The sequence below is a fragment of the Aquarana catesbeiana genome, linkage group LG06 (genome assembly GCF_042186555.1).
Source record: "Aquarana catesbeiana isolate 2022-GZ linkage group LG06, ASM4218655v1, whole genome shotgun sequence".
Classification (NCBI taxonomy): domain Eukaryota; kingdom Metazoa; phylum Chordata; class Amphibia; order Anura; family Ranidae; genus Aquarana; species Aquarana catesbeiana.
Genome location: NC_133329.1, coordinates 355,720,067 through 355,792,155, shown reverse-complemented (window position 1 = coordinate 355,792,155; position 72,089 = coordinate 355,720,067).

Genomic DNA, 72,089 nt, shown 5'->3' with positions numbered 1-72,089 from the left:
CGTTCCTGCTATTTACATTTAGTGCAGTGCGTCCTGCTCACAGTGTTCAGCTAGATCCGTTCCTGCTATTTACATTTAGTGCAGTGCGTCCTGCTCACAGTGTTCAGCTAGATCCGTTCCTGCTATTTACATTTAGTGCAGTGCGTCCTGCTCACAGTGTTCAGCTAGATCCGTTCCTGTTATCTTCCTACTGACAGGCAGGCTTGTCTGGTTACAGTATATAAAGCTACCTGAAGAAAATTACAGGTGTTCTATTTGATCCTATTAGTACCACGGTCAGGCAGCTAGACTATTTACATTTAGTACAGTGCGTCCTGCTCACAGTGTTCAGCTAGATCCGTTCCTGTTATCTTCCTACTGACAGGCAGGCTTGTCTGGTTACAGTATATAAAGCTACCTGAAGAAAATTACAGGTGTTCTATTTGATCCTATTAGTACCACGGTCAGGCAGCTAGACTATTTACATTTAGTACAGTGCGTCCTGCTCACAGTGTACAGCTAGATCCGTTCCTGTTATCTTCCTACTGACAGGCAGGCTTGTCTGGTTACAGTATATAAAGCTACCTGAAGAAAATTACAGGTGTTCTATTTGATCCTATTAGTACCACGGTCAGGCAGCTAGACTATTTACATTTAGTACAGTGCGTCCTGCTCACAGTGTTCAGCTAGATCCGTTCCTGTTATCTTCCTACTGACAGGCAGGCTTGTCTGGTTACAGTATATAAAGCTACTTGAAGAAAATTACAGGTGTTCTATCCCAGCTTAGTGCAGCTACAGGCCATTAGTATGTCTGGAAGGCCAAGAAGGAGAGGCAGACAGTCACAAGCCAATAAGAGAGGGCAAGCAGGCTCTGTGTCTAGTGCTGGTCGTGGAGACGGTGCATCCTCATCAGCACGTGGCCATGGGACACGCTTGGCCTTTTTTTCGGCAGCTGGCCGTGTTGAGCCGCAACATGCGGAAGACTTGGTCGAGTGGATGACCAAGCCGTCCTCATCCTCCTCATCCTCTCTCACCCATGCCCAGGGTGCTTTGTCTGGCAAAGCAGCGGCCTCTTCCCTCAGCTCAATGTCATCAGTGACTCCTTCCCTAGCTCCACCATGTCCTCATGAGGATTCCCTCGAACTGTTTGACCACAGTGTTGGGTACATGCTCCAGGAGGATGCCCAGCGTTTGGAAGGCTCTGATGACGATACTGAGCTCGATGAAGGCAGTAACATGAGCACGGACAGAGGGGGTGCCCAAGAAGGACAGCAATCTGGCAGTCATGCTCCCCCTGCTGCAGCATACTGCCAGGTTTGCTCCAGTGATGAGGAGGGAGGGGATGATGAGGTCACTGACTCAACGTGGGTGCCTGATAGGAGAGAGGAGGAGGAGGAGGAGGAGGAGGAGGCGGCGGCACATCACCAACGAGGCAGGATGCCCTCCAGGGGCCAGCCTAAGGGCAGCACATTGACTGCATCACACCCCAAAGCTCCACATGTGCAGGGCGCTGCAGTCTCTGCGCGTTATTCAAAAAGTTCTTTGGTGTGGGCCTTTTTTGAGACGAGTGCATCAGATCGCACCGCTGCTATTTGCAACATATGTCTCAAGCGTATCTCGCGTGGCCAAAACATCTCCCGCTTGGGTACCACATGCTTGACCAGACATATGTTGACCTGCCATGCAGTTCGTTGGCAAGCGTATCTAAAAGACCCACACCAAAGAACAAAGAGGATCTCTCCTTGCTCCTCATCAGCTGAGATTTCCAACCCCACTAGACCTTCAGTCCTCTCTGAGACCTGCAGTGAGAGGAATGAAGGTGTAGAATTAGGTGTGTCACAGCCAAGTACTTGTGGGCAATCTGCTTTTGGTACACCGACGTCAGATTGTACCAGGCAAATTTCCCTGCCCCAGCTGCTGCACCGCCGAAAGAAGTTTGCTCCCAGCCATCCACATGCCCAGCGGTTGAATGCTAGCTTGGCAAAATTGCTAGCACTTCAACTGCTGCCTTTTCAGTTGGTAGACTCTGCCCCCTTCCGTGAGTTTGTGGAATGTGCGGTTCCTCAGTGGCAGGTACCCAAACGCCACTTTTTCTCACGGAAGGCGATTCCGGCTCTCTACCGGCATGTGGAAGGCAATGTCCATGCCTCGCTGGACAGGGCGGTCAGCGGTAAGGTGCATATTACCGCTGACTCATGGTCCAGCAGGCATGGACAGGGACGTTACCTAAGTTTCACGGCGCATTGGGTGACTCTGCTGGCAGCTGGGAAGGATGCAGGACAAGGTGCAGTAGTGTTGGAGGTTGTTCCGCCACCACGCCTCCAAAATGCTGATTGTGACACACCTCTCTCCTCCACCCCCTCCTCTTCTTCTTCCTCTATGGCCTCTTCCTCGGAACCAGCGGTGCTCCGTAGGCGTTCAAGGGGCTACGCAAGTACGCAGGCCAAAAGATGCCATGCGGTGCTTGAGCTGGTGTGCTTGGGGGACAGGAGCCACACTGGGGCAGAGGTTTTGTCAGCTCTGCAGGGGCAGGTTCAGAGGTGGTTGACGCCACGCCAACTTAAGGCAGGAATGGTGGTTTGCGACAATGGCACCAACCTCCTCTCTGCCCTCCGACAGGGACAAATGACCCATGTGCCCTGTTTGGCTCACGTCCTTAACTTGGTGGTGCAGCGGTTCTTGGGCAGGTACCCGGGCTTACAGGATGTCCTGAGGCAGGCCAGGAAAGTCTGTGTGCATTTCCGCCGGTCATATAATGCCAGTGCTCGGCTGACGGACCTCCAAAAGGAGTTTAACCTGCCCAAGAACCGCCTAATCTGTGACATGCCCACCAGGTGGAACTCAACGTTGGCCATGCTGCAGCGGCTGCACACGCAGCAGAGGGCCATCAATGAGTACCTGTGCGACTATGGCACCAGGACAGGGTCAGGGGAGCTTGGTTTTTTTTCCCCACGCCAGTGGGCCATGATCAGGGATGCATGCACTGTCCTGTCACCATTCGAGGAGGCCACGAGGATGGTGAGCAGTGACAGTGCATGCATCAGTGACACTGTCCCCCTTGTCCACCTGTTGGAGCACACGCTGCGTGGAATAATGGACAGGGCACTTGAGGCAGAACAGAGGCAGGAAGAGGAGGACTTCCTTAGCTCTCAAGGCCCCCTTTATCCAGACAGTGTTCCTGCGTGCCCGCCGATCACACAGGAAGAGGACGAGGAGGAAGAGGAGGAGGAGGAAGATTGTGTCAGTATGGAGGTGGAGCCTGGCACTCAGCATCAGCAGCAGTCTTTAAGGGATCAGTCCCAAGAAACACATGGACTTGTACGTGGCTGGGAGGAGGTGGCTGCGGACCATGTCGTTCTTAGTGACCCAGAGGACTCCGGACCGAATGCCTCAGCAAACCTACGCTGCATGGCCTCCCTGATCCTGCAAAGCCTGCGTAAGGATCCTCGTATTCGTGGTATCAAGGAGAAGGACCAATACTGGCTGGCAACCCTCCTTGATCCACGTTACAAGGGTAAGGTTGCGGACCTTATCTTGCCATCGCAGAGGGAGCAGAGGATGAAACATCTTCGGGAGGCCTTGCAGAAAGGTCTGTGCAACGCGTTCCCAGAGACTGGGAGGTTACAAACTCCTGTTTCTGGACAACGTGTTGCTGAGGCTTCGGTCAGTCAAAGAAGGAGCGGTGGAGAAGGTGGCCGTCTGACCGATGCGTTCAGACAATTTTTTGGTCCGCAGCCCCAAGGTATGATCGGTTCCAGCAACCATCGCCAGCGTCTGTTTTATATGGTGCAGGAATACCTAGGGGCAAGATCAGACTTGGACACCTTTCCCACCGAAAATCCTCTGGGTTACTGGGTCTTGAGGATGGATCACTGGCCAGAGCTTGCACAGTATGCAATTGAGCTACTGGCCTGTCCTGCATCCAGCGTTCTTTCGGAACGCACATTCAGTGCTGCTGGAGGCGTGGTAACCGATCACAGGGTGCGTCTGTCCACCGACTCGGTCGATCGGCTGACCTTCATAAAAATGAATGAGTCTTGGATCACCACCAGCTACCAAGCACCTGATGCTGATGTAACCGAATAATTTTTTTTGAAATCTCAGATCCCTTCAAAGACTGCCTATGCTGATGCTGAGTGACTATCCCTGAGTAATTATCCTCTTCCTCCTCAATCATCACGCTGATAGCTTGTAAGAACATTTTTGGTTCTGGGCGCCACCACCAGTGCCTAAGGCACAATTTTTCAGCCCCTGTTTAACAGGGGCGTGTAATTACAATTTTTGATGTAATACTTTGCAGCAGGGCTCGTTCCTGCATTCCAACTAGAGTGTCTGTGAGGGGTTGCAGTGTTGTGGCACCAGCACCAGTGCCTAAGGCCCAATTTTTCTGCCCCTGTCTAACAGGGGCGTGTAATTACAATTTTTGATGCAATACTTTGCAGCAGGGCTCGTTCCTGCGTTCCAACTAGAGTGTCTGTGAGGGGTTGCAGTGTTGTGGCACCAGCACCAGTGCCTAAGGCCCAATTTTTCTGCCCCTGTCTAACAGGGGCGTGTAATTACAATTTTTGAAGCAATACTTTGCAGCAGGGCTCGTTCCTGCGTTCCAACTAGAGTGTCTGTGAGGGGTTGCAGTGTTGTGGCACCAGCACCAGTGCCTAAGGCCCAATTTTTCTGCCCCTGTCTAACAGGGGCGTGTAATTACAATTTTTGAAGCAATACTTTGCAGCAGGGCTCATTCCTGCGTTCCAACTAGAGTGTCTGTGAGGGGTTGCAGTGTTGTGGCACCAGCACCAGTGCCTAAGGCCTAATTTTTCAGCTCCTGTTCAACAGGGGCATGTAATTACAATTCTTGATCTAATATTTCACAGCAGGGCCCTGTGAGGGCTTACAGTGTTGTGGCCACAGCAATACCTAAGGCCCAAATTTCTGCTGAGTATATAGGGCAGGACCCTACTTTCAAACATCTAACTTACAAATGACTCCTACTTGCAAACGGAAGGAGACAACAGGAAGTGAGATGAAATCTACCCCTAGGAAGGGAAATTCTCTCCTGTAAGAGTTAATATGGGAAAACAATTTCTCCTTTCCACTGATGCTTTCCAATCCTTGTTCCACAAAAAAACCCAAATTTTCAAAAAACATTTTTCATTGGGACAAAAAAGTGAGGTGAAATCTTCTGAAGAGGAGGAAAGACAGCAAAACAAATGTCACAGGGGTGATAACCCTTCCCTATGTTTTCCAAAAAGCTTAGAAAAGATTTTTTGGCTGGAGCTAAACACGTTAAAAATGTTCAAAATTACAAACAGATTCTACTTAACAACAAACCTACAGTCCCTGTCTTGTTTGCACTGCTGTTCAGAGTATATAGGGCCTGGTGGCCCCACACCTTTCCTTATTTTAATTTGGGTGCGGGGTTCCCCTTAATATCCATACAAGACCCAAAGGGCCTGGTAATGGACTGGGGGGTACCCATGCCGTTTGTCTCACTGATTTTCATCCATATTGCCATGACCCGACATGACATTAAACCCGCAAGCAGTTTTAAATGAGATTTTTTCCTTTAAAAATGACATTTGGTGCAGGGACTGTTCTAAACATGGGAAACACGCGTCACTTTACAGGCATACTATAGACACCCCCCAGGTACGATATTTAAAGGAATATTTCACTTTTTTTTTTTACTTTAAGCATCATTAAAATCACTGCTCCCGAAAAAACGGCCGTTTTTAAAAGTTTTTTTTGCATTGATACATGTCCCCTGGGGTAGGACCCGGGTCCCCAAACCCTTTTTAGGACAATACCATGCAAATTAGCCTTTAAAATGAGCACTTTTGATTTCGAACGTTCGAGTCCCATAGACGTCAATGGGGTTCTAACGTTCGTGCGAACTTTCGGTCCGTTCGCGGGTTCTGGTGCGAACCGAACCGGGGGGTGTTCGGCTCATCCCTATTCTTGACTAGTATAACAAGAAAAAAGCGGAGGCTTCAATTGGGCTTAAGAAATGTAATAATGTAGCTTTTATTTAAAAGTGAGGCTAAACAATATCTTTATTCTCCAAAAAATAATGCCTTACACGTTCACTACTTAATGGCCGTGTAATCTATTTTTCATGAAATTGTTTCTTACCATGTTTTCTTTTGTTTGCCTCCTTGCAACGTCGTACATGAGATTCCAAACCTCTTCTGCTTGTTTAGAACGAGCAGTGCATGTTAGTTGCATACACGTGCACTGCTTTATGCACACTACAAACCCATAGTTCATAGTCCATTTTAGGAGCAAGGAAGAGATGGTGGCTACGTTCATACATACAGTGGGACCATGGAGAATGAATGTAGCCACCCTCTAACAGGAAGTCAGATCATAGCAGGAAATGTAAAGTGTTACTAAACCCAGTAATATGAAAATAGTTCATCTGCCCCCCACAGTGCCCACAGCTTACACATTTTCTGTTTACATTAAAATATTGCCACTATATACCTTTTTTGGCTGATCTGTATACCACAGTCAGTGATAAACTGCAGAGTTTCTCCAGTGCTGAGAGTTCAGGTAGGAGGAGATTTCCGCTGCAGCTTGTATACACGCCCACCTGTGTGATGTCAATATCATGTGACCTGGCTAGTTCAGCTCAACAAGGAAATATTCCCTACAGCATAAAAGACACAACTGAGCATGTGCAGGTCGGCTACCCTGCCTGTGTTAGCTGGCCTTCCCCAGATAGACAGTGCAGGAGGAGAGGATCTGTGCATACAGTATAAAACAGCCTTTTTATACAATGCAGAGGATTAACCCCTTTAAGTTCCACAGCGAGTATAACAAGCACGCTGTGCTGCATGTACAGACTGATTTTAATGTTGTGGGCTTAGTAACACTTTAAGGCTGGGTTCACACTATTGTAAAATGGATGTGGGTTTCTCTGCATCCAATTCGCATGACAAGAGACTGTGACCGGCTCTCTATAGAGCCAGTTCACACAGCTCCGGGACAGCTGCAGAGCGAATTGCACAGGAGTCCTGTACGTCTTCTGGTCTGTTTCAGGTCTGAATTCTGCCAAAAATTCAGACCGAAATCGGACCTGAAACTGAACAGGGACACACCAGACCCCTGCTGTGTGCCGCTCCGCACAACAGTGTGACCCCAGCTTAAAGGTGTCTGAGAGCAAAAGAAAGGACTTTTTTTTCAATTAAGAGTACTTACTTGAATAGAACTTCTTTTTAAACCAGAGATTCACTTAAAAAAATTTTCACCTAAGCAGCACTTTGTTGAAAATTTTTTCCAAAGGGGAATCTTTCTTAAGCTCTGAATAAATTGATGGCGCTCTATAAGTACCTGTAATACAGTAAATAAATAAAATATATATACAGTGGGGACGGAAAGTATTCAGACCCCCTTAAATTTTTCACTCTTTGTTATATTGCAGCCATTTGCTAAAATCATTTAAGTTCATTTTTTTTCCTCATTAATGTACACACAGCACCCCATATTGACAGAAAAACACAGAATTGTTGACATTTTTGCAAATTTATTAAAAAAGAAAAACTGAAATATCACATGGTCCTAAGTATTCAGACCCTTTGCTCAGTATTTAGTAGAAGCACCCTTTTGATCTAATACAGCCATGAGTCTTTTTGGGAAAGATGCAACAAGTTTTTCACACTTGGATTTGGGGATCCTCTGCCATTCCTCCTTGCAGATCCTCTCCAGTTCTGTCAGGTTGGATGGTAAACGTTGGTGGACAGCCATTTTTAGGTCTCTCCAGAGATGCTCAATTGGGTTTAAGTCAGGGCTCTGGCTGGGCCATTCAAGAACAGTCACGGAGTTGTTGTGAAGCCACTCCTTCATTATTTTAGCTGTGTGCTTAGGGTCATTGTCTTGTTGGAAGGTAAACCTTTGGCCCAGTCTGAGGTCCTGAGTACTCTGGAGAAGGTTTTCATCCAGGATATCCCTGTACTTGGCCGCATTCAACTTTCCCTTGATTGCAACCAGTTGTCCTGTCCCTGCAGCTGAAAAACACCCCCACAGCATGATGCTGCCACCACCATGCTTCACTGTTGGGACTGTATTGGAGAGGTGAGCAGTGCCTGGTTTTCTCCACACATACCACTTAGAATTAAGGCCAAAAAGGTCTATCTTGGTCTCATCAGACCAAACAATCTTATTTCTCACCATCTTGGAGTCCTTCAGGTGTTTTTTAGCAAACTCCTTGCGGGCTTTCATGTGTCTTGCACTGAGGAGAGGCTTCCATTGGGCCACTCTGCCATAAAGCCCCAACTGGTGGAGGGCTGCAGTGATGGTTGACTTTCTACAACTTTCTCCCATCTCCCGGCTGCATCTCTGGAGCTCAGCCACAGTGATCTTTGGGTTCTTCTTTACCTCTCTCACCAAGGCTCTTCTCCCCTGATAGCTCAGTTTGGCTGGACGGCCAGCTCTAGGAAGGGTTTTGGTTGTCCCAAACATCTTCCATTTAAGGATTATGGAGGCCACTGTGTTCTTAGGAACCTTAAGTGCAGCAGAAATTTTTTTGTAACCTTGGCCAGATCTGTGCCTTGCCACAATTCTGTCTCTGAGCTCTTCAGGCAGTTCCTTTGACCTCATGATTCTAATTTGCTCTGACATGCACCGTGAGCTGTAAGGTCTTATATAGACAGGTGTGTGGCTTTCCTAATCAAGTCCAATCAGTATAATCAAACACAGCTGGACTCAAATGATGGTGTAGAACCATCTCAAGGATGATCAGAAGAAATGGACAGCACCTGAGTTAAATATATGAGTGTCACAGCAAAGGGTCTGAATACTTAGGACCATGTGATATTTCAGTTTTTCTTTTTTAATAAATCTGCAAAAATGTCAACAATTCTTTGTTTTTCTGTCAATATGGGGTGCTGTGTGTACATTAATGAGGAAAAAAAATAAACTAAAAACTTAAACGATTTTAGCAAATGGCAATATAACAAAGAATGGAAAATTTAAGGGGGTCTGAATACTTTCCGTCCCCACTGTATATGTATATATATATATATATATATATATATATATATATATATATTTTTTTTTTTTTTTTTTAAATCAAAATCACTCTGCTCATCCCAATTTTCATGACGTCTGATGTTACCACAATGTGCTATCATGCGATAATAAAGTTGGCTGCTTTTGGACAGCCCGTTCATTTTAAATGAGCTGGTAGCACAACTTGTGACAGTGTGTTGTGGTGCGCTATAGTGAGGTTGCATTGTCTGCTACTGTAATAGTGAATTGGGATATCATTTAAAAAAAAGCATTAGTATGAAGTAAGCCCTAATATTTGATAAGTAGAAAAGCCAGTTTGAAAATAATTTTGAATCCCCATATGTCCTTTATTCACACCTAGCAGCGTACCGACGCATACTGTCAGATAAAATCACATATTAAAATTATATATTTGGCCTGTCTTGACTTGTTTAACTATTTACTATTTTGTTCTTTTATTTCGTTTTACACACAAGTGAATTATTCTATTAAGAATTTGGCACACAGTTTTTGTTCCAGCAATACAATTGGGATAATATGTGCCTTATCCAGCTGCATATCGCTTTTAAAACATAACAGAGGAAAGTAGACAGCAGGGGAGAAACTCTAGGAATGTTTCATTTTGTTTGGCGTCCCATGAAGGTATTGTGGCTCACAAAAGGTGTCAGCAATGCTTCTTATGGATTTACCTTGAACTGCACTGCTAAGAGCCTTTTATGGGATGCCAATTACAATACAATCTGTTTACAGTCGGCTAGCCACCTTAAATGTGGGATCTAGTTTAGAATTACGACTCAAGTTGTTGCAGATTTTGTGCCTCAGCTGCTGAAGACTTCATAAAGTTGGCAAGACGTCTGCTGCAAGAAAAGATGAAAAATCTCTCAAACAAGACTTTCCTAATAAATTTGAACCCTAAGCACAATTTTTTTTTTAACCAAACTGGTAGATATCAATACTAAAACAAACATCTGTTTCTGTAAAGAAAAAAAACAGTCAACAAATGTGGAAAAAAAATATTTTAAAAAATTGGATTTTTGTGTATCCACTGTGTAGGACCTGTTAGTGGCGCCTGGAGAGGGGTGGTGGCCTGGTGGAGGCTGGTTGGCCAACCTGACGGTAGTGAGATGGGCTCCCATGTGTGACCACATGACTTGACCCCATTTGGGTCTGGGTGTTCAACACGATCCCCGATGGACCACTGGAATCTGAGAGACTCCTCATAAACAAGTGAGTTATGTTTCCTGATGGAGCCTGTAGGCCAAGGAGTGTGGTGCTTAGGTTATTCAGCTGGGGGTTCAGACCCTCTATCCCTGGAATCTAATTACAGTAGGCTCCAAATCAGGAACAGCCACTGCTAAGAGGATGTTGCAACTGTCCCTTTTAATCGAAGTGAGGACAGATACACCATGGTACCTACTAACACCGAATGGTCCTATTGCAAAACATCTGCCATGAAATGTATAGAAAGGTTTTTGCTAAGGTCAAAGATCTTTACACGAGTATTAGTGCTTTTGTAAACAAGCGTTTTCCTGCATTGGATGTGTTTTTGAAATGAAAGTCAAATGCAGGTAAGCGCAATCGCGTTTATTTCAATGGTGTAGTGTGGATGATGGTTCTGAGGCCAATTTTGACCTGCTTTGTGTTGCATTGTATTTCTCTAGACACAGCAGGTTCTATTGAGATGTGTTTCCATTGAGATGTATTTTCAGAATAAACGTAGCCTATTGCTATGACTTGCCTTTGAACAAATGCAGTGTGAGTACTGCTGTGTTGAAATGAAAATGTCAATGTTTGATAGCAACCCCCTTAAAGATGCAAAGACATTATTAAGAGGTGTGCTACATTCGAACAAGTGTTTGTTATATAAAACCTGCTATCAGAGTTGATATTACATTTTAGCATTTCAGGAAAATGTGTTGATGTCTCAAAAACTTCAATGGGTCTAAGTTGACATAGTTACATGTCAAGTGGAACACAAAATTTATTTGTATAGCTTGTCCATTTTTCAGACATTGCCACCGCCATTGTGGGCAACATTCAAAAAAAGTGCAGAGTTGGCAAAGGATGTAAACTATGTTAATGCAATCACCTGGACCTGCTTCAGCAAACTACTAAGTTACTAAAACTGGAAAGCGCAAAATCTGGGGCAGCTGTGCATCCAACCAAGCAAGCCAATCAGCTTCTAACTTCAACTTGTTCATTTAACACCTTCCAGCCCGGCCTATAGCAGAATGACGGCTGGGCAGGGGGCTTACTGTTCTGAGTGGACGTCATATGACGTCCTTAACAATGCGCCATTCATGCACACCCACAGAGGGTTCGCAGCACAGCGAACGGTGGTGCGCTTTGTCCCCCAAAAACAGTGCATCACCAATCGGGGTAAAGAGCCGATGATGTAGGCTCTTTACCATGTGATCAGCTGATCACATGTAAACAAATGCCGGTTATCTGCATTTCCTTTCCTCAGCGCTGTCAGTGTCTGAGGAAAGGAAAGCCGATAACTGGCTTTCTAGTTACAGAGGACATTTACACTGATAATCAGAGCACTGGTCATCAGTGCCCTGATTATCAGTGCAGCCCTATCAGTGCAGCATATCAGTGTCCATCAGTGCAGCACATCAGTGTATATCAGTGCAGCACATCAGTGTATATCAGTGCAGCATATCAGTGCCCATTAGTGCAGCAGATCAGTGCTGCCTATCAGTGCCCATCAGTGCCGCCTTATCAGTGCAGCCTCATCAGTGCCCATCATTGCAGCTTATCATTGCCCATCAGTGCCGCCTCATCAGTGCCCATCAGTGCAGCCTTATCAGTGCTAATCGGAGCCCATCAATGCAGCCTCATCAGTGCCCATCAATGCAGCCAATCAGTGCCCATCAGTGAAGCCTATCAGTGCCCTTCAGTGCAGCGTCATCAGTGCATATCAGTGAAGAAGAAAAATTACTTATTTGCAAAATTGTATGACAGAAACAAAGAAAACATTTTTTTGTTTTCACAATTTCCTGTCTTTTTTCATTTGTTTAGCAAAAAAATAAAAAACCCAGTGGTGATTAAATACCACCAATAGAAAGCTGTCTCAAAAAAATTATAAACATTTCATATGGCTTATGTATACTAATTGTTAAAATTCAATAAACAAATTTGACAAGTACATAAATATGTGCACAATTACAGAAAAAAAAAATTCGTATGGGTTGCATGACCACACAATCATCATTTAACCCCCCTGGCAGTATTCCCGAGTCTGGCTTGGGGTGAGATCGCATCGCAGGATCCAGGAAGAGCTTTCTTACCTTGTCCCCTGGATCCTGCAATGTCTCCCTGCAGTGATCTGCGAGCCGCCGTGTCTCATGTCTCCCTTGATTCACAGTGGCAAGCTCCGTCCCCTGCGAGCGTTGCAACGTACGGGGCCGGTGTTCGGCGCCAAATTCAAAAAGTAAAAAACACAGTATAGATACAGTATACTGTAATCTTACAGATTACAGTACTGTATCAAATAATTACACATCCCCTTTGTCCCTAGTGGTTTCTCCAGTGCCCTGCATGCAGTTTTATATTATAAACATTGTTTTTTCTGCCAGGAAACTGGAGATTGTCCATAGCAACCAATAAATATCCGTTTACGTCAAAAGTGCTTTTAGACCAGCTAGAAAACAGCGATAAAAAATTAGAATCACTTGCAGAATTGAGTGATAGCGATTTGTGGGGAAATTTCTCATCAAACACTCAAAGTAATGACAGCGACAATTCTTGCAACTGAGCCAAATTTTAGTGTTTTTGATTTGATTACATTATTGAATAAGTTTTATTATTATTATATTATTATTTCTTATAAATATTTATAGTTATTTATTATATTATAATTTAAGATTTCGCTTTTCAAACTTTATCATACCCGGGATGTCTACTAGACTCTTGTTTGGACAGATTTAAGTGAGTTATTCCTAAGAATTACAGGCCTACAATATAAAACGCCAAATTTCCATGCAAAATAATGGTACCGGTTTCAGCACCTAAAATCTGAAATAATCATACCGCCAGGGAGGTTAAAGTGCGAAAGCGCTGAGAATTGTCCTGGGCAGGAAGGGGGTGAAAGTGTCCAGTATTGAAGTGGTTAAACTTTGACAAAAAACCTGGAAGCTGATTGGTTTCTATGCAGAGCTGCACCAGATTTTGCACTCTCCAGTTTTAGTGAATCAACCTCTAAGTGTAGGTTACAAGATTCCATTTAAAGAAATGCCTTGTAAGCCTAACTACAGACGCTGTCTGCCACAGCAATGTCTATCCATAAACATTCAGGGTTGGTTAGGTAGTAACTATTATACTCGGTATCCATCAAGGACAAATGGAAGACATGAGAGATGTCCAGAGGATGTAAAATTGGAATAATTATTTAAAAACTGCTCCAAGATGATTTGCTGGTTTTGTACTCTACTATCATTATTTTAAAACACATCATATTTAGTACCTATATCAAACAGTGTTTACTAAAAAGCATTTTATTTAATTCTATGATAATAGTAGGGCCCTTTTCACAGGGCGCCTCCGTGAATCGGGATCCGCTTGCTCAGCGGGGGATCTCTCTGCTAATCCCCGCTGAGCAGCCGGATGACAGGTCTGTGTCTACTCCACTATGCATAGCGGACACAGACACAACCCGCTCTCGTCTATGGCCCAATCGGATGGAAACGGATCGCCTGTCCATTTCCCTTCCGATGCCATCCGGTCCGATCCTCCAGACTGATGGGGAATAGATGCCCCATTCTGTTTATTTTTGGCGGACAGGATCGGATTGGATAGCGGCATGTGTCCGCTGGTATCCGCCACTCCATGGAAGACACTGGCGGGTCTTATCAGGTCCACCTGGAAAACTTTTAGGCGGACCTGATCGAATTGCCCGTGTGAAAGGGGCCTGATGGAGTTAAAACTTGTCCTTCTACTTTGATGTTCAGATATTGAGATTGATAATGAACTTAACCACTTCCCGCCCGCCCTATAGCGGAATGACGTCCGGGAAGTGGTTCTGTTATCCTGACTGGACGTCATATGACGTCCAGCAGGATAACATGCCGCAGCGCGCCCCCGGGGGCGCGCATCGCGGCGATCGGTGGAGCGGTGTGTCAGTCTGACACACCGCTACACTGATCTTGGTAAAAAGCCTCCGGCGGAGGCTCTTTACCACGTGATCAGCCATGTCCAATCACGACTGATCACGCTGTCAATAGGAAGAGCCGTTGATCGGCTCTTCCTCACTCGCGTCTGACAGACGCGAGTGAGGGAGAGCCGATCGGCGGCTCTCCTGGCAGGGGGGGGGTCTGCGCTGATTGTTTATCAGCGCAGCCCCCCCGCAGATCACCACACTGGACCACCAGGGATCGCCACTAGGACCACCAGGGAAGGGGCAACATGTGGATGGCCAGGTATGTACCCCATGGCCATCCACATGTGCCCAGTGAGCCAAATCTGTGCCAATCAGTGCCCACAAATGGGCACTGATTGGCACCATTATGTTGCAGTGATGCCCAGCAATGCCACCCTTAGGGGCATCACTGCAAACAAGCAGTGCCAGCGTGCCACCCATCAGTGTCCATTCATGCCACCTGTCAGTGCCCATCCGTGCCCATCAGTGCCCATCTATCAGTGCCCATCCATGCCCATCTGTGCCAACTATCAGTGCCACCTATGAGTGCCCATCAATGCCACCTATGAGTGCCCATCAATGCCACCTATGAGTGCCCATCAGTGCCGCCTATAAGTGCCCATCTGTGCCACCTATGAGTGCCCATCACTGCCGCATACCAGTGCCACCTATCAGTGCCCATCAGTGCCGCCTATCAGTGCCCATCAGTGCCGCCTATCAGTGCCCATCATCAGTGCCCGTCAGTGCCACCTCATCAGTGCCACCTCATTGGTGCCACCTCATCGGTGCCCATCAGTGCCGCCGTATCAGTGCCCGTCAGTGCAGCCATATCAGTGCCCGTCATTGAAGAAGAAAACGTACTTATTTACAAAAAAGTTTTAACAGAAACAAAGAAAAACTTGTTTTTTTTTCAAAATTTTCGGTCTTTTTTTATTTGTTGCGCAAAAAATAAAAACCGCAGAGGTGATCAAATACCACCAAAAGAAAGCTCTATTTGTGGGAACAAAATGATAAAAAATTTGTTTGGGTACAGTGTAGCATGACCGCGCAATTGTCATTCAAATTGCGACAGCGCTGAAAGCTGAAAATTGGTCTGGGCGGGAAGGTGTCTAAGTGCATGGTATTGAAGTGGTTAAATGTGTGCCCCAAAGTTTTTGATAATTCAAGATTTTTTGTAAATGACATATTACATGCAGTGATTAAAAGAGTAGCACATACGTTCTCACATAAATCACAAAGCAGTTTTCTTTTGTTCTTTCTTGTTTGGTTTTAAGGGAAAATGTAGTTTTCACTTATGGAACTTTCCAAGGGATGAAAAAATGTAAGGGGTTATATTTTTCTTACCTTGTAATAACATTTATAGGGATATAAAAAGCAGATCTTTTAGAAAGGAGCAGTGTTATGTATAAAGCTTAGATAGAGTTATGATCTCAGACTTAGCACGGAAATTAAGATTTTTTCACAGTGTATCTCACTGCTGGAAGCAAATACAACGGTACAGAGTTAAAGGTAAACTCCAAGCAGATTTTATACGCACAGATATCTACAGCTCTATATTAATTACCGGTAATACATGAAATCATAAATGTATTTTTAATAGAATCAGTGTAAGTAGCTTTGACTTGTTTCAGCCTCTGGCAATCTCACATAGAGCAGGGCTCAGACTAGGAGAGGGAGAAGCAGCACACAGATCTAGTCAGTTGTGCTCATGTACTAACAGGTTATATGCTTATAGGAAGAGAGAGCAGAGTGGCAGAGTTGAGCTCATAGGTCTGCTGCCTCTCCTGTCACTATCAAGTGACAAGACTTAAAGTATAACTCAAGGCAATTTTTTTTTTGTTGGACAGAGTGGGGTTGGATTAGAACACCTGTAAGTTTTTATTGCTGCCTGTGCCCCCATTAGCCCCGGTTACAGTTAACCCTCTCGATTTCTCCTATTTACCATTATCATTGAAAGTGACAGTAAAAGAAAATCCCAAATTTTGGGTTGTCCCCAGAAAGTTAATAGAGGGGAAATCTTCCAATGGGGACACTTGTTCTGCTGACCAGGGGGTCCCCAAGAGATTCCTTTAAGTGGCAGGACTTTCCTCTCACTTCCTGTTTTGGCCATGGGACAGGAAGTTAAGGTAAATTTCCCAAATGGGACAGAGATGGCAAAACTAAACCTTACAGGAGTTATAACCTTCCCTTACTCTATCCAAAATGAAAAAAAAAAAAAGTTTTGCCTATAGTTCTACTTTACATTTAAGAAGAAAAAAAAAACACTGTCTTAAACCCTGCCAGACAGGACTATGCTGTGCTGCAGAGCTGTGGAAATTTCAGGGCTGGATGGACATAAATACAGGTCAAGTAAAACAGCACACATGTGTTTTATTAATATGTATTTAGCTGTTGGTCTTCAGATACATCTAGTAATAGATGCCATCCAATTATGACTTGTTGATACATAATAAAAATACCATCCTTCCAAATAATTTGATGGAAAACTATGTAGCAAAAATTGGGAGACCATTACAAATTAGAAATGAATACCAAAAAAGAAGCTTCTGTGGACATGATAAAATGTACTCATTTTGTAGTCCTGACATGTTCTGCCAAATTAAATAATATGTTACCCCAACACTTCATATTCCTGATATGTGTCTGTTGTACCATTTACTTGTGTTAAAACATATCCTGTTCTCTTTGTATTTCTTCCTTTGTGTAAAATATCTGGTAATCCTGCCAGTTACCCTGTTTTCCTATTTCAAACTGACCACGCTAGGCTCGGTAGCACATTCATCCCAGTCAGTTTTCTGACTGTGCTGGGAGCACAGTCCGTCTATTTTCCAATGGCCAGTCTTGTTCTGACACGCCCCCCCCCACCCCCCTGAACAGCTAATCACTGGAAAGATCAGTGTACTGATGTTTATTTGCCTCCTGCTGACATGCCCTCCCCACCCTTACCTATCCAGGCCCCTTATGCAGCTGAGAATACAGTATATATTGTATATATTCTATATAATGATGGGTATCTTCCATGAATTACGGGCCTATAAGTCTTAGTCAATGTCTGCTTCTCAATAGCGCCCATCTCTAGTCAGATATGGGTATGTAGACCGGTCTCGAACAAGGTACCTACTCAGGAGGGACTCAACACACACACAGGATCTTAGCACTGTAGTTGTTTTATAATAACAGTTCAGAATTTTAGCAAATACAATGGGAGAATGCTATGGCACACAGTATCAATACAACCCACTGTAATAACATACGGTAGTGTTACCAGAGCATGGCTTTTTCTGGAGGGGTGGGTGGCAGTATTTTATATAACTGTAGCACCCTAATGTTTAGGCAGGGTTGCTATCAAATTTAGTTGCCAAGCGATAGTTGCTTTGGTTGATTGTCGATCAATTGGTTCCTCTCTAAATCTGGACTTGTTGCACCCTTTCTCTTCTGTCACTAGGTGGTGCTATGCGGGTGACACTAGATAAGACAGGGGCTTTGCAAACTCAGACATGAATGGATGGGTGCCTCAGCCAATGGGCAGGGATTTTCTTTGGTCCCTTGGCCTGCTGGGAGTGCCTATTTATTTGGGTGGAGTCAGGTGATCCGGGTTCTGTGCCACCTGAACAGCTGTCTGGATGGACGTGTGTTAGTCTTCCCCGGTCTGCTAGGCCATAAGCCTGAGGCCTGTCCCAGGGACATCTGGCTGCTAGGCTGTCTGAGGGCCTATTCAGAAGCAGGAGAAGCAGCGTAGGGTTGGGACTGCGGGCTTGTAATCCAACCAGAAGTAGCGGTTTAGCCGGGCGGGGAACCAGCTGTGGTCGGAGGTAGAAGGGGAAGCTGTCGCCACTAATGGACCATCCACCTTGTTACGGGAGATCACTGTGAGTAAGCTGAGGATTGTACCAGAGCAGACTTCTCACCAGCCGGGGACAGTGAAGAAGTGGGAAAACGTCAGCAAGTACCAAGTCAGGGACCCAGAGGGACAGCAGAGGGGATGCTTGCAGAGCATCAGTGAGTGCCAAGCCAGGGACCTAGCGTGTCAGAGGGGGTGATGTTTGAAGAGTATCTGTGAGTGCCAAGCCAGGGACCCAGCAGGGAAGCGGGGTGGCGCTTGAGGAAGATACTGAGTGCTAGAAGTGGAAGAACTCAGGGGATCAAGTGGCTATTGTATCTGAAGTCTAGTGAAAGACTGGGAGTTCGTTGAGTGAAAGCCCACAGTGAGTGACTGTGGAACAAGCGGAGAACTGTTTAAGTTGCCAATAGTTGAATACTATTACTGTTAGAAACTACTGCAAGATTGTTGCCATAGGAGCACTCTCTTGAAGGGAGTGCTCCTAATCTCAATTTGTTACCTGTATAAAAGACACCTATCCACAGAAGCAATTAATCAATCAGATTCCAATCTCTCCACCATGGCCAAGACCAAAGAGCTGTCCAAGGATGTCAGGGACAAGATTGTTGACCTACACAAGGCTGGAATGGGCTACAAGACCATCGCCAAGCAGCTTGGTCAGAGGGTGACAACAGTTGGTGTGATTATTCGCAAATGGAAGAAACACACAATAACTGTCAATCTCCCTCGGTCTGGGCCTCCATGGTGGGTCTCACCTTGTGGAGTCTCAATGATCATGCGAAAAGTGAGGAATCAGCCCAGAACTACACAGGAGAATCTTGTCAATGATCCCAAGGCAGCTGTGACCAAAATCACCAAGAGAATAATTGGTAACACACTATGCCATGAAGGACTGAAATCCTGCAGTGCCCGCAAGGTCGCCCAAAATCCCTCCTGAGATGTGTGCAAACATGGTGGCCAACTACAAGAAATGTCTGACCTCTGTGATCGCCAACAAGGGTTTTGCCACCAATTACTAAGTCATGTTTTACGAAGCGGTCAAATATTTAAATATTCACTTATTAAAATGCAAATCAATTATAACTTTTTTGAAATGCATTTTTCTGGATTTTTTTGTGGTTATTCTGTCTCTCACTGTTAAAATAAACCCACCATTACCACTTCCGGACCGCCGCACGCCGATATACGTCGGCTGTTTGACGAGGGATGTCCTTGTTATGGCAGCAGCTAGCTGCCATAACCCCGGTATTCTCTTCTTCAGCGGGCGGTCCGGTTTCCAATAATAGTGGTCTCTGCAGCGGATTTGTCGCAAGATCACTTTCATCGGCCGCGGGAGAGGGGCCCCCCTCCCTCCGCTCTCCAGTGCCCTCCGCCGTTTACCGGAGCCATCGGTAACGGAGGCAATCGGGTCCTCTTCCAGTATGGAGACGAGTGAGGGGAAAATGGCCCCCACCCGTCTCCATACCATTGCAGGGTGGAAGTGACATCAAAACGTCACTTCCGCCCATAGCTCTTAAAGGGCCATTTTTTTATTTTAAATTACATTTTTTTATTTATTTTTTTTATTGCATGTTAGTGTAAATATGAGCTCTAAGGTCTTTTGTACCCCAGATCTAATATTTAACCAGTTGCCGACCGCCGCACGACTATATACGTCGACAGAGCGGCACGGGCAGGCAAAAGGACTTACAGGTACGTCCTTGCCTGCCCGCGGGTGGGGGGTCCGATCGGACCCCCCCCGGTGCCAGCGGCGGTCTGATCGAGGTCAGGGTCGATCAAAGGTGAGGGGGAGGCCACTCATTCGTGGCCCCCCCCTCGCGATCGCTCCTGGCCAATGACAAGCTTCCTCGGCTTCTGTGAATGTAAACAGAAGCAGAGGAAGTGATGTAATCTCTCCTCTAGTCGGTCTTTTCGTCCGGCGCCGAGGAGAGAAGACATCCAAGTAAGTGCACCAACACTACACATACAGTAGAACACGCAGGCACACTTGTCACCCCCCTGTCACCCCCCGATCACCCCCTGATCACCCCCCTGTACCCCCTGTCACTCTGACACCAATAGCAGGTTTTTTTTTTTTCTGATTTATTGCATTGGTGTCAGTTTGTGTCAGTTACAAGTGTTAGGGCAGTTAGGTTAGCCCCCTTTAGGTCTAGGGTACCCCCCTTTAGGTCCAGGGTACCCCCCTAACCCCCCTAATAAAGTTTTAACCCCGTGATCACCCCCCGTCGCCAGTGTCACTAAGCGATCGTTTTTCTGATCGCTGTATTAGTGACACAGGTGACGCTAGTTAGGGAGGTAAGTATATAGGTTCGCTGTCAGTGTTTTATAGCGACAGGGACCCCCATATACTACCTACTAAAGGTTTTAACCCCTTGATTGCCCCCTAGTTAACCCTTTCACCAGCGATCACCATATAATTGTTACAGGTGACGCTGGTTAATTGGTTTGTTTTTTGTAGTTTATTGTAGTTTATTACAGTTTTAGGGCACCCGCCGTTTATTACCCTATAAAGGTTTAACCCCCTAATTGCCCGGCGGTGATAGAAGTTAAGTTTTTAGGGTCAGATAAGGTCTGCGTCGCCCCAGGCAGCGTCAGGTTAGCGCCAGTACCGCTAAAACCCACGCACGCAGCATACACCTCCCTTAGTGCTATAGTATCTGAACGGATCGATATCTGATCCGATCAGATCTATACTCCCCAGCAGTTTAGGGTCCCCCAAAAAAACGCAGTGTTAGCGGGATCAGCCCAGATACCTGCTAGCACCTGCGTTTTGCTCCTCGGCCCAGCCCAGCCCAGCCCACCCAAGTGCAGTATCGATCGATAACTGTCACAAAACACTAAGCACACATAACTGTAGCGTTCGCAGAGTCAGGCCTGATCCCTGCGATCGCTAACAGTTTTTTGGTAGCGGTTTGAATCAGTCGCTGACAGTCAGGAGCTTTTTTGCCTGTGAGTCTCACTAGTGTACCCCTAAATTTAGAGGCCAAAATGGCAAATCGAAGGTACACTAGTGAAGAGGCCTACACGTTTCTGAGTATGACAGATAGTGAAGAGGAAGTCACTCATCTGTCAAGTTCAGGCTCAGAATACGAACCTGTAGAGGACAGCGGCTCCATGACAGATAGCTCTGACGACGGAGTTGTGGTCCCTGCTAGAGTCAGGCGTACCAGACCCCGATCTTCTTCTTCTGTCCTTGAAGTGCAAGAACCGCAGGGCTCTCGTAGGGAGCAGAGAGGTACTAGTGCCGCTACTCCTTCTGGTGAACTGGCAAGCACCAGCGGCCTAGTACACCCTGGTCGTACATCCAGCACTGCAGTATCACGTAGTGACGTGGCGAGTCCCATAAGTGCAGTTCAAGCTGGCGAGGTGGCAAGCACAACTAGTGTCCCGCTGCCACCAATAAGACAAAGACAGGCCCGTCGTGCCCATAGTGCCCTTCCTGCTGCATTCGCCAATCCGAATTGGGTACCCACCACTTCTGCAGCACCCGTACTTCCCCCTTTCACTGGCCAACCCGGAATTCAGGTGGAAACAGTTGACTTTATGCCACTGGATTTTTATTCACTGTTTTTCACCGAAGATCTCTATAGATCTATTGTGGACCAAAGCAATTTGTACGCTGGTCAACACATCGCCGCTAATCCCCAGTCCTCCCTTGCCAGAGATTGGAGACCAATTACGGTCTCCGAATTTAAGATCTTTCTGGGCCTTTCCCTCAACATGGGCATAACCAAAAAGAGTGAGTTGCGGTCATATTGGTCCACTGACCCAATTCACCATATGCCCGTGTTCTCTGCCTCCATGACCAGGGCACGATACGAGCAGATTTTGCGGTTCATGCACTTCAACGACAATGAACTCTGTCGTCCTCGTGGAGACCCTGCATACGATCGGCTCTACAAAATTTGGCCCCTCGTAAACCACTTCAACCAACGTTTTGCAGACTTGTTTACCCCCCATCAAGTTGTCTGCGTTGATGAGTCCCTGATTAAGTTTTCTGGCCGCTTGTCCTTCAAACAGTACCTTCCCAGCAAGCGTGCCAGATACGGGGTCAAGATGTATAAGCTCTGTGACAGGGCCACAGGCTATACATGTAGATTTATGGTTTACGAGGGCAAAGATAGTCACGTAGAGCCGATCAACTGCCCTGACTACATAGGAAGCGCTGGCAAGATAGTGTGGGACTTGGTGTCACCCTTATTCGGAAAGGGGTACCACTTGTACGTGGACAATTATTATACGAGCGTGCCACTTTTTAGTCACTTGTTTGATCAGCAGATTGGAGCATGTGGCACCGTGCGACCTAATCGCCGGGGCTTTCCCCAGCGGCTTGTAGAGTCCCGTCTTAGGCTGGGGGAGAGAGCCTGCTTGAAGTATAATAATTTGCTCGCTATGAAGTGGAGGGATAAGAAGAATGTTTTCGTTCTCACCTCCCTTCATGCAGACACGACGACCCAAATTACTACGGCGACTGGTGTTGTGGAGAAACCCCTCTGTGTCCACGAATACAACCTTAATATGGGAGGGGTGGACCTCAACGACCAGTTGTTGGCGCCGTACCTAATTGCCCGTAAGGCCAGACGCTGGTACAAAAAAGTGTCTGTTTATTTATTTCAATTGGCTTTGCTGAACGCTCATGTGCTATACAGAGCTTCAGGACGGACTGGATCCTTCCTTAAATTCCAGGAAGAGATCGTCAGAGCCCTTCTGTTTCCAGACGGTGCTCCACCTCACCTTCCCAATCCAAATGCAGTAGGCCGGCTGCATGAGAGGCATTTTCCTTATGTCCTCGAGAGTACCCCTACCCAACGAGCCCCCCAAAGAAAATGTCGTGTCTGCAGAAAGCGCGGATTTAGGCGTGACACCCGGTATTATTGTCCCTCCTGTCCTGGCAATCCTGGTCTTTGCATTGGTGAATGTTTTGAACGCTACCATACACTAGTTGAGTATTAGCGTAGGGTACAGCACTGCACAGACTAGGACACACTTCCACAGGGTCTCCCAAGATGCCATCGCATTTTGAGAGACCCAAACCTGGAACCGTTACAGTTTTAAAAGTTACAGTTATAAAAAAAAAAAAAAGTAAAAAAAAAAAAAAGTAAAAAAAAAAAAATACACAAAAAAAATATAAAATAAAAAAACCAAAAATAGTTGTCGTTTTATTGTTCTCTCTCTCTCTCTATTTTCTCTCTATTGTTCTGCTCTTTTTTACTGTATTCTATTCTGCATTGTTTTATTGTTATGTTTTATCATGTTTGCTTTTCAGGTATGTAATTTTTTTATACTTTGTTTTTTTTTATTGTTAACCACCTTTGTGTTTTCAGGTACGCCATTCAGCTGCAGCGCGGATTTATTTATCTTGACAGCAACAGCGTTTGCTCCCACGATACATAAAGCCGTGACTCCAGCGCTGTCGGAGGTGATTTCACCACCACAGTTACATACTTCAGCATATATGCCGAAGCGTGGGGGCAGAAGTGGGTGGAGGAGCGATTTGCTCCTGCCTTTTGCGGGAGGATGCCCCCATGCTTCGGCATATATATATTTTAGGTAGGCACAGGTTGCGTTAAATGTTTTATTTTTTACTATGGTTTTTTTTTGTATTTGCTTTGCAGGTATGGTAAGTATTACTGTTATACTGTAATGTTACTTTGTTTTTTGTTAACCATCATTTGCTTAGCAGGTACGCCATTCAGTTGCAGCGCGGATTTATTTATCTTGACAGCAACAGCGTTTGCTCCCACGATACATAAAGCCGTGACTCCAGCGCTGTCGGAGGTGATTTCACCACCACAGTTACATACTTCAGCATATATGCCGAAGCGTGGGGGCAGAAGTGGGTGGAGGAGCGATTTGCTCCTGCCTTTTGCGGGAGGATGCCCCCATGCTTCGGCATATATATATTTTAGGTAGGCACAGGTTGCGTTAAATGTTTTATTTTTTACTATGGTTTTTTTTTTGTATTTGCTTTGCAGGTATGGTAAGTATTACTGTTATACTGTAATGTTACTTTGTTTTTTGTTAACCATCATTTGCTTAGCAGGTACGCCATTCAGTTGCAGCGCGGATTTATTTATCTTGACAGCAACAGCGTTTGCTCCCACGATACATAAAGCCGTGACTCCAGCGCTGTCGGAGGTGATTTCACCACCACAGTTACATACTTCAGCATATATGCCGAAGCGTGGGGGCAGTGGGTGGAGGAGCAATTTGCTCCTGCCTTTTGCGGGAGGATGCCCCCATGCTTCGGCATATATAAATGGTGCATGTATGCCCATCATTAGAAGTGGGTGGATGAAGGGAGGTATTCTAATGGTGGGCATACCCACCGATCAATATCTTTTTTTCGTTCAGCCCACAGGCTGCATGAAAAAAAAGTTTACAATATATGCCCAACAAGGACCAGCAACGTACTGGTATGTTGCTGGACTTTGAGTGGTTATACCAGAATGATGCCTGCAGGTTTAGGTATCATCTTGGTATCATTCTTTTCAGCCAGCGGTCGGTTTTCATGTAAAAGCAATCCTAGTGGCTAATTAGCCTCTAGACTGCTTTTACAAGCAGTGGGAGGAAATGCCCCCCCCCCCCACCGTCTTCCATGTTTTTCTCTGGCTCTCCTGTCCCAACAGGGAACCTGAGAATGCAGCCAGTGATTCGGCCAGCTGACCATAGAGCTGATCAGAGACCAGAATGGCTCCAAACATCTCTATGGCCTAAGAATCCGGAAGCTACGAGCATTTCATGACTTAGATTTCGCCAGATGTAAACAGCGCCATTGGGAAATTGGGAAAGCATTTTATCACACCGATCTTGGTGTGGTCAGATGCTTTGAGGGCAGAGGAGAGATCTAGGGTCTAATAGACCCCAATTTTTTCAAAAAAGAGTACCTGTCACTACCTATTGCTATCATAGGGGATATTTACATTCCCTGAGATAACAATAAAAATGATTTAAAAAAAATAAAAATGAAAGGAACAGTTTAAAAATAAGATAAAAAATCAAAAAATTAATTAAAAAAAAAAAAAAAAAAAAAAAAAAGCACCCCTGTCCCCCCCTGCTCTCGCGCAAAGGCGAACGCAAGCGTTGGTCTGGCGTCAAATGTAAACAGCAATTGCACCATGCATGTGAGGTATCACCGCGAAGGCCAGATCGAGGGCAGTAATTTTAGCAGTAGACCTCCTCTGTAAATCTAAAGTGGTAACCTGTAAAGGCTTTTAAAGGCTTTTAAAAATGTATTTAGTTTGTCGCCACTGCACGTTTGTGCGCAATTTTAAAACATGTCATGTTTGGTATCCATGTACTCGGCCTAAGATCATCTTTTTTATTTCATCAAACATTTGGGCAATATAGTGTGTTTTAGTGCATTAAAATTTAAAAAAGTGTGTTTTTTCCCCAAAAAATGCGTTTGAAAAATCGCTGCGCAAATACTGTGTGAAAAAAAAAAATGAAACACCCACCATTTTAATCTGTAGGGCATTTGCTTTAAAAAAATATATAATGTTTGGGGGTTCAAAGTAATTTTCTTGCAAAAAAAAATAATTTTTTCATGTAAACAAAAAGTGTCAGAAAGGGCTTTGTCTTCCAGTGGTTAGAAGAGTGGGTGATGTGTGACATAAGCTTCTAAATGTTGTGCATAAAATGCCAGGACAGTTCAAACCCCCCCCAAATGACCCCATTTTGGAAAGTAGACACCCCAAGCTATTTGCTGAGAGGCATGTTGAGTCCATGGAATATTTTATATTGTGACACAAGTTGCGGGAAAAAGACAAATTATTATTATTTTTTTTTTTTTTTTGCACAAAGTTGTCACTAAATGATATATTGCTCAAACATGCCATGGGAATATGTGAAATTACACCCCAAAATACATTCTGTTGCCTCTCCTGAGTACGGGGATACCACATGTGTGAGACTTTTTGGGAGCCTAGCCGCGTACAGCACCCCGAAAACCAAGCACCGCCTTCAGGCTTTCTAAGGGCGTAAATTTTTGATTTCACTCTTCACTGCCTATCACAGTTTCGGAGGCCATGTAATGCCCAGATGGCACAAACCCCCCCAAATGACCCCATTTTGGAAAATAGACACCCAAAGCTATTTGCTGAGAGGTATAGTGAGTATTTTGCAGACCTCACTTTTTGTCACAAACTTTTGAAAATTGAAAAAAGAAAAAAAAAATACGTTTTTCTTGTCTTTCTTCATTTTCAAAAACAAATGAGAGCTGCAAAATACTCACCATGCCTCTCAGCAAATAGCTTGGGGTGTCTACTTTCCAAAATGGGGTCATTTTGGGGCGGTTTTGTGCTATCTTGGCATTTTATGGCCTTCAAAACTGTGATGGGTAGTAAGGAGTGAAATCAAAAATTAACGCTCTAATGCCGCGTACACACGAGCGGACTTTCTATCCTACTTGGTCCGGCACACTTTCCGACGGACTTTGTCCGCCAGGTGCGCCGGACTTTAAAACGGACGGACTTGCCCACACACGCCGGGACTTTCCGGCGGGCTAAGTCCGCCCGTGTTTCCGACGGACTTTCGCCGGAGTTCCGGCGGACTTTCAGAATGAACGGACTTGCCCACACACGGACAAGTCCGTTCATTTTGAACGTGACTCAGGTGCGACGGGACTAGAAAAGGATGTCAATCTTGCCGCTTTTATCGGCGAGATTGACACCTTGCTAGCCCCGTCGCGGGGCATACCAGGCCCTTAGGTCTGGTATGGATTATAAAGGGGAACCCCGCTACGCCGAAAAAACGGCGTGGGGTCCCCCTAAAATCCATACCAGACCCCGATCCGAGCACGCAGCCTGGCCGGTCAGGAAAGGGGGTGGGGACGAGCGAGCGCCCCCCCCCCTCCTGAACCGTACCAGGCCGCATGCCCTCAACATGGGGGGTGGGTGCTTTGGGGGAGGGGGGCGCCCTGCGCCCCCCCCCAAAGCACCTTGTCCCCATGTTGATGAGGACAAGGGCCTCTTCCCGACAACCCTGGCCGTTGGTTGCCGGGGTCTGCGGGCGGGGGCTTATCGGAATCTGGGAGCCCCCTTTAATAAGGGGGCCCCCAGATCCCGGCCCCCCACCCTATGTAAATGAGTATGGGGTACATGGTACCCCTACCCATTTACCTAGGAAAAAAGTGTAAGTAATAAAACACACTACACAGGTTTTTAAAATATTTTATTAAACAGCTCCGGGGGGGGGATCTTCCTCCGGCTTCGGGGGTCTTCTTCCGGCTTCGGGGGTCCCTCCGCTTCATCTTCTCCCGGCGTCCGGTTGGTTCTTCTCCGCTCTCCGGCCTCTTCTCCCGGTGTCGCAGGTCTTCGGCCGGCCCCTCCGCTCTCTTCATGTAGCTCTATTGCGAGCGGAGGTCCGGACTTCTGGGCTTCTTGGCTTCTTGGCTTCTTGGCTTCTTGGCTTCTCTTCTCTTCTCTTCCCCCAGATGTTGACACGACGCTCTCTCCGGCTGGACTGGTCTCTGAGGGCTGCGTTGTGACTTATATAGGCGGAGACCCCGCCCCCATATGATGTCACAGTCCTTGGGCATGCTGGGACTGTGACGTTTTAGGGGGCGTGGTCGACTTCTGGGCTTCTTGGCTTCTTGGCTTCTTGGCTTCTCTTCTCTTCTCTTCCCCCAGATGTTGACACGACGCTCTCTCCGGCTGGACTGGTCTCTGAGGGCTGCGTTGTGACTTATATAGGCGGAGACCCCGCCCCCATATGATGTCACAGTCCTTGGGCATGCTGGGACTGTGACGTTTTAGGGGGCGTGGTCGACCACGCCCCCTAAAACGTCACAGTCCCAGCATGCCCAGGGACTGTGACATCATATGGGGGCGGGGTCTCCGCCTATATAAGTCACAACGCAGCCCTCAGAGACCAGTCCAGCCGGAGAGAGCGTCGTGTCAACATCTGGGGGAAGAGAAGAGAAGAGAAGCCAAGAAGCCAAAAAGCCCAGAAGTCCGGACCTCCGCTCGCAATAGAGCTACATGAAGAGAGCGGAGGGGCCGGCCGAAGACCTGCGACACCGGGAGAAGAGGCCGGAGAGCGGAGAAGAACCAACCGGACGCCGGGAGAAGATGAAGCGGAGGGACCCCCGAAGCCGGAAGAAGACCCCCGAAGCCGGAGGAAGATCCCCCCCCCGGAGCTGTTTAATAAAATATTTTAAAAACCTGTGTAGTGTGTTTTATTACTTACACTTTTTTCCTAGGTAAATGGGTAGGGGTACCATGTACCCCATACTCATTTACATAGGGTGGGGGGCCGGGATCTGGGGGCCCCCTTATTAAAGGGGGCTCCCAGATTCCGATAAGCCCCCGCCCGCAGACCCCGACAACCAACGGCCAGGGTTGTCGGGAAGAGGCCCTTGTCCTCATCAACATGGGGACAAGGTGCTTTGGGGGGGGGCGCAGGGCGCCCCCCTCCCCCAAAGCACCCACCCCCCATGTTGAGGGCATGTGGCCTGGTACGGTTCAGGAGGGGGGGGGGGCGCTCGCTCGTCCCCACCCCCTTTCCTGACCGGCCAGGCTGCGTGCTCGGATCGGGGTCTGGTATGGATTTTAGGGGGGGCCCCACGCCGTTTTTTCGGCGTAGCGGGGTTCCCCTTTATAATCCATACCAGACCTAAGGGCCTGGTATGCCCCGCGCTCGCCGCAATAGGAAGATTTGTTTTTCCTATTGCAGCGAGCGCGAGATGCAATACCATCCCCTCGTGTCGTATTTGGTCTGTCGGACCAGCCTACACACGAGCGGGCTTTCCGTCGGACCAGCACACACACGAGCGGACTTTCCGCCCGAAACTGAGTCCGACGGAAAGATTTAAAACATGTTTAAAATCTAGGTCCGGCGGGCTTTTGGGAAGAAGTCCGCCGGAAAAGTCCGCCGCCGCCCACACACGGGCGGATTGTCCGGCACACTCTGGTCCGCCGGACCAAGTATGCCGGAAAGTCCGCTCGTGTGTACGCGGCATTAGAAATCCTGAAGGCGGTGATTGGATTTCGGGGCCCCGTATGAAGCTAGGCTCCCAAAAAGTGCCACTCATGTGGTATCCCCGTACTCAGGAGAAGCAGCAGAATGTATTTTGGGGTGTAATTCCACATATGCCCATGGCATGTTTGAGCAATATATCATTTAGTGACAACTTTGTGCAAAAAAAAAAAAAAAAAAATTGTCACTTTCCCGCAACTTGTGTCAAAATATAAAATATTCCATGTACTCATCATGCCTCTCAGCAAATAGCTTGGGGTGTCTTCTTTCCAAAATGGGGTCATTTGGGGGGGTTTTGTGCCATCTGGGCATTTTATGGCCTTCAAAAATGTGATAGGTAGTGATGAGTGAAATCACAACTTTACGCCCTTAGAAATCCTGAAGGCGGTGCTGGGTTTTCGGGGCCCCGTACGCGGCTAGGCTCCCAAAAAGTCCCACACATGTGGTATCCCCATACTCAGGAGAATCAGCAGAATGTATTTTGGGGTGCAATTCCACATAAGCCCATAGCCTGTGTGAGCAATATATCATTTAGTGACAACTTTGTGCAAAAAAAAAAAAAAATTGTCACTTTCCCGCAACTTGTGTCAAAAAATAAAATATTCCATGGACTCAACATGCCTCTCAGCAAATAGCTTGGGGTGTCTACTTTCCAAAATGGGGTCATTTGGGGGGGGTTTGTGCCATCTTGGCATTTTATGGCCTTCAAAACTGTGATAGGTAGTGAGGAGTAAAATCAAAAATTTATGCCCTTAGAAATCCTGAAGGCGGTGCTTGGTTTTTGGGGCCCCGTACGCGGCTAGGCTCCCAAAAAGTCCCACACATGTGGTATCCCCGTACTCAGGAGAAGCAGCAGAATGTATTTTGGGGTGTAATTCCACATATGCCCATGGCATGTTTGAGCAGTATATCATTTAGTGACAACTTTGTGCAAAAAAAAAAAAAAAAAAAAAAAAAAATTGTCACTTTCCTGCAACTTGTGTCCAAATATAAAATATTCCATGGACTCAACATGCCTCTCAGCAAATAGCTTGGGGTGTCTACTTTCCAAAATGGGGTCATTTGGGGGGGGTTTGTGCCATCTTGGCATTTTATGGCCTTCAAAACTGTGATAGGTAGTGGGGAGTAAAATCAAAAATGTATGCCCTTTGAAATCCTGAAGGCGGTGCTTGGTTTTCGGGGCCCCGTACGCGGCTAGGCTCCCAAAAAGTCCCACACATGTGGTATCCCCGTACTCAGGAGAAGCAGCAGAATGTATTTTGGGGTGTAATTCCACATATGCCCATGGCATGTTTGAGCAATATATCATTTAGTGACAACTTTGTGAAAAAAAAAAAAAAAAAAAAAAAAAATTGTCACTTTCCCGCAACTTGTGTCCAAATATAAAATATTCCATGGACTTAACATGCCTCTCAGCAAATAGCTTGGGGTGTCTACTTTCCAAAATGGGGTCATTTGGGGGGGGTTTGTGCCATTCTGGCATTTTATGGCCTTCAAAACTGTGATAGGTAGTGAGGAGTAAAATCAAAAATGTATGCCCTTTGAAATCCTGAAGGCGGTGCTTGGTTTTCGGGACCCCGTACGCGGCTGGGCTCCCAAAAAGTCCCACACATTTGGTATCCCCGTACTCAGGAGAAGCAGCTGAATGTATTTTGGGGTGCAATTCCACATATGCCCATGGCCTGTGTGAGCAATATATCATTTAGTGACAACTTTTTGGAATTTTTTTTTTTTTTTTTTTTTTTTTGTCATTATTCAATCACTTGGGACAAAAAAAAAAAATATTCAATGGGTTCAACATGCCTCTCAGCAATTTCCTTGGGGTGTCTACTTTCCAAAATGGGGTCATTTGGGGGGGTTTTGTACTGCCCTGCCATTTTAGCACCTCATGAAATGACATAGACAGTCATAAACTAAAAGCTGTGTAAATTCCAGAAAATGTACCCTAGTTTGTAGGCGCTATAACTTTTGCGCAAACCAATAAATATACGCTTATTGACATTTTTTTTACCAAAGACATGTGGCCGAATACATTTTGGCCTAAATGTATGACTAAAATTGATTTTAATGGATTTTTTTTATAACAAAAAGTAGAAAATATCATTTTTTTTCAAAATTTTCGGTCTTTTTCCGTTTATAGCGCAAAAAATAAAAGCGGCAGAGGTGATCAAATACCATCAAAATAAAGCTCTATTTGTGGGAAGAAAAGGACGCAAATTTCGTTTGGGTACAGCATTGCATGACCGCGCAATTAGCAGTTAAAGCGACGCAGTGCCAAATTGTAAAAAGTGCTCTGGTCAGGAAGGGGGTAAATCCTTCCGGGGCTGAAGTGGTTAAGAGGTCCTGTCATGCTTTTTTCTATTACAAGGGATGTTTACATTCCTTGTAATAGGAATAAAAGTGACACATTTTTTTTTTAAAAAGAACAATGTAAAAATAAAAAATAAAAGGTAAAATAAATAAGGAAAAAAACATTTTTAAACTCGCCCCGTCCCGCCGAGCTCGCGTGCAGAACGAACGCATACGTGAGTAGTGCCCGCATATGAAAACGGTGTTCAAACCACACACGTGAGGTATCACCACGACCGGTAGAGCAAGAGCAATAATTCTAGCCCTAGACCTCCTCTGTAACTCAAAACATGCAACCTGTAGAATTTTTTAATTGTCTCCTATGGAGATTTTTAAGGGTAAAAGTTTATCGCCATCCCACGAGCGGGGCGCAATTTTGAAGTGTGACATGTTGGGGATCAATTTACTCGGCGTAACATTATCTTTCACAATCTAAAAAAAATTGGGCTAACTTTACTGTTGTCTTATTTTTTAATTCAAGAAAGTGTATTTTTTCCCAAAAAAGTGCGCTTGTAAGACCGCTGCGCAAATACGGTGTGACAGAAAGTATTGCAACGACCGCCATTTTATTCTCTAGGGTGTTAGAAAAAAATGTATAATGTTTGGGGGTTCTAAGTCATTTTCTAGCGAACAAAAACAGTTTTTAACTTGTAAACAACAAATCTCAGAAAGAGGCTCGGTCCTTAAGTGGTTAAAATTATAGACTGATCATTTCTTTGTCAGTGGGCAAACGTAAATAATTAGCAGGGGATCAAATACTTTTTTCCGTCACTGTACTGTATGTATGAATGTGAGATAGGGACCTTAGATTGTAAGCTTTTTAAGGGCAGGGACTTATGTGAATGCACAATGTATAAAGTGCTGTGTAAATTATCAGCACTATATAAATACTTGTAATAAATAAAACAAATACATTTTTGTCAGCTACAAGAACTGTTCTAGTCACTTTTAGAAAGATGTACACTCTGATTGGGGGCTATGGGTGATAGAATTTTCACCATCAAGACCCAATAGGAGAATTGGGAACACAAGGTAAAGCCGGAGGCTCCTGGCTTGGATGGCAGCACAAGGTGACTGGTGAGCTGTGTTTACACAGTAAGTATACCTTGTTATGAGCTTCCTGTCTGCCTCTTTCCTATCATTGACAGCTCATTGATTTACCGTTGTCTCATTGCTTTGGGGAAGGCAATCGAAGAGGCATGGTGAGGTAGCACAATCCATCTCTAGCTTCAGCATTTAAGACAAGATATTTTTTTACACCAATTTGTGTTTCCCACAGGGGCTGGCTGGCAGAGTGGGAGATAAATGAATTAGAGGATCCTATACGCTCGCTTTCTGTGCAGCTTTTTTTTTCTTTTTGCTACAGCATATATACTGTCCACAATACTTGTAACAATAACCGCAATACCTTTTTTTGATGCATTTTTATCTCTGCTATATGGGCAATTCCGTTTTGGCTCCTAATTTAGTTTGTTTCTTTATATAGCATCAACATCTTCTAATGTGCATTTTGCTCAGAAAATTGAGCCATACAAATCAATTCTTATTAGGTACGAGCAGCGTGATTGCAGCCTAAATAGTCTCTCCAAAACGACTGAAATTTTACCGAAGCAGAATCCCACTCACTTGCATCACTTGAATGCTTGGACAAATTTTGCATGAAAAAAAGATCTCCTTTTTTCCCTTTATTTAGCATTTCTTTTCTTTTTTCTTTTTTTTTATAAATGTAATTACATCTCTTTAAAAAAAAAAAAAATCATATGTGAAGATTGGGTTGCACAGTGGCTGACACCTTATAATGGCCACTAGATGGCGCCGATGATCATAGGAAATACTTATTTACTATGATCATCAACTCCATCTAGTGGTCATAATGTTGTGTTTTCCTTATGAATCAAAAAGCATCTGCCATGGAAAGAAAATAGCCTAATGACAGTTGATTTTGACAGCATTTGCACAAAATGAACATACATTGCATGCAGTTTTGCAGAATGAATATCTGCAAAATTTTTATAAATACACCACACAGGGGTCTGTTTTATATAACATTCATTGAATAAATGTCAGAAACATTTGTTCAAGATACGGTTACACCGATATCAATGACGGTATCGGTACCTATACTGAGTATTTGTTCTTGTATTCATGCAAATGCTCTGATATCCAAACCGATACCTTCGCAGTGCGAATTGAGCCCATACAAAATGAATGGGTTCAAATGGCACTGCAAAGAATCGCATGTGATTTAAACAGGAATGCGGTGCGACTCCTGTCTGAATCACATGCGGTTTCCCGCACCGCAACTGTGTGAACCCAGGCTTGTCATAGTGACATCAGCCTGGGTTTGCACAGGAGCGATGCAGGAAACCGCACGTGATTTAGACAGGAATCACATCGCATTTCTGTTCAAATCACATGTGATTCTTTGCAGTGCGATTCAAGCACATTCATTTTGAAGGGCAACGCAAAGGTATCGGTACCTGGTATTGGCGAGTACTTGACCGAAAGTATTGGTACTCGTACTCACCGGTAAAAAAACAGTATCGGTGCAACCCTAGTTCAAGCTGAACTGAATTTCAATGTATGCTATCAAATAGATTAACTCCTGTATCACCAGCTCCATCCTGTAACCAAAATGTAGTAGTATAAGTTTTCTGCAATCTCTCAGTGAGAAATTATACTGCATTATGGACCCTAGTTGGAGGTGATGTTTCAGGAGTTAATCTATTTGGAAACATTAGGTGAAATTTTGTTCAGTTTGCACAAGTTTCTGACATTCATGCAACAAATGCTTTAAAAATAGACCTCTTTGTGTTTTTTGTAATTGTGGTTTTTTTTTTTTGGTTTTTTTTGTGTGTACTTGATCATCATCATTTTCTGTGAAAAAAAGGAAAATAATGAAGCAAATGATAGGCCATATTTTAGCGCGAAAAAAGTCCAGGATAGTTGAAAGTAGCTTCCATAACCCTTATGAACCGTTTAAAGAGATACTGTCTCTATACTATTAATATCAACACTTATTTTTCCATAAGTATGTATATATCTGTTCAGTCGCTTGAGAGACTTTCTTTATAGAATTTTCTTGGCATATATTTTTACAAGGTAGGTCACCAGGTCTTTCTTCATACTTCTTCTTCTTCTTGGAACTGCTATACAGAATTTGAGAACACATGTGCAAAGCCAATTTGTACACACATATTAGGTCCAATAAACCTACTGGAAGTTCAACATGGCACCTCTTGGCAAAGAATTCTTGGAGGATCTGAAAAAAATAATTGTTGCTCTACATAAAGATGGCCTAGGCTATGAGAAGATTGCCAAGACCATGAAACTGAGCTGCAGCACAGTGGCCAAGACCATACAGCGGTTTAACAGGACAGGTAGAGGACTCCAGTGGCAACCTATGAAGCTCTGGGGAACTCCATGCCCAAGAGGGTTAAGGCAGTGCTGGAAAATAATGGTGGGCACACAAAATATTGACACTTTGGGCCCAATTTGGACATTTTCACTTAGGGGTGTACTCACTTTTGTTGCCAGCGGTTTAGACATTAATGGCTGTGTGTTGAGTTATTTTCAGGGGACAGCTAATTTACACTGTTATACAAGCTGTGGCTCAATACAGAAAAGGAAGAGATAACTAGTGTATTTTACATTGCAAGGATTGATGGCGGTTTTCTCAGACAGTGTGCTCTGGAAAAGGGAAATAGCTGGGAATCTTTGTATTAATTATTTAACAATCAGGATTCCGATACTGCTTGCTGTTGATACAGATGGGCCAATAATGGTGCGTCTTTATGCCTCCCTCTCTGATTTCACCAATTGTCCATATCTATCTACCCCTGTGGTTCTGGAGCCAAACACTTATTGGAATTTATAATATTCATCAACATTCTGTGATCATATATGCAGTTCCTGATAAAAAAAAGGAAGCCATCATTTGGCGAAATATTGTAGAGAATAGATTCTGCTGCATTTGTTCCATGTATCCTATGGTTATATATGATGACAATATGTTGATTTTTTGATTATTCTAAATAAAATTTTGATATATTTTATACATTTTTGCTGTTGCATTTTGGCACCTTAAAAATCCCATACTTTTCCTTTTTGCTGCTCTACAGTGTCCTTTCTTCAGTGTTGTCACATGAAAAGATATAATAAAATATTTACAAAAATGTGAGGGGTGTACTCACTTTTGTGAGATACTGTAAGTGCTAACTAGTGTAGGCAGGCATAGGTTTTTCCTCTGTCCAGTAGGTGGCACTGTGCCATTATACAGGTTGAGTGGAGTCTGTGAGGGGAACTGTCCCCTCATGGACTTCATCAGTGTCTCAGAGGAACCAGATGTCTGACTGAATGCTGCAACCTCTGGTGGCCTTCGATGGCCATCTTGGTGTAGGGCCTTATAAAATAGGGTACCTGCATCATTTTTGGGGGGGCGAGCGGTAGGTCAGGGATAAAGACTCCACTTGTTAGGGAAAGTGTATGGTGCGGGAAAGGTTGACGGCGAGTACAGCCAGAACAGGTACAGCACATGCCTATAGAAAACTATCCGATATTCAGATCAGGAATGCAGGGCTTATCCTAGCAGCAGTATTAAAGTGTTGTGTGGACACACTGCCAACCGCCACCCCTCCAGCGGAAGTAGTCCTCTGGTAATACAGTCACGAGTTAACGCTGTGTATTCATCCATTGCTCTATTACCTTATACCGGTGCCTGCAATTACTGTTATTACACATGACTAATATCCTTTATACAATATACAAGACAACTATACCATCAAGAACTGTGTGTGTGTGTGGTCCTCCCCTGTTCGGGTAACCCAGCCCAGTTCCAGCCAACAGCTTTTCTACCCAATCTTTCCATTCCAAGTTTGCTATCAAGTAGCTGTGCAGGCTCCTGCCTGCAAAGGCAGGAATTGACCCTTCCAGGAAGTGGTCAGATTCATACTAAATCTTATCGGGTCACAACATGGGGAATTAGATCACCTTGGAGGTGTCTACTTCTGAAAAAGGGATCCATTTAGGGGAAAGGCAGTAGGGCACTGAGCAGGCCAGCACATCAGCATGGCTCTCCCCCTCTAGCCTGCCACAGTGCTACTTGATGGTGCCACCCTTCTGGCGGGTGTAACCCCCGCACCCCGATAGTGGTGCAACTGCCTCCTTTGTCAGGTAGACATTTACATAATGGACTCTCCAGACTGGGTCCTAGGTGAAATCCCCTTATTTCTAACTTCCAAGATTTTCAGTAGATAGGCACCCAGCTACAGCTTAGCTGGGACCTCATTGAGCTTCTTGGCAAGTGTCAGCTAGGCTGCCTGGGAGGGCAGCAGCCCTCCAGGCTGGGAACCTCTCCTCCTGGACAAGAGACTTGACAGCTGCAGCCCCAGACTATTTATGTGATCTGCAACCGCCTACTGGGCACACCTCCACAGGGATTGAATGCTCATTGACCTGCTCCACTCATACTGTTTGTTCTGGAGCTTTCCAGAAGGCAGGGAGCAGCAATCAAGCTTGCAGTCTGTGGAACCCCTGACCAGTCCCAAGCAATCAGATGCTGCTCCACTAATTACAGAAGAGCTCAGAAATAACTAAATTTACCTGATAGCCTAGCACCTAACTAGGATGGTGCTACATCAGTATAATAATAAAATAAATAAAAAAACAATGGCTTTTAAGTACCACAAAAAGAAAGCTGTATCTGTTTTTTTTTATAAAACCATATAAAATTAATTTGGAGCATAATGTTGTGTGACCAAGGGGTATTACAGGCTAGTACTCAAGTGATTAAAAGTCACGGCGGTTGTATTATCCACTTACATCCTATAAATCACGAGATTGTGAGAATTTGTATGCTAGCAACTGGAGGAATCTGATTGCCATGGTTGTTTTCCTTGCGGATATTTTTTTTTGTGGTGCAAATAATGTATTGCTACCATTGGCTTTACAACCGAAATCTACAGCAGGAATGACGCAAGTTATAAGATTTTGTGGCTGCTGTTTATCCAAACTTGTGATGACTGACAACAGTACTTTAAGCTCAGCTGGCCCAGGCAAACCTCATATTCCTGAAAGGCGGATCACTGAATGGTTTCACAAATGACTGAATTGAATTTAATTAGCTTCTGTTAAGAAAAGCGTGAAGAAAATGTTTCTCATATGCCAACTTTTCCAGGTCCCCTGTGTGTCACAGGAGTTAATTCCCCTACTCCAGTCCCACGGTCCGGGGTTCTTTAATTACATAACACACACATACTTCTCCTGATTATTTTAATTAAGTCAGAAAAACAGGGGCCAAACGTGTAAGAAATATTTGAATAGTTCAGAGATGCTTATTATTTCAAACTAAAGTATAAAAAATGATGTTTCATCTCTTATCTCATTGACTATTGGATGGGGAAAAGTAGCTGGAAGACAAAATAGTTCTCTTTTTCTGAGAAAAAGTCACAATTCCACAAGCCTAAATTCCAGGAAATGTAAAGGACTAGTAGACCTAAAATATCCCTTTTTTTTTAAAGAAATGTCTTTATTAACGCATAAGTACAGTCGTTGCCAGCATGCCAGCATACCCCCATGGCAGCAGAAAGAGTAAAATTTAGTTTTTATAGAAATTGTTGGGAATTTATCGCTCAGCACCACTGCTATTCAGAGAATGTCTTGTATTTTCTTAATTGAATATAAGGTGTTCCATGATTGGACGAGGTGGCGATCAGAGTGCCCCTCCTCTCTACCTCATCCATTGAGAGGACACCTAGTATCCATTGAAAAAATTAACTATATAGATATAGGTGAATAAGCTCCGCTATGTGCCACATCCCTAGTATACAAATATAAAGGAGAAAAATTCCCCTAGTGGTGGGGCTTTTAAGGCACTACAATTATAGAACATGTAGAAAAAGGAATTTATAAAAGGATTTTTATTAATACATCATTGGATAAAAGAAACACAAGAACAATGTGTACATGGCATGGACAACTATAAATACATCAACTATGAGAGATTGCGATGATGTAGTATAGGTTCTTCCACCCAACGTGTTTCAGAGAATGTATATCTCCTTCATCAGGGTGTGGGAGGTATCATTAGTAAACAATCAAATGGTTTTACAGATGGACATTCTATGTTTCGTTAAAAACAAAGTTTGAGAGTTCTGCTCATCCCCCCAACCTTCATAGTAATATGTGTCATTTATATATTGGAAACATTTACTGGAAAGGGAACTGCCTGGGGCGCACTATCCCCAAACAGATATCACTGAGACCTTGAAGACTCAATCCTGCCCCTAGGATCAGTCCTGGGTCTCAAAGTATAAACATGATAGAGAGGACTTCAAATCTGTGAGGATATTGCTGCAATCAGGTTTGGACAGAGAGAGCGGAGTATTGTGTCATCGGGTGGGGGTACAGAGCAGGAATGGTCTAAATGGTTCAACTGAAAAAAAGAAAAAGCATTCTATGAAAGGTGGAGGTTCCAAGTGAGCAAACGCCCATTGTCAGTGTGTAGAGGGGAAGCCACATGCACAAAACCCTGAAGATTACAGGTCTCACTGTTGAGTGGGCTAATAATAGTGATTGAGCATCCCCAACAGCCCTCTGGATATCAGATATGCCTAGTCATATCGAGCCAAGCTGGGCCAATCTATACATGTGAAGAAATGTATGGTAATTCCTGGAATCCTGGTTTTTATTGTCAGGGTTAACATACAGTACCTATAATTTGTTTGAATAGTGACTGCAGATTTTCTAATTCTAAATTACTGGTATATGCTGGAATTTTATGAATAAAGTTTGTGATCTTTGGGTCATAAATATTACATAATAACTCAAATGCCAGATGGAACTATAGGCTGTAATGATCAATAGTTCCAAAGCACGTATAATAGTGAAAGTGATGAAGGATATCATTGAGAAACGCCATTCTGTGCGTCTAAGGCAAGAAGAGATAACATTTTTCCAGGGAATTCTAAAAGCAAAAAAGGAAACGGCTCTTCATGGAGTTTGCAAACCAGGCATTTCAGATCTGCCCAGACTCACCACATTGTTTAAATCTGTCAACTTCCAGACAGCATTTACAGGCTATAGAAAACGAGATAAAATTCTAATGTAACCTCTGGCTGAATACCACTCACCACACGCCGGTGAAGATTCCATTTGGCAGCACATTAGTGTGCAAATGGTTTTCCTATGCATTAAATTTTAGTATTTTGGAGGGAGTGTTGGGCTTATGAATGGATTTTGGGTTCTTTTGTAGTTACCGTCATACAATAACCAATGCTTTAGCCAGAAAAATACAGTTTGTTGCTCTGTGAAGGTTTCCATGAAATATTCACATACTTTTTTATATGGAGTTTTGTGGAACTCGTTAATGGGAATCTAAAAGTGTATGTTAACCTAATCATAAAAGCTTTAACATGTTAATGTCGTTTTAAAAGTCATATTCATAATTTTGAAAGGCTTTTTTTCAAATAATAATAATTCCTGGTGATCTTGCTATTGGCTTCTTGTTCAGGTACTTCCTGTTCCCTGGTTATAAAGCTCAATGCCTGTTTCTCAGTGTGAGCTTTTAGCAGCACAATTCACATTTGCAGTGTTCAGAAATTTACGTATACATTGTACCCTTTCATTCGGCAAGGTCAGTTACACTTTGCCGGATAAAAGTACCCACTACCAGCATGGCTTGGAATAGGTATACTGATGGTGTGATTGACATGATATGACAGCATAGCTCCCAACTGCCTCTGATTTCGAGGGACTGTCCCTCATTTGGACCCTCTGTCCTTCTTTCCTCCTCATTTGTCCCTCATTTTGGTCTGATCTATATAGTTGTATATAAAATGCACTACTTATCTACCAAAAAGTGTTTCCCAGTGCTAAACCTTTCATCCAATTTCTAAAATTGCTGCATTTATAAATTCCAAAAGCCAATATAAAGGAATAGTAGTGGTAAAAGAGCACTTGTCGTTTTAACCAAACTTTTTTATTTTTTGTACAGTTCATTTTAAGGGGGCATGGCAGGGGTTGTGTCCTATGCCTACATACTTCTGCTAATAGCTGCCCCTTATTCCCATCTCAGAAAGTTGGGAACTATGTGACAGTAAAGCATACTCTTTTGAAGATTCAAGGCATGCTAGCATTAGCAACCTATTTTATTTGCTCCTATACCAGTTGAGTTTTGTACTTATTTTATTTGGACTAATAGTTACATTTTCAAGAAAAGCTTCCGGGTGCCTCCCCTCTTCATCTAAGGTCCAAACATTACTGATACACCTTAAAACAAGAGTTTACTAAAAAAAAAAAAAAAAAAAATAATCAGCACAGGGATCAATGTAATGTGTTCCTTGTGCTGCTGTCTTTTCCCTTAGTAGAAATCAACCTCCTCCGATTTCCCTCCATCCCAACTACCCTAACCTTCCAGTGCTGTGGGGATTAAAATTAATATGATTTTCATTCATAGAAGCGGTGGCTTCTATTATTGGTGAAGGTGAACGGAAAGGATGGGCATAGCCGGGCACTCTTGATGACTGCATGTCACAGCTCCATTGGCTCTATAATAATTAATAGAACCAATGGAGCTGTGACATGCAGTCATCAAGAGTGCCCGGCTATGCCCACCCTTTCCGTCCACCTTCACCAATAATAGAAGCCATACTACAGCTTCTGTGAATGAAAATGTGATCTATCTATGAATTTAGGGGGCCAAATCTTTCAATCAACTGCTCACTTCCATTCATAGATCCTGTTTCATTCCTAAAAGCTGTAGTATGGCTTCTATTAATGGGGGCGAGAAAGGGCGGGCATAGATGGGCACTGTCATAGCTCCGTCAACTCTATTAACACTCATCGCACCCAAAAATTACAATTGGAGTGGAGGGGATTGGAGGAGGACATTTTTTACTAAAAAATGAGACAGCAGCTCAAGGGACACATGGAATTGATCATGAGTAATGTCCTCTTGCTAATTTTGTGGGTTTTTTTTTGAGTAAACGTCGGCTTTAAAGTGGTTCTAAAGGCAGAAGGTTTTTACCCTAATGCATTCTAAGGTAAAAAAGCTCTTGTGCTGCAGGATCCCCCTGAGCCCTCTCTTATACCTACATGAGCCCAATCTCGACCCAAGCTCTCTCTGTTATCACCCTCCCCATTGGCTCCTGCTGCTGTCAATCATAGCCAGTGAGAAGGGAGCGGGAGGTGGGGCTGTGCTTTGTGTGTCTATGGGCACACAGAGCTGACTTGGGAACAAACTTGCACGAGTGTTCACATTACAAACAGCTTGTATAGGGGCACTCGGCGGGGGGAGGAGCCAAAAGCCCTGGCTGGGGACCCGGGAAGAGGAAGATTGGGGCTGGTAATTATAACATGTTTGTTATTTAAAAAAAAAAAATCACTTTAAGCTACTATACTAGTAAATGTTTGCTACAGATCCCTGATAAACCATAGCAATACCAGTAAGGTGTGCAAGTAGAAATGCTGATAAATTCTACAGATGGCTCCCATGTCTAAAATCCAGCACTGCCTCTAAGTTTCTGTCTTTGGCCACTAAGAAAGACATTGTCTTCTTTATTATTAGGTGGGTTGACTCTCCTCATATAGGACATCATATTAAAACACTATTCATTCCATTTAAGAAAGAGAGTGCTAGTTGGTACAGAGGAGTTTGGTCATTAACCATAAAAACACTGATGTGAAGATTAGACATAATAGAAAGCTATCAACAGAAGCCCTTTTCATCTGTCTTTCTAAGAGACTCAAAGGTTTTGTATCCGACAAGAACAATATGTTCAACTATGGCTGCTAAAACATCATTCTAAAAGAATACACAACTGTAACCTTTTTTAATGAATGGGATGCATGGCTGTCTCATGACATTTTATAAAAGTGAATGTTATGTGATATAATATCAATTGCTTATAGTGAGAAGTAAAGTAGTCACCATTGCATTGTTTCTGGCTCTTTCCGGGCATATACCAGTTACAGAAACTGGTTTAGAATAGTTCAATTTATTGGTCTAATGAACTGTCCCAGGACACAAGCAAAGCCTGTAAAATATTTCTATGAGAGATGAGAAAAATAAACAAAATCATGGATCTAGTTTCCCTAAAGTGGTTGTAAACCTCAGACATGAAATATGAACAAAGCACATTCCTCTATAGTGTGTACTTGTTTTAATTAAGAGCACTAAATGTCACTTTTGTCTGCTGCTTCTTTCCTCTGCTATCAGCATGACTAACTTCTGACAAATTTTACTGACACCAAGAGAAAACTGGTGACAGGGGAGGGACCTCAAGCTGATTGACAGCCTCAGCTCTGTTCTTGTATGCTGTGTAAAGGGGGGGGGTGTCACTTCTTTCCAATCAGCTCTCAGAGCTCTCCTCACTGAGCTCTGCATAGTGTAATTTCAGCTCTCCATCCCCTTTGTTTCTGAATGTGCATACAAGCTTTATATTTCAGCACTTTGAATGGATGTAGAGAAGAGTGCATATAGACAGATATAACTTATGTAGGAGGATTTGTTTTATCTCCTTGTATCACCTGAGGCCAGTTAACATCACTGGGTATATTGTAAGGGTAACTATCCAGAAAATGTTTGCCCACTGCAGATTAAGGCTGGGTTCACACAGCAAGAGTCCGGTGCGTTCTTGTTCTCCATTTCAGGGACGAATCAGGCCCAAGTTTTTTCCTGAATTCGGACCTGAAACAGAGCCAAAGATGCACAGGACTCTTGTGCAATTCGCTCTGCAGCCGCCCCGGAGATGTGTGAACCAGCTCCAATGAGAGACGGTCACACTCTTCTGTCATGCAAATTGGATGCGGAGAAACCCTCATCCAATTCGCACTAGTGTGAACCCGGCCTAAAGGTTTTTGTTGGTGAGAATTAATATTGGCTAAGGCTATTTTTTGATTTTTCAAGCATTTCGTACCCTTTCTGGACTTTTTTTTATTCTAGCCATCTCCTTTGGTGGGGGGGGGGGTAATTCTGTGGAGCACCACTGTTCAAGTGGGGGATCAGACCATTGGAATTAATTATATGATTTGTAGAGAATAGTAGCACCCGCAGAGGCCAGCGGTGAGTATAGCACCATTTTTGTGTTAAGGTAGATTTAGTAGCAACATTAATGGCGTCGCATAAGATACCGGCAATATGTACCAGACAGTCCAATCACAGAATCAACAAAGCAAAATCATTGTGGCTAACACCATTGATACTGGGATGCAAGAGAAAAAGCTAAGGTTTGGAACCTTCCTTCATTCTCCCCTCATTACAATGACCTTAAAGCACTCTTTGCTGGCAAACTTCCATTCCGCACCTCAGCAAATTACAAAAATAAAAGTTTATAGTGGAATTGGAAGATGGGCAAGAGAGCACCTGTAAGCAAACAGAGCCAGTCCATGCCACTGGCCCAGTTTCCAGATCCACCAATCCATGGGGTCATTGGTAATGGTTGCAGCTGTTATATAAACTGACGCCTTTCAACAGGATTTTTACAACGTGGGTTATATAGATATAAATATATAGAGAGATAGAGAGACATCAGCAAGCCAAATCAGGATTTCAGATCACAAATAAAAGAACAGATACATTTTCAGCAGTGGTGACCTATATAAGGAAAAAGCAGTCAGTTAGGATTTAAAGCATATGTGAACCCTTACCTTGTAAAACAACCCATTTAGTTTAAAATAGAAATGTGAGGAAAAATGTGTGTGAATATACAAAAAAAAAAATTCTGAATACCCTTTTTCCTTTTTTTATACAGTGAGTGATCACAAAACCACTGTTGTCAGCTGCATAAAAGGTGGGGGTGGAGACTGCAGGGGGGAGGGGTCATCAGAAGGCAGAGAAATAGCAGTACACTGATCTTCCCAGTAAAGAGCTGTGCAGGGGGACATGTCAGCTCAAGCTTTGACCATTGGAGGACAGGCAGGCTGTTCTCCCAGCACAGCCAGAAAACTGATCATGCTAGGGAGGATATGCTTCGCTGCCTAGCATGGTCAACCTAGGTGGATTCAGCATCGTTCTGATGCTACATCTGTCCCCCAGCGCCTCTACACTGAGAGCCGAGTGATCTAACACTGTATATCGCTTGGTTCTCACAGCTCCCCGAGCAGAGTGCTGGCAAATGTCAGTCACCGGCTCTCTGCTCTGCCCTCTTCCTCCCGCACTCCCTGGAGCACTGGACTGTGGAGGGGGGCGGGAGCGGCCGGCTCAGCCTCTCAGCAGCTTGCTGAGAGGCTGAGCCGGGTGCTAGTCCTCTCATGTGGGTGGATTGCGACTACCTTTGTCACAATCCTGCCCGAGCCTGGACCGGCTCTGTGACGTCAGCAGACAGCAGACTTTAGCCCGCTGTCTGCTGAAAATGGGTCACAGGAGTGAAGAATGCACTGCACTCCTATGATCTATAGGAAGAGTACAGCCAAACCAGCTTTGGCTGTACTTTTCCTTTAAGGCCCCTTTCACACCAGCAGACCAATTGGGTCTGCCTCTCTGTTTTTCGGTTCCATTGTTCTCCATAAAGCTGCGGATGTGTCCGCTGACCCCCCTGCTGGCATCTTATCCTGTCCGCTAAAAACCAACAGATTGGATCGTATGACAGTCGGATGGAAATGGACATGCAGTCCGTTTCCATCCGACCGTCCCGTAGAGTAGAGCGGTCTGTGTCCATGTTTGCTGTGCATAGCGGAGCGGACACGGACCTGTCATCTGCCTGCTCAGCGGGGATCAGCGGATAGATCCCCTGCTGAGCTAGTGGATGTGCTTGGCGGAGTCCAAAAGGGGCCAAAGAAAAAAAAGGCATATACTCACATACGAAGAAAGCAATCAATCAGAACACTGAAAAATGCTGCCAGTCTGAGCCAGCAGGATGATGTCACTGCATAGCCCCTAACTGACTAACTATGTTTGTCAGTGTTCTGATTGTTTGCTTTCCTTTTTTTGGAGCATATGCCCTCTTTTTCTTAAAGCAGTTCTTTACTTCAGAAAAAAAAAAAAATATATATATATGTAAATATATATAAATCAGCAGCTACAGATACTGTAGCTGCTGACTTTTAATAAAAAGAACACTTATATGTCCAGGGTTCCAGTGCCATTCTCACTCAGCTAGTTCTTTATTTGTCTTTAGGTCCCCGATGCTGGCATTTTAAGTGTGGGAAGCCAGCCGTGACAGCTTGCAGCTTCATAGCCAACTTCCTATTGTGTATGCTGCAGCCACACAGCACTTTGTAAATAGTCAATAGTCAATAGTCAATAGTCAATAGTAATAGTTCATGGTGGTTTGACCACTGGAGCTTGCAAAGGTTTTTTCAAGAGCAATTTTCACAGTGAACTTTCTTTCACAAGTGCAATTTATTTAGGATTTCTAAGGGCATTTTATACTTTGATTATCAGTCACTAAAAATTGAATGTATAATTTATTTATTTATTTTTCACAAATAGCAAAACACCATTTTTACTATATGTTAATTTTTGCATATTGTGGTATTCAGATGTCTGTGAGTGCTGCTGTTTGAATTATGTATTTTATTTTGGATTTTGGCAGTTAGCGCAGTTTGATTGCATATTGGTCTTACTTTGAGTAAACTTGGAAGAGGTCCAACGGTTAACGGTAGAGCAAAGTTTCTGCAGGGTACACCACCAAAGAGGAGGGGCGTATTGCAGCAAGAGCTGCTTTTTTATTTGACAACATGCTGTCATATGTCTTTTTTTTTAGATATTTATTTTACGTTTATTACTATTTTATATTTATTTTTTGCTAAACTTGAGTTTTAAAGACAAAATGTAGGTAAACCCCTCTCATTTTGCCCAGACACAAAATGACAATGCTGTTTTTTTATCATAGAGAAAACCTACATTTTACCACTGTTAGCTTTGTAGTCATATACAGAAAAAAAGCAAAGAATGGGCAAGTAAACAGAATGCTATTTAGCAAACGCTCTGAAACTCTGATCTAGTATTGCACAGGATACAACCGTCACTATTCGGCTATCTCACTTTTCTGCTTCTCCAAACAACCCATGTGATGAAATCCTTATGCTTTGCTTTATTAAGGGGAGTGCTAATATACTTTCATTCTGATGACTGGCTGCTGCTACAGTATTGGGTTCGTAGCAGATGTTACTTATATTTGGGAGACACTTTTAAAGGATTGTCAAAAAATGCAGGATCATGAATCACTTCCCATGTTTAGGAAGCATGTGTTCCATCCATGGCAGCCTAACCCACCACAAATGCAACTTTTGTTCAATTAGGTGCTTTACAAAATACATTCATTTTTACTGGCTCTTGTGCTGTAAGTCAAATGCATCAGAATCAGCTCGTGTTACTACTATATAACAAATTATTCAGTAAATAATGCAAATTTTTTCCAGATTTAAGGTTTTTGATCATTAAGCTTGTGTCTGCTTTTGTTATGAAAACATGAACATACTTGTACTTTATAACTCTGCATTCTACTGCCCCCTTGTGTCCAATGCCCATTAAAACATTTGTTATATTCTTATAAATGACTAAAGATTTATTTCCAGAGTATTTATAATCATCGTTTTCCTTTGTTTTATATGAATTTTGGTATATATAAAATATAGAAATGGTAGAAAGGGGTTATGCAAATAACATGTGTTGATCAGACCTATAGACTTCCATAGATACTGATGATCGTCTGAGGTTCTAAATCAATGGTTTAGCATGGTTAAGGTTGCCTGAAAAAAAAAAAAAATACAGAAATAAAGATCTGAAGTCCTAATGCCTGGTTTCCTGTGCTGACTGTGCGAGTGTGTGTCTACAAACTTGCAGAGAGTGTTTGTACTTGGAAATTAACTTAAGCGCAACACCCCCCCCCCCCCCCCCCCCCCTTCCCACAGAGCTATTTATCCTGCAAAAATCTGTATACACTTGTTCTGTGCGAATGCTGGCAAAATCTAAAGTTACTAGCCTTTTTTCTCTACAGATTGGATGTTCATAAGAATACGGTGAATCAGGAAAATACCACAATATGGTCACTAGATGGAGCTATTAAACCTAGTAAATAAGTATTTATTTCCCATGATCATGAGTTCCATCTAGTGATTATAATGCAGTCTTTTTTAATTCACACTATCCTTATGAATGAAGAACATCTGACCTAGAGAGAAAATAGCTTAGTAATGTTTGATTTTGCTGGCATGGTCACATTGTGCATGCAGTTTCACAGAAAGAATAGCTCTACATTGTTTTTTATCAATACCCCCTAAGTGTGTTGTGGCTGAGCTTAAAAATCTAAGATGCATTCACCTGCCCGTGCTGCTCCAGCTGGTTGTGAGCTGCTGTCTATAGACATCAGTTCATCTCCAGAATAAATAGATTATACTGCAGGGTGCACTGAATGTCAATGCAAGCTTGCAGATCAGCAGAACCAAAAAGCACAAATTTGCATTCCTGGTTTGCTGATCTGCAGAGTTGATTTGCAGTATGCTTGCAGTAACTTCTGTAATAGCTGTCAAAGCCACCACAGAAGATTTTCAATGCTGGTCATGGCACTCTTAGATATTAAAGATGAATTCCAAGTATGGTATACCTTTACATTGTTACACAGCTTGGACAAATGTAATTATGTATATACCATAGCTGGCCAATGCCCCTGGAAATGACTAAAGTAGACACCGCTACTCCGGTGATCTCCACTTGCTTCTGGGTCTTGTGCTGAGCGGCTGGTTTGATGCATTGTGAACACAGAAGGTTGGGTTCCATTCTGAGAATGCTTTGCATTTTCTGAATGAATGCAAAGGGGTTTGTAGGCAGGTGCAGTTTACTTTCTCCATGGCAGGTGGCGCTCTTCCACAGCAGCACTGCAGTTGACGAAGAAGTCAGGAGCAACATGGTTCCTCTATGGTTTCCTGGTCAGTGAGGAAGCTAATCCATTGGATGCTGCCACCCCATGTGATTCTAGTAGTCATCTTGGGTCAGGAAGAGCTGTTTTAAGGCCCTGGCTCCCAGGTTTGCCACACATTTGGTGAGTTGGAAGAGTATGGACAGGTACCCCACCTTGTAGGGACAGAACTAGTGGCAGGGAAAGGTTCCTGATGGAGAGGGAAAGTGCAGGGCTCACAACTTCTCCGGACATCTACCTGTTTGGGCACAAGATGGCCAGGCCGCATTCTGTCCCTTTCAACAGGCTCTGTCAATTTGGCTGAATCCTGCTCCACACGCTTTTGGACCTGTGAGTTTTCCCAGCTGGGCTGCTTTCCCACCGGGTTGTTTGTGAGCTGTCTTTGCATTATTTAATACAAGTTCTTTCATCGCATTGGTACTGTGTATGTTATTACTGCTGCACCATGCTGCACCCAAAACCAGTGCTAGACTATTTTACACCCTAGACAAGACCAGCTATTTGCAAAAATAAAAATAAATAAAGGCTGCTAATGCAGCCTGTGCTGGGATGCTTCCTCACCTCCTTGTCAACATTAGCTCCGTATGGAGACTGGGGAGTGGCACCTCATTAAATTGGCTGGATATCTTTCCACGGATTGGCTAAAGTTTTAAGGATGTACAAAGAAAAAGCAATAAAGTATTTTGCGCTTACTCTGAGTGAGCAACTAACACAACAAAAAGAATATTTGTTAAGTAAACCAGTGAAACAAAGTGTAGCGCTATGAAGTGAGTACTGAAGAATATAAAATGAATTAGATGAGTGAAAAAATATTAATCTTAACGTGTCTATGTTAACAAAAAAAGTCCATAGTTATAGTCTTTAAGTGAATAAGACCATAATGGTCTTAAACCATGAGGTGAAAAGTGCCGTCACTATAACAAGTGAAAGGATTGTGAATTGTCCTGTGTTCCAAAATAACACAAATGAAAGTGGTATGGTGATGATTGTTCATCAATCTATTGGGGACAGAAGTCCTCGGGGTTCCTATCGGTAATAAGCAGAATCCACCTCAGTGTCCTCTATGAAAACGTGTGAAGTTCCCACAACCAGTAGTTTAGGAGGCTTACCGGAGGGTTTGAACCCAAGACAGCATATACTGTAAGGGTCAAACCGGCTTGTATTGCCCACCGGCAATAGGAGGAATCTTGGCAACCTGGGGAGATGGGAGTCCCAACTGTTTTCATAGAAGTATCCTCTCCATATGGTTGGTCACATATCCCAGAATACGGCCCATATAGAATGAAAAAGGGGCCACATAGTGTAATTCCATAAACAACAAGTAAATTTATTAAAGGAAATGCACTTACATTTAAGAAGTTTTGTAAAAAGCGCTTGTGTATAAAAAAAGAAGGCGGCAGTGGAGTCTTCCCGACGCGTTTCGTCTACCAAGACTTCGTCTAGGGGTGTCCTTCCACTGCTGCCTGACTCCCTAATATAGGGACTGTGATCCCCATAATGAGAATCCAGCCCATTCAATTACCTTCTATGGCACTTCTGGGTTGCCAAAATGGCGGGCCCGCGTGCGTTCCAGGCCTCGATGTCACAGCCATGTGTTGCGTTCCAACATCGCACACTGCCCAGTATGTACCCCAAATTACGATGGAATTATACATAGCTTGCTACGAGTCCAAGGGGACCGAAACAGTAAAGGTCTGTGGCTGCAAAACCTACGTGATCTTTATATTGATATTATCCGCGGGACAGTGTTACATCCAACACCCGATCTCGCGATAATACGGCATGACGCTGAAGATGAAAAACGAGCGTCATGTCGTCATGATGCCAGGCGGAGGGCGCGGTCTAACACGCCACCTTCCGGAATGGCCTGCATTCCAACAGAGCCTCGTTTTCAGGGTCAATGTTGACGCCGAGAACAGAAACAAACGTCACGTCATCTTGACGCCGGGCAGGGGGCGTGATCCAACACGTCACCTTCCGGAATGGCATGCGTTCCAACCAAGCCTCACTTTCAGGGTCAGCGCTGAACCTCATGTTCAAACGAACCCACAGTGTCATATCCAGTGCCCATGCGCACGATGTGTATGAAACTGGTAGTTTACAGTGTTTTTAACGGGGAACAGTGAAGTAATTCCAAATATCTACCACCCAGGGGCAAAAAAGGGGAATATATATATTTCCCATTAGATTAGTAAAACATATCCATGGGTATTATAAATTTCAAATTAAGAAGTGCCAAAAAAGTTTGTTCCAATTACAAATAAAATATATATATAGAAAACATATACATATATATATAAGGTAAAAATTTAAAAAATTTATAAAAATGTCCAACTGTAGTTGTTATACTGTATTCACAAGAAATTGAATGACTTGGATTCTCATGAGACGTATTTACCAGTAATATATCATAATTAGAATTAATATATAGGTCAAATATAAAATGTGATAATTATACAAAGGACCCTATGCATCAAGACTGGTCTATGAATGCGTTAACATCCACTTCGACGTTCATACCATGAGGGGCAAAAGACTGTAACTCATGTATGCAGAACATTTCTAGGCGGGATACACCCCTAGTTCTTGCACCACCTCTCCAAGGGGGTGTGTATTTATCAATAATGATAAATTGCGATCCCTCCGGATTTCCATTATGAAATTCCTTATAGTGTCTGGGGACAGTATGTTTTGGGTCTCTGCTTTTAATAAGAACAATATGCTCACCGACTCTGATGGAAAATATCCTGGTGGTACGGCCTATATATTGCTTGTGACAGGGGCATGTGATAAGGTACACCAGCCTGTACTGCATGTGCAGAATGGCTTGATGGTGTATCTCCTACCAGTGACTGTAGAAATAAATTCTGTCACTTTTCGTGTTGTTAGAGTGTTGTGCTGACATACAACACACTTCCTACAGGGAAAGTAACCAGTCCAATCATGAAAAAATGAAGGACGGGTGGGAGGGTTGATAACATTGGGGGCCACTTTATTTTGTAATGATGGTGCTCCTTTAAAGATAATTTTGGCTTCTTCTGGAATGATTGGTCCTAGAATATTATCTTGTTTGAGGACATCCCAGTGCTTTTTGACAATATTTTTAAATTGTCTATGTTGTATTGAAAAGGAGGTCAGCATGGCCCACTTAAACTTCCCATCTGGTTCTTTTTCTGGTTTTATCGTAAGTAGAGATTTTCTATCAGTATTGATGGTTCTCTGGACTTCGAGATCCAAATTAATTTCATCATATCCCTTATCCATAAATTTTCTTTTTAAGGTTGCTGCTTGTTCCATGAAGACATCTATATCCATGCAGTTCCTACGGAGTCTCAAAAATTGACTTCTCGGGACCGCATTTAGCCAGGATCTGTGGTGGCAACTATCTACAGGAATGAAACCATTACGGTCTGTAGGTTTAAAATATGTGTGGAATTTAAATTGTTTATCTACTATCTCAATCTGTAGATCCAAAAAATGAATTTTGGTTGCACTGGCTTCATATGACAGAGAAATTCCTCTGTCGTTAGAATTAAGGTGTTCAAAGAATGTTTGAAGCGTCTCCATGGTCCCATTCCACAGGAGGAGGATGTCGTCTATGTACCTGGTCCAAAGAACCAAAGAATCGGTTCCGTGGGAATAGACGACATCCTCCTCCCATTTGGCCATAAACAGGTTCGCAAGACTAGGTGCGAACTTAACTCCCATGGCTACACCGCATTGTTGAAGATAGAAATTTTGATTGAACCAAAAATAATTATGTTTGGTTGCAAACTCTAGTAATTCTATCAGGTAGTCGCACTGAAACGGTGCTAGTGTATGTTCACGGGCTAGAAAGTGTCTGACCGCCTCTATGCCCTTTTCGTGAGGTATGCACGTGTACAATGACGCCACGTCCGCCGTGGCCATAATATATCCATCTTGTATGACAGTAGTTTCAAGAAGTCTAATGGTGGAACTAGTGTCCTTCAAATAGGAGGGAGTTTTTTTCACTAATGGCTGCAAAAAATGATCTATATATTTGCCTACTCTAGCTGTAATAGAGTTAATGCCACTTACAATCGGCCTACCCGGGGGACATACTGGATTTTTGTGGATTTTTGGCAGATTGGCATCTAAAGTTTTAAGGAGACGTCTCCAGCTAACATCCAATCCTGAAGACACAGGGCAGCCATCTGAAATGTTGGGGCTCCTTACAGAGCTTTAGGCCTGGGCCTGCCCCCTTAATGTAGAGTTTACCCCTTTCATCAGTGTCCCCAAAGTCATCCCCCCCTTACATCAGGGTCCCAAGAGTACCCCTCTCCTTAAATCAGGGTCCCCAGAATTCCCTTGTTACATCAGGGTTCCCAGATTTTGCCCTACATCAGAGATCCCACTTTCATTAGAGTCCCCAAAGTCTCCCCTTACATTAAGATCCCAAAGTTCCCCTTACATCAGGGTCCCCATAGCCCCCCTCCTTAAATCAGGGTCCCCAGAGTCCTCTTTTACATCAGGGGCCACAGAGTTCCCCCTCCTTATATCAGGGACCCCAGAGTTCCCCCTTACATCAAAGACCCCCTTTAATTAGGATCCCCAAAGTCACCCCCTTACATCAGGGTCCCCAAAACCCCCCTTACATCAGGGTCCCCAGAGCCCCCGTATATCAGGGTCTCTAAAGCGACCTTACATCAGGGTCCCTAAAGCCCCCTTATATCATGGCCCCTAGAGCCCATTCTCTTTCAATAGGGTACACAAATTTACAAGGGAAGAGCAGAGTGGGGTAAGGGTGGAGAGGTTTAAGGGATTAGTTGGGGTAGTGGAAGGGGAGAAGGGAGTATTGTGAAGACCCCAGCTTACATCAGGATCCGTTCCCTCTCAATACAGCAGTCGGCTACAGGACAGGTGGAAGCTGGAAGGCTGGGCACGTGGACCGGATAGGTTTGGAGGTGGAACTTCCTTCTCCTCCTCTGAATGCCAGGGCCTGGGGGAGGGGGAAGCATGTGGTTGGTTGCTAGGACTTGGGCAGTCCTAGCAACCAAATCCTAGTGTTGAGAACAGCAGGTGATGGTGGCGGTGGATGCTGTCAGCCGCCGTACATTCAAGGACAGCTCTGATTGTTGCACAGTCTGCGCTGTTGCTGAGTGCCGCAGCTGTGGCAGCAGGGATACTGACTGGGTATTTGGACAGGACGCTTTGGGGGGAAGGTGTTTGGACCCAGCAACAACTGGTTAATTGGGGCCCGAGCTAGCGGCCCTGGCTTCACCCTACCTACAGGTTGATTTCTAAAACTAGAGAGTGTAAAATCTGGTGCAGCTTTCAGGTTTTTTTGTCAAAGCTTAATTGAACAAGCTGAGGTTAAAAGCTGATTGCTACCATGCAGAGCCGTGCCAGATTTGGCACTCTCCAGTTTTAGTAAATCAACCCCAAAGTGTTCTCTGATTGGATGAGATGGGGAAGTGGGGCAGTATTGCTTTATGAATTTGTCGCAGACATTAAAAGCGTCACAAATAAGAACTATATAGATTTGTGGCACACATCAGTGCTAACAATGCAAATACAGGTTTCATGAATTTCGAGCAAGGCTTCTAACTACATTCACACTGCCAGAAAAGTGTCACAAAGGTATTGAATTGCCCCCATGGTGTAGGGGGACTTGTCACACCTGAATATTTTGAGGGACTTAGGGAGATTTTGTGGGCTGTGCTTTAAAGTGTAAGTTCACCTTTTCAGAATAAAATTAAAAGGTGAATTACCAATATATAATCTCTGCACCTCCTTCTAGTCCCTGCTGTACACACCTCCCAGGGGTGATGAGCTGTCAGTGAACCCCGCCGCTGGTGCAGCAGTCTGGGGATTACAAATCACCACTCTTCTCTTTCTTCTCTATGCTGCGTTTCGAGGACAGATCAGAGTGATTCTGATTGGTCAGCGCCAGCATACAGCTTCACTCTGATGTCTCCAGGAAGTGCTGCATAGAGAAGAGATAGGAGAGCAGGGTGCTGAAAGCTCATCACCCATGGAGGTAAATACAGCGGGGACTGGGGGGGCGCAGCAGGGTGTACAGTGTTGGTTCACCTATTCATTACCCTTTAAAGCAGGGATATGCAATTAGCGGACCTCCAGCTGTTGTAAAACTATAAGTCCCATCATGTTTTGCCTCTGGGTGTCATGCTTGTGGCTGTCAGACTCTTGCTATGCATCATGGGACTTGTAGTTCTGCAACAGCTGGAGGTCCACTAATTGCTTATCCCTGCTTTAAAGTATAACTAAAGGCAAAACTTTTTTTTAGAGGGGAGAGAGATTAGAACACCTGTTAAGTTTTTATTGCTGTCTGTGACCCTATTAGGGAGATTTACCCTCTTTATTTGTCCTGTTTACCGTTATCACTGAGAGTGAAATAAAAAGAAAATCTTAAGTTGTCACCAGTACAGGAATAGAGGGGGAATCTTCCAATGGGAACACTCATTCTGGTGACAATCAGGGATTCCCTTACTTTGGAGGGATTTAATCCCACTTCCTGTTTTGGCTATGGGACAGGAAGTGAGGGGATATTTCTCCAGTGGGACACAGATAGAAAAAAACTGACAGGGGTTATATATAACCTTCCATTGCTTAAAGTGGAGGTCCGCTGAAAAAAAAATATTAAAAGCCAGCAGCTACAAATACTGCAGCTGCTGCCTTGTAATATATGGACACTTACCTGTCCAGGGAGCCCGCGATGTCGGCAGCCGAAGCCGATCCTTCGGCTCTCAGCTGCTGCCGCCGCCATCCTCGATAAGGGAATAAGGAAGTGAAGCCGTGCGGCTTCACTTCCTGGTTCCCTACTGCGCATGTGCGAGTCGCGCTGCGCGTCCTCTCATGTCCCTGCTGTGTTCTGTGTCTCACAGAATACAGCGGGGGGGACAGGGTAGGCGGCGGAAGTGGCGTAGGTCACCGCAAGCGCCGCGGTGAGCTATGCCAGGAAGTGGGAGCAAATACCTGTATTACACAGGTATCTGCTCCCTCCTCCCCCCTGAAAGGTGCCAAATGGGACACCGGAGGGGGGGAGGAATCCAAAAAGTGGAAGTTCCATTTTTGGGTGGAACTCCACTTTAATCCATTATAAAAAAAAAATGCCTTTAGTTCTATTTTAAGGGCACCCTTAGCTCTGGGTTAGCTCCCTGTTTTTTTTATATGAATATGGATTCATTATCCAATGAGCACACTGGAAGAGAGGTGACATTGGCAGCTGCATTATTTTACCAGGAAATAACCTGATATGCCTGGCTGTGTAGTGTGCCAGGGGGGACGTAAATCAAAAAAGTGTCTAAACAGAAACAGAATTACATATTATTTAGAATGTAAAAGAGTAAACATATACTGTATGTCATCTGTGTATTTAGCTGTCTGGAGTTCGACCAAAAGTCATGAGAGGTACTGCAAATACGTCTATATTTGAATAATTCCAGTCCAGGGAAATAAAGTAATAATAAACTATGTTTATTTATTTGGTAGTCTTTGGCAGATAAAGCAGTTCCTCTGTATGTTCTCAACTGTTTGCATTACAGTTCGACCGAAGTTGCCCTTTAAATGTCACCGCACTTCTGGACTGTGGGTTCGTTCTTTGAAAGTCTTGTGCTTGACTTGCAGGGTCAAGGTTGTGCTAAGAAACAGCTATTGGTGGCTATCATATGTTGAAGATCTCATTCTATGTTAGACGCTCCAGGACTTGACTTCATGACCCGAACACACCGCACTGCATTAACAGAATTGCCATTTGTCACTTTAATGTCTCGCTTCATGTTTGAACTTTTTGTTCTGCTTCTGTTACAGAGCAACATTGACGTTAAACCTCTAGAACATTGTTATAGGAGGCAGATGAAAGGTACTGCTATTAAGATCCAAGGGCTTTGATATTAATTTCTTTCAGCTTACAAATATGTTCTTTTTTAGGTGTGTGTATATATATATATATATATATATATATATATATATATATATGATATCATTCCTCCCAACTTTTTGAGATGGGAATAAGGGACACCTATCAGCAAAAGTGTGCAGGCATAGGACACAGCCTTTGCCACACCCCCTTAAAGGAAACTTGTACAAAAAAAATAAGATTGGTTAAACCCACAAGTGCTTTTTTTTTGCCACTACTATTCCTTTATATTGATATAACAAAAAGCACAGCGCTGGATATAAATGCAAAAATACAACAAAAATTGATATTACTATTAAAGCACCAACAACTTTCATATGTGGTAAAAGAAAAAAATAAAAATGAACAATAACATGAATGCTTCACTATAGTGATATATATGCGTGAACAATAACATGGATGCTTCACTATAGTGATATATATGCGTGAACAATAACATGGATGCTTCACTATAGTGATATATATGCGTGACTATTCCCAGTTTTTTATCCACACATTTAGAAAAAGTCCAAAGATGCAAAAATTATGTCAAAACAAATGTCCAAAAAAGCAATTAAATGTGACTTTCTATGAATAATAAATCCGTGACTGTCACCGTGTTGAAATCCCGTCACCTGGTATAGATTGAAGGCTTACCAGATAGCCTCTGATCAGAGGCATAGAGCTAACAGCTTGGGGTTTGCCCTCCACAGCGGCTGGAACTTTAGCTGGGATGATGGATGTAGATCCACAAACGATCGCCACAGGATTCCAGACAGCAGTACAATCAGGGAAGAGAGCTCTCACCGATAGGGAAGTGTTTAAAAGAAAAGAGAAAACTCCAATGGTGTAGAACGTTTTATCTCTTGTTTATTAAAAGTCGCCTCACTGGCATCCATAAAAACACTTTTCCTTGCAAGGAACCAATACAGCTTTAAAACGAAACTCCTCGCATGCGCCGTCGGTACGAGCGTGTCAATCCTACGGCCGTTTCGTCAGAAATGACATCATTAGGGGCACCTGATGATGTCATTTCTGACGAAACGCCGTAGGATTGACACGCTCGTACTGACGGCGCATGCGAGGAGTTTCGTTTTAAAGCTGTATTGGTTCCTTGCAAGGAAAAGTGTTTTTATGGATGCCAGTGAGGCGACTTTTAATAAACAAGAGATAAAACGTTCTACACCATTGGAGTTTTCTCTTTTCTTTTAAACACTTCCATATCAGTGAGAGCTCTCTTCCCTGATTGTACTGCTGTCTGGAATCCCGTGGCGATCGTTTGTGGATCTACATCCATCATCCCAGCTAAAGTTCCAGCCGCTGTGGAGGGCAAACCCCAAGCTGTTAGCTCTATGCCTCTGATCAGAGGCTATCTGGTAAGCCTTCAATCTATACCAGGTGACGGGATTTCAACACGGTGACAGTCACGGATTTATCATTCATAGAACGTCACATTTAATTGCTTTTTTGGACATTTGTTTTGACATAATTTTTGCATCTTTGGACTTTTTCTAAATGTGTGGATAAAAAACTGGGAATAGTCACGCATATATATCACTATAGTGAAGCATCCATGTTATTGTTCACGCATATATATCACTATAGTGAAGCATTCATGTTATTGTTCATTTTTATTTTTTTCTTTTACCACATATGAAAGTTGTTGGTGCTTTAATAGTAATATCAATTTTTGTTGTATTTTTGCATTTATATCCAGCGCTGTGCTTTTTGTTATATCTATTTAGTAGTGCCCTTATCAAGGTATAGTGCATAGCTGCAGGATTTTCCTTCACGGGTGATATTCACTAAGTTACTGTTTGTACACCTAGCGCAAATTTTTTCTTTAGAAACATTTATTCCTTTATATTGGCTTTTGGAATTTCCAAATGCAGCAATTTAGAAATTGGATGAAAGGTTTAGCACTGGGAAACACTTTTTTATAGATAAAAAGTGCATTTTATATACATCTATATAGATCAGACCAAAATGAGGGACAGAGGAACATTGCTCCAAATCAGGGGCAGTCCCTCGAAATCAGGGACATTTGGGAGCTATGATATATATATATATATATATATATATATATATATATATATATATATATATATATATATATATATATACACACACACAGATGTAGCAATATGGACTGTTACTAGAAAGCTTCGTACCTGTCAGTGTTCTAAACTGTGTTTGTCAGAAGGGGGCGGAAATATAGGGGGCGCAAAAGTCGCCATTGCGACTGGGCCCCATGCTGCAGGGGGCCCGTGGGGGCCCGTTTTCCCCCCCCCCCTGAGCGGTGGCTGCATATGGGACCGAGCTCCCTGATCCTCAGCTGATTCGTATAATCGGCAGTGCAGGAGCTCAGTCACGCTGTAATTACACTGAAAGTGAAAGCAATGGAGAGGTGTCTAGCACAGTGTGTGCTGTGCTCTCTGCCTCCCCCTACAGTGCAGTACCCGGGATGGAGCGTGAAGGTATAGTGCTGCAGCTGCAGATTTTTAAAAAGGCGATCTATATATGTTTGTATGCATGTGTGTGTGTGTGTGTGTGTTTTATAAGTGTGTGTGCGTTTATTTGTGTGCATGTGTATATGTTTGCATGTGTGTGCGCATGTGTGTGTGTGCATGTGTATAGGTTTATATGTGTGTGTGAATGTTTGTGTGTTTGCTCATGTGTGTGTGTTTATGTGTGTGCATGTGTGCATGTATTTATATGTATATGTGTGTGTATTTGCGTACGTGTGTGTTTACATGCGTGTATGTATACACATTACTTGTAATCCTGACCCCCTTTTTCTTTACGATCAGAACAGATTTTTTAGGGTGGGTTCATAATACCAACAAGAAAATACCATTCCTCTGAAAAGCGATGCAGATTGCTTTTCAGAGGCATTTGACAGGCAGTGAAGGGGCAATATGTTGCGCCTTGACTGGTAAAATGTTGAGAAACACTGATACAGAGAAACTGATCTCTCCATTTTCCTCCTGCAGCTGCTGAAAGGAGATGAGAAGTGGGGGAAATGGAAAGATCAGTTCCTCTATATGCAGCCGCACCCACCACGCCTCCTATGCAGCTTCTTTCTGCTGCCCCCCGTGTGCTCTCCAGCCCCCTTGTATTTTTTCCTGTCCCTCCATGCTCTCTCCTGGCCCCTCCCCTTGTCCCCACAGCTAAACAGAGTTCCCCCCTCCCCTCTCCTGCCAGCTGCTTTAGGGTATCTGTATGGAGAGTCAGTGATCCATACCGATCACGGACTCAATCCATTCATAGCTGAAACATAGTAAACTGTATTTACTATGCTTCAGTTTGCGAATAAAGGGGCAGCTCTATACAGAGCTATTCCTGTCCATTCATTCTGTGCAGCTGAGGCTGTGTTCTCAATCTCCTTTCTCGTTCTCAAAGGTGAAACATCAGAGGTCTGCTTAGACCCCTTATATCTCACCAAAGCCCCCCAACTCTTAAAAAAAAATTTTAAATATTTTAAAAAAATAATATTGTAAAACAATAAATAAATAAATGGTAGAAAAATACAAAATTTTTTTAAAAAAACAGACGCCCGTGGCAGAACTACCAGGGTCACAAATGTCACACTTGCGACCGGGCCTTGGCATTTACGCCATCGGCTCGGAGGGAAGGGCCCCAGCTGGGGGTCAGGGGGGCCCTTTATGATTTCTTGCACCGGGGCCCTGAAGGTTCTAGTTACGCCAATGTCCCCGTGATTATTCGTGCAGCCTCACATCTGTGTGCTAACAGAGTGAGTCATGGGGTATATGGTCCTCTTTGAATCTGCTGCTATGCATCCATGTACGCTAGCCCCATACACACTATTAGATTTTCTGCAGATTTTTGTCTTCAGATTTACAAAAACCATATAGTGCAAGGGCCTGCCTAATTGCATACAAATTGAAACTCTTAAAGGGGTTATAAACCCTTGCCGTTTTTCACTTTAATGCATTCTAAGGTGAAAAACATTTTTTAATGCAGCAGCGCCCCCGAGCCCCCCTTATACTTACCTAAACCCTGAAATTTGCAAGATGGGATGGGCACACCAGCTCTGGCCGGTGTCTCGTGTCCTGATTGGATAGATTAATAACAAAGGGTTGCTGGTTCAATTCCCATCCACAACACCACCCGAATGAAAGGCCAAACAATGTCAAATAGAATATCTTATACATTGGGTAATTTCATATAAGAGTACCTATTTCAAGTCCTTTGTTTAACCCTTGTGGTGCCATACTATTTAGAGTGAAAATCCAATAGGATTCACGTTTGCATAAATGAGCAAAATGTTCACCTTCTGGGATAGACATAGGTATGGATTCTATACCAAAACGTTCCAACCCTGTAGTGCTGCCATCATTGGCTCCCACTGCTGTCAATCAAATCCAATGACGTGGGCACCAGGGGGCGGGGCCGAGTCTGGCATTCGTGTCTATGGACACAAATGCTGGACTCGGGAGCGTGCCCGCAAAGCAACCCCCTCGGGAGAGTGCTTCTCCTAGGGGGTTATCTGATGTGGGGAGGAGCCTACAGATTTTTGTCTTCAGATTTACCAAAACCATATAATACGAGGTCAAGCCTTAAAGTGATTGTAAGGGTTCGTTTTTCGTTTTTTTTAAATAACAAACATATCATACTTACCTCCACTGTGCAGCTCGTTTTTGCACAGAGTGGCCCCAAACCTCATCTTCTCCTCATCCTCGTCTTGCAATGGCCTGAAGGTTGCTTAGAGAGATGATATAAGGAGCAAAGAAGCCCGCACATGCTCTCTTCCTCCTGGGCCTGATGCAAGACGGACCTCTCTGTATGACAGAGAGAGAGAGGTTGCGGCCTACCACGCGGACCGATACTCCCACCACAAGGCCTAAGAGATGTCGGACATCCTGTTACTAGAAACACTTACAACGCCTACCCATCGGTGCTGACGTGTGGGGGAAGTCACTACAGAAGGCCCAGACAGAGGATCCGTTGCTGGAGTGTTTTGGGTCGTTAGTGAGAGAGCAAGCTGTTCAATCCTTATCTATTCACTACCACCAGTACAGAACACACACATCTCTATCCAAGAACACTTTACTGCATTGCTGGAACACTGTGCTCAGATGCCTTAGGCCTTCACCACTCGAAACTTATTGTTTCATCTACAACCAAATAGATTACAGTTAACAAGCTCCAACTAGCTAGTGAAGAATAACAGATCTGCAACGTGGAACTCTATTGTCATTACTTAAAGGAAGCCTAGATATATATATATATATAAATATAACCCCAGCGGGAGATTATCTCTCTCATTAGAATAGCATAGGCTGTCTAGATTACATCTAAGTGTGACCACATATGTAGGTAACCTCCCTGGCGGCATGATTATGTCAAATTTTTGATGCTCAAAGCAGTACATTGTTTTGCATGGTAATTTGGCATTTTATATTGTAGGCCTGTAATTCTTAGGAATAACTCACTTAAATCTGCCCAAACAAGAGTCTAGTAGACATCCTGGGTATGATAAAGTAAAGTATGATAAAACTGCATGCAGGGCACTGGACAAAGCATTAGGGACAAAAGGGATGTGAAATAATTTGATACGGTAATGGAATTTGTAAAACTACAGTGTACCGTATGTGTTTTGTGTTTTTCACTGTTTGAATTTTGCGCCGGGCTCCGTCCCCATTACGTCGCGACGCTCGCAGGGAATGGAGCCCGGCACTGAGATAGATCGGGCGGAGGACGCGGCCCACACACACAGCGGGGAGACATCGCAGGATTCTGGGGACAAGGTAAGTAACTTTGCCTGGATCCTGCGATGCGATCCCTAATGTAGCTCGAGGTTACCGCTTTTGGTAATAAAAATTCACCCCGAACCACACTCGGGAATACCGCTAGGGAGGTTAAATGAAACATCCACTGTTTGCTGAGTTGGTGCTGTTATCCCAGCTTAGCAGATCTATTCCTTCCTTTTGTGAAATAACTTTTACAATTTGGGTTCAAGTAAAATATTTCAGAACCTTACACTACTGAGTTGTTTGATTCTTGCTTTATAGTGTTAACAGGATGTCTGAGCCCACAGTGTCAGGTGCGTTGAAAGGTTCACTTGGTCATGGCCGTGCAGATGAGCAGGTAATTTTCAGCAGTCCCCAAGGGGGCCATGCTACACATATATATATATATATACAGCGGGTAAATTAAGTATTGAACACAACACCATTTTTCTAGGTAAATATATTTTTAAATGTGCTATTGACATGCAATTTTCACCACATGTCCGTAACAACCCATGCAATTCATACATACAAAGAAACAAAAACAAATAAGTTCAGAAATTAAAGTGGATGTAAACCCAATTCATGAAATTTGACCTAGGCACATATATCTGTAGTGTTTACTTATCTCTCTACAAAGCACAAAGTCCCGTGATTTTCTGCTGCTCCGTTCTTCTGTTATCAGCATGATAACTTCTGACAAGTTCTCTGACACATGAGATAAAAGCAGCTGAAAACTTGTGTCAGGGTGCGGGCTATAAATAGATTAGCAGATTGCTGGTCTATTCGCAGCACAGCTCTGCAAGTATCTGCCTATGTGGGTGGGGGGGTGTACCTTTCCTCCAATCAGCTGTCACACAGTGTATGCCCAGACTCCTCTCCCACTGCTGAAAGAGGAAGTAAAAATTCTAACATGATGTGCACTTTCTAAAGAATATAGAAAGCTGAAGACAGAAGATATACATGTAAAACTTATGTAGGGAAATTTGTTTCATCTCTCTGTATCATCTGAGGCTTTTCACACTTCACTGGGTATAGGAGAGGGTTTACATCTACTTTAAGTTATGTGTAATAAAATGGAATGGCAAAGGGAAAAAGTATTGAACACACAAAGAAAGTGAGGTGCAAAAAGACTTGGAAAGTCAAGTCACCAGCTGAAATCTATCAGTAATTAGAAAGCAATCCTACCCCTTATTAGTGCAAATTAATATCAGCTGGTTCAGTCTCAACTGATGGCCTATAAAAAGGTGTCTCATTACCAAGAAACATTTCAAGATGGGTAAAAGAAAAGAGCTCTCCCTACCGAACCTCCTCAGAGAGTTCGATAGATATGGGAACCTCTCCAATCTTAAAATCAACTTTCATAAGTCGGCAGCCATGGGTATCAACATCACTCCAAATAGACTGAGCGCATTGAAATCCCAGTTCAAATTTAAATGGTCAGACAGCTCCCTCAAATACCTAGGCACCTTGATCCCAAGGTACTTGTCCCGCATTTTTGAAATAAGTTTCCTGCCTTTACTCACTAAGACGCGCCAACTGCTTGAGGAATGGAAAAAGGGACTTCATTCCTGGTTCGGCAGGTGTAACCTGCTCAAAATGTCTATTCTCCCGAAATTTCTATATCTCTTCCAGGCGTTGCCGATCCAGATCACACCCCATTATTTTAAGCAAATACACTCTCCCTTCGTGAGATTCATATGGGCAAATTCAAATCCGAGGATACAGAGACGCTATCTAATGCTCCCTAAACATTATGTAAATAAATAGAACAAGCCCAGACAGTGATACAGTTGAAGGGAGCTGTCTGGTGTTTTGACAAGCTACCCTCGGCTTTGAAATCCCATCCAGTCATCGACACGACCCTTCGTACAGGTGCGTCGATCATGCGTACGACCCCCATATCCACCAAAGATTCACCCCTTTACCCGATACTGGGGAACCCGGAATTCCCCCTGGGATTAGAGCGGCTGGAGTATGAGATGCTCTACATGACGGGGAAGGATCGGGCTGGACACTTCCTGGAGGGCAATCACTGGCCCTCAGTTCAATCCCTGACAAGTGATACTGGTCATTTTCGATTGCCGTTTTGGAAGGCAATACGCCTACACCACTTCTTGCACTCGATCACCAATCTGGCAAAATTTCTACGCCCCCTGATGACATTCCAGGAGTACTGTAGGGAAGAGGGCGTCCTGCCCCAAGTACTATCCAAAACCTATGCTCAACTCCCCCGCGGAGCAACCAGACTTGTTCTTCATACAAAAATGGGAGGCTGACTTGCAACGACCATTTACCGACGCCCAAAAACAGATTGCGATTAGATTCTCACTAAAGACATCCATCTGTACCAAGATACAGGAACTCAATTACAGGTGGTACTATACACCCCAGTTGCTACACAAATTCTTCCCAACCTCCACAGACAGGAGCTGGAGATTCTGGTCGTGCCCTCGACTGCAACATTTCTGGTCGAAGGTTAGGGAAGTCACCCAAAAATTTACAGACCATGTCATTCAGAACGACCCAGCTTTTCTCCTGCTCCACATCACCACAATCCCGGCACAGAGCTATAACAAGTCAATAATAAAGCATCTCCTGAACGCAGCCAATTCCTGCATTCCCCTATTGTGGAAGAAATGTTCCCCCCCCCGTCCATCGAAATGTGGTTCCGCAAGATAGGAGAGATTAAAAAATTGGAAGACTTGGTCCTCACGGCACAAAACAAACAAGAGAAGCACTCCAAGGCATGGAGGCTCTGGAATATATTTATCCTTTCAGAGGAGGGACTATCCATGCTTAATTCCTGAATAGCAAACCGACATGGGCCAGATGGCCACTGATACTGGCGACAAGTCCGTACCCCTCGATTCGAAACCCCCCCTCCTTTCTTTCCTCATCCCCCCTCCCCCACTCTCATTTCTCTGGTAGTTTTACCTCCCTTCTTTCACTCTCTGATTTACTCATGAACTTCTGTGTTCCCCTGCTGCTCCTTTATATTTTCTTTATTTTTCCTTTTTTTCCCCCCTGATTTATTTGGTTTCGGGGATAGATCAGTGCACTTAGAGCCCTGTTCAAGGGGCCGCAGTGATTTTCCTTAATTAATGACAAGTGATATTAGTGTTGAATATTAGATATGGATGCTGTATAGGCAAGCTTTTGTACTGTTACTAGACTGTTGTCTTATGATACGAATGATGGACACAACGCTGACTCCTGATTGGAATACTCACCTGTATACATCTACAGTTATGTTTGTCATGATACTGTACCTTTCCTGACTGTCCTTTGTTTCTTTCTCCTTTTTCTGAAAAACTAATAAAAATTATATTTGAAAAAAAAAAAAAAAAAAGAAAAGAAAAGAGCTCTCTCAAGACCTTCACAACCTTATTGTTGCAAAATATACTGATCGCATTGGCTACAGAAGGATTTCTAAACTTCTGAATGTTCCAGTGAGCACTGTTGGGGCCATAATCTGGAAGTGGAAAGAGCATCATTTCACCATAAACTGGCCATGACCAGACGCTCCTTACAAGATTTTTGACAGAGGAGTAAAAGAATTATCAGAAAAGTTGTCCAATAGAAAAGGACCACTTGTAGAGAGCTTCAGAAAGACCTGGAATTAGCAGGTACAATTGTTTCAAAGAATCAACCACCATGGCCTGTATGCACGCTCACCACGCAAGGTACATAACAGTGTGGACACTGTAGATCCGAACTACAGCAGGATTGTTACATAGGAAAAATCATGTTGAAGCTTGTTAAAAGTTTGTTGCACAACATTTAGACAAGCCTGTGAAATACTGGGAGAATATAGTCTGGTCAGATGAGACTACATTTTAACTCTTTGGATGCCATAATACACACCATGTTTGGAGGTCAAATGGCACTGCACATCACCACAAAAACACGCCCATACCAACAGTGAAGTTTGGAGGTGGGAACATCATGGTGTGGGGCTGTTTTTCAGCATACGGTACTGGCTAACTTCATGTCATTGAAGGAAGGATGAATGGAAAAATGTACCAAGACATTCTTGATAAAAATCTGCTGCCATCTACCAGGATGATGAAGATGAAAGGAGGGTGGACGTTTCAGCAAGACAATGATCCCAAACACAAAGCCATGGAAACTCTTAATTGGTATAAAAAAAAGAAAATAAAGTTGCTAGAATGGCCCAGCCAATCACCTTGAATCTAATAGAAAATCTATGGAAAGAACTAAAGATCATAGTTCATAGAAGAGGCCCACAGAACCTTCAAGATTTGTTTGTGTGGAAGAATGGGCCAAAAACACACCTGAGCAATGCTACTCTGTATTCTACTAGTTTCTCCAAACAGGAGGCGTCCTGAAGCTGTCATTACCAACAGAGCAATATATATATATATATATATATATATATATATATATATATATATATATATATATATATATATATATATATACAGTATACTGTATATTTAAATAAAATATCGTATTTATCGGTGTATAACACGCACTTTTTTCCCCTTAAAATCAGGGGAAAATCGTGGGTGCATGTTATACGCCGATCCCCGCTATCTGTGATCTATGGGAGCGATGGCCGCGATCGCAGCCGACATTCATATAGCGTGTAGTTTTAAATATAGCGCAGCAGAGTTCGGAGGGACTTGGCGGAGCTGAACGAGCGCCGCCGAGATACACATAGTCGAGTGTTCTCGGCTCTTTCTGGCGCCGCTCACAGTCCCGCCCGGAAAGAGCCGAGTACACTCGACTATGTGTATCTCGGCGGCGCTCGTTCAGCTCCGCCGAGTTCCTACGAACTCCGCGGCGCCATATTTAAAACTACATGTTATGTGTATGTCGGCGGCAATCTTTCCTTGTCAAAAGAAGTTTATTGAGTATACAATATTATAAAGATACATAAAGTAAGTTTACAAGGATCTATAAAGTAAGCTCATTGTTTTACAGTAGGGATTATATAGGTAAATATCATGAAGTTTCAAATATTAAACATTGGGTTCACGTAAACCTAAATTAAAGATATATATCATTTCCTTAGTTACTTTTGTAGGTATTTAAATTATTTATACCTACTATATATATTGTTTACAGGTAGAGTGTATATAGGTCAAATAAATTCTGATAATGAGCTTTAATCGTAAGGTGGAGAAAAGGAAAGAGAAAGAAGAAAAGGGGTAGAAAGGCAGAGGTATGGTCCACAAGGTTGTCCCGCTCGTCAGTTTATTATTCTTTTTAGTTCTCTTTGAAGCCTTAGAATGGGTGTCTCTGTAAGTCATTTAATCTGTTACCATGGCAACAGGACAGAGTCATTGAAATTTGACAGGAACTGTTGTTTTATCCAAGGATGCCAAAGTTTTTCAAATTTTGGAATTTGATTTTGATCGATGGCTACCATCTTAGCATGGGACATTGTATTATTCATTCTGTGAATTATTTCTGCTAGTACCAACGTAGGAGATTTCCATGCTTTGGCCACTGTTTGTTTTGCAGCCGTTATTAGTTGGATCATAAGTTTGAATTGAGAGAGTGTTAACCATTCCGGTTTTAGATTAAGTAAAGTTATATATGGATCTGGTTGTATTATTTTTTTAAATATTTTAGATGCAATCACGAAGACTTCCTTCCAGAAGGTTTGGATTACTGGGCACGTCCACCATATGTGTAAATGTGTGCCTATTTCTGGGCATCCTCGAAAACAAAGAGCTGAGGTATTAGGTGAATATTTTGCCACTCTAGCGGGTACAAGGTACCAGCGAGTTAGGACTTTATAATTTGTCTCCAGTGCTAAGATGTTGGGTGAGGATGACTTAGATGTGAGCCATATGTTAGACCAGTCCGTGTCTTCTAAAGTTCGTCCCAGGTCCTCCTCCCACCTCTGAACGTAAGAGGGTCTATTAAGATTTACTACTCCATATAATTGATTATAAAGTGATGAAATTGTACCTTTAGCAAATGGATCTTTTGTACAGATTGATTCAAAAATGGATAATTGGGATAATGGTGTATCCCCCTTTAGGAATGGTGTATAGAAATTTTTGATTTGGAGATATCTAAATATCTCAGAGTTTGGTAGATCATATTTTTCTCTAAGCGATGGGAATGAAAGGAATGATTTAGATGCTATGAAGTCATTTAGTGTCTGAATGCCTGATGTTGTCCAAGCTTTAAAAGAATTTGGGTAGATCCATGCCGGATAAAAGGCCGGATTTCTGATAAAAGAAAGGAGAGGATTGTGTGGAGATTGTAACTGATATTTGGTTTTTAGTTTATCCCAGAGAGATAAGAAGTGTTTAGTTATGGGATTATGAATTTTAAAGCGGTTTTTAGGATCAAGCCATAACAAGTTTGATATTAATAGAGGGTCATTTTCTGAAGCCTCTATAAATACCCATAATGGGATTTCCTGTTTTGCATGGTATTTGGACAGACTGGCCAAATGTGCTGCTCTGTAGTAGTTAGTAAAATTAGGGTATCCCAGGCCTCCTTTATTTTTGGGAAGATGTAGTGTGTGTATAGGTATACGTGGTTTAGAAGAGCCCCATATAAATGAAGTTGCTCTTTTTTGTACTATTCTCAAAAAATAGGAAGGAATTGGAGTAGGGAGGACTCTGAATAGATAAAGCAATTTGGGTAGAATAGTCATTTTGATTGCATTAATCTTCCCTATCCAGGATAAAGGAAGTTGCGACCATTGTTTTATTAGATTTGTGATCTGTCTTAATACAGGAGGATAATTGGTTGAGAATAAGTCAGAATGAGATGCTGTTAAATGAATTCCAAGATATGGGATAGATTTTTCTGCCCATGTGAATGGGAGTGCAGCCCTAGCTGGGATCAATTCCATGTTTGTGAGCGAAATATTAAGCACTAGGCATTTCTTAGGATTAATCATAAGGCCGGATAGGGCTGCAAATCCATCAAGAGCTGGTATTAAGTTAGGACCAGAGACCTGTGGTGATGATAGAAAAAGTAATATATCGTCTGCAAATATACATAATTTGTGTGTAATACCTCCTACTTCAATGCCAGTTATAGTTTGGTTTGTTCTGATGTATTGGGCCATGGGTTCGAGTATAAGGGCAAATAATAAGGGAGATAATGGGCAACCCTGTCGGGTACCTCTTTCGATATTAAAGGCATCAGATTTGTATCCAGCGTATTTTATATAGGCTTTGGGTTTATTATATAATGCTTTGATCCATGTTAAAAAGTGGGGTCCAAAACCCCATTTTTGTAATGAATATTGCATATATTGCCAGGATACTGTGTCAAATGCCCTCTTAATATCGAGAGATAGAAAACATAAAGGGATTTTCCGTTTTTTAGCAATATGTGCCAATAACACTGCCCTGCGTATATTATCGCCTGCCTGTCTATTTGGCATGAAGCCTACTTGATCTCTATGTATTAATTTTCCTATAATGTTATTGAGGCGTTTTGCTATTATTTTTGCTAATAATTTAATATCAAGGTTTAACAGAGAGATAGGCTGATAATTCACACAGGAAGTATCATCAGAAAGGGGTTTTGGGATCATACAAACAATTGCCATTAGTGTTTCTTGCCGAAAAGAATGTCCTTCTAGAAGTTTGTTAAAAGTTTCAGTGAGAATGGGAGAGAGTATTTCTGAGAATGTTTTATAGTATAAAGCCGAGTAGCCGTCTGGGCCTGGTCTTTTGTTAAGTTTTAGGTCTTTTATGGCGTTAGCAACTTCATCTCTAGTTATAGGCTCATCCAAACTGCTTTTTTGATTCTGAGACAACTCAGGTGAGGTTATTTTTGAGAAGAAGGATTCAGCCTCTGTAGGATTAAATTCATTGTTTGTCTTGTATAAAGTTGCGAGATGTGAGTGAAATTTATGGACTATTTTAACTGGATTACAAGTATAAACATTTTTTGATAATTTCAAACGTATTGGTTTGAAAGATTTGTTAGTTGAATTTAATGCCCGAGCCAAATATGTACCTGGTTTGTTTGTATTCATGTAGAAATTGTGTTTGGAGCGTTTGAGGGATTTATCAACTGACTCAGTGAGAAATAGATCGTATTCCAATCTAGATTTTTCCAGATGAGATTTTGTACTCTGAGATGGATTATCTTGGAATGATATGTAGGCTGCATTAAAATTGAGTTCTAGTTTTTTTGCTAGATTTTTGCGTTCCCGTTTAAATAGTGCCATTTGTCTTTGTATTGTACCGCGCAAGACAGGCTTATGAGCTTCCCACAGTGTTATTGGGGAAATGTCTTTTGTATTATTAATTGATATGTATTCCTTTAAAGCTTGTTCAATGGCCATCTGATGTAGTGGGTGTTTGAGCATTATGTCCGGTAAGTACCACGTTGGGTCATGCACTTTTGGTATGGCTGAGGCTATAGTAGTGTATACTGCATTATGGTCAGACCACGGAATCGGAATTATATCTGATGCAATAATTTCTGGTATCATTCCTATTGTTAGAAAAATATGATCTATTCTGGTGAAGGTTTGATGAGGGTGCGAGAAATAAGTGAATTTCTTTTTCATTGGGTTACTTTCTCTCCACAAATCTACCAGATTGTATTTGGAAAGAAGTTGAGAAAAAGGTAATCTAGAGGTTATTTTGGATGGTGTAAAAGGTGATTTATCTAGAAATGGGAGGAGGACCTGGTTCGAATCCCCGCACATTATCACTGTTCCTATTTTGTGTGTATTAATCACTTGTAATATATGTGAGAGGAATGGTGTAGGTTGTTTGTTAGGAGCGTAGTAGGAAATCACCGTGATTGCTGTATCCATTATATAACCCATGAGTATCAGGTATCTACCTTCTGGGTCTTTAATTTCTGATGATAAGGTGAATGGTGTGGATCGGTGAAATGCAATTAGAGTACCCCTTTGTTTGGTACAGGCAGAAGCCGTGTAAATTTGTTGATAAAAAGGAGAAATATATTTTGGAGTAGAATCTTTGGTGAAGTGTGTTTCTTGGAGGCATACTATGTGAGCCTTCTTGTTATGGAAAGTACGGAAGGCTTTGGTCCTTTTTTGAGGGACATTTATTCCCTGAACATTCAGGGAAAGTATATTCAGTGGTGCCATGACAACAGATCAAATAGTTTTGACTTACTTTTTGTTATGCAGAGCTGACTGCGCAGATCAACCTGTGTGGACTGAAGAGATGAAAAGATAGAAAAGAAACCAGTGAATTCTGGAGTAAAGAGTAAGCAAAAAACATATGAGATTAGATGATACATTGTATAAATTATTTTTTGCAAGTAATCACAATTTACCCGTGAAAGAGAATAAATATCTCTCTCAGGGGAATAAGTGCCCTCGTCACACTCCCACATAATATGTTTGGGAGAATGAGGAGGGCTAATGGGGGTACACGGATCTTCCGCTTACAGGAGAGAAGTGCTATGTCAAAAGACATCGAAATGATGATTCATTAATTGGAGTGCAGAATATAGTTTTTGTTGAAATTATTTATTCCAGGGTGGTTGTATATGGTTAGTCTTGCCCTAGGCTAAATAATTCAGTTAGAAAGGTACTGTTAATAACTTTGGTATTGATGAAGATAGTTTGAATTATTTGAGGATTTTAACCCTTTTAGAGTAAACAATTACATATTTTATTCATATGTAACTGTTTAGATATGTTAACTCATAAAATTGAGGTTGTATTGCTTCAGATTAGAATAAACAAAAACATAGTTCTAGGAACTAGTTAGGTACTAATATATTTGTTTTAAGAAAAGAAAGAAAAAGCTTCCATTACTTCTGGATTATTGAACATATTTGTCCTAAAAAGTAATAAATCTATTGTTATTACCTGAAAATATATAACTGAACAAGAATTTCCTTATTTCACTTATATATTCTAAGGCTATATGAATCAGAAGTAATAAGAAATATAACTGGAATGTAACTTGATCCCATACAGTGTGTGACTATCAGAATGCAGTTACATTCAGTTATAAATACAGGTTTTTTATAGAGAACCATCTCTTAGTATAATAAATGAAGAGATATCAGGAATTAGGATGTCAGTCCATTGAATCTTCTTGGTCCATGGATGATGTGGCATAACGGCCTCTTTTGTGAGAATGATGATTCCCATTTTGTTCTGAAATTTTCTGGGTGCTGCCTGAAGGTGAAGATGATGCCATTCTTCTGCGTGTGGGGGTGTTGCTGCTTGTGGGTTCTGTCAGATTTAATTTTAAAAGGGTTTGTTGTAGTTCATCTGCTGATCTGCTTCTGTAAATTGTACCTTGGTAGTTAAATCTGACTGAAAAGGGGAAGCCCCATTGATACATAATGTTGTGGCGTTGCA